This window comes from Malus sylvestris, chromosome 17, assembly GCF_916048215.2.
Source record: "Malus sylvestris chromosome 17, drMalSylv7.2, whole genome shotgun sequence".
In the NCBI taxonomy this organism is placed as follows: domain Eukaryota; kingdom Viridiplantae; phylum Streptophyta; class Magnoliopsida; order Rosales; family Rosaceae; genus Malus; species Malus sylvestris.
The window spans coordinates 23,976,386-24,048,474 of NC_062276.1; the positions used below are offsets into that span (position 1 = coordinate 23,976,386).

General features: G+C 37.8%; 3 protein-coding genes and 1 pseudogene across 8 annotated transcripts in view; 1 reads left to right on the plus strand and 3 right to left on the minus strand.

Annotated features, from left to right (window-relative positions):
- The window catches only part of LOC126611659 (probable 2-oxoglutarate-dependent dioxygenase AOP1), a 1,517-nt gene extending 361 nt beyond the window's left edge, over positions 1-1,156 (minus strand). Inside the window, exons 1-3 of the mRNA XM_050280029.1 lie at positions 707-1,156; positions 106-430; positions 1-14 (exon numbers count right to left, since the gene is read on the minus strand). The exon at positions 1-14 is cut by the window's left edge and continues 361 nt beyond it. Of these exons, the coding sequence (XP_050135986.1) occupies positions 1-14; positions 106-430; positions 707-1,080 (713 nt within the window). The 5' untranslated portion in view covers positions 1,081-1,156. The remainder of the gene's footprint in view (positions 15-105; positions 431-706) is intronic.
- A 9,286-nt stretch (positions 1,157-10,442) lies between these two features.
- LOC126610017 (uncharacterized) lies at positions 10,443-23,827 on the plus strand. 6 transcript variants are annotated; one of them, XR_007618345.1, is made up of 4 exons: positions 10,443-10,745; positions 13,980-14,053; positions 14,368-14,559; positions 14,640-15,516. XR_007618345.1 is itself a non-coding variant. In XM_050277984.1 (3 exons), exons 1-3 carry the CDS (start codon positions 10,724-10,726, stop codon positions 23,734-23,736), a joined length of 456 nt encoding a protein of 151 aa, XP_050133941.1. In that variant the 5' UTR covers positions 10,443-10,723; the 3' UTR covers positions 23,737-23,827. The 6 variants fall into 6 exon arrangements, 1 of the variants encoding a protein (XP_050133941.1); XM_050277984.1 differs by lacking the exons at positions 14,368-14,559; positions 14,640-15,516 and adding an exon at positions 23,377-23,827; XR_007618346.1 differs by lacking the exon at positions 14,368-14,559 and having other exon boundaries at positions 10,445-10,745.
- A 1,724-nt stretch (positions 23,828-25,551) lies between these two features.
- LOC126611904 (probable 2-oxoglutarate-dependent dioxygenase AOP1) lies at positions 25,552-33,044 on the minus strand (annotated as a pseudogene).
- Positions 33,045-60,789: 27,745 nt separating this feature from the next.
- On the minus strand, positions 60,790-62,500 carry LOC126611999 (probable 2-oxoglutarate-dependent dioxygenase AOP1). Its single transcript, XM_050280286.1, has 3 exons — positions 62,081-62,500; positions 61,516-61,837; positions 60,790-61,236 (listed from the first exon to the last, which is right to left on the minus strand). The coding sequence occupies exons 1-3, from the start codon at positions 62,452-62,454 to the stop codon at positions 60,994-60,996; spliced, it is 939 nt and encodes a 312-aa protein (XP_050136243.1). The 5' UTR covers positions 62,455-62,500; the 3' UTR covers positions 60,790-60,993.
- Positions 62,501-72,089: the final 9,589 nt, after the last annotated feature.

A 72,089-nucleotide genomic window follows, 5' to 3' on the forward strand; every position in this document is an offset into this window, starting at 1 on the left:
CCGTTTGTCCATGCCTACAAAATCATCAGCACAATGTTAATTTTGATTTCTTTGATTCTTTCACGACCGTTAGTACGTAAATCGAATGAGCAGGAATCAACTCACATGAAGAGAGTCGCCAATCATGGCGATGAAAGAGTGCGGTGATGAAGGCTTGACTTTGATCCATTTGCAAGCTTTTGTTTGCACTTCTAAACCATCAACTTGGTTTTGATACAAAATGGTGACAATGTTCTTGTCTGTGTGAGCGTTTATCCCCAACTTACTTTCCTTGGTTTCAGGTCCTTTATATTTCATCACTCGAAGAAGGTAGTTGGTTGATTCTACATGCTCCTCAAAGTATTTTTCTAGTCCCAAGCTCTCCAGAATCATCCTTCTGATTATTTGATCCAACTCCGAAACTTGCTCTGAGAATGATTGTATGCTTGTGCTGCCACCCAAAAACAAAAATTACGAACTCCGAATATTTGATTATGAAATAAAGGGTAACAGTCTGTTGCTGGTTGTCTGAGATATGTCATTAGGTTAATAGAATGTTAATCTGAAAAACATATTTATGTAAATCTGTCCGATCAGATTGACATTTTGGCAAAATAACATGTTAGATTGTTTGATAAGATAATAACACATAAACTATGAATTATTAATGTGCATATATGAGTACGAAAATATTAAAAAATTAGGAGAAAGGATTAATGCTATGAACCAAAATCTCGGGTTTCCTTGAGGCCACAAGGTATTTGTCAAGCTTTCAACTTGTTCATATACATTTGCATCGTCAAACCCCATGCTCTCGTATAGTGGCACCATGGGGTACTGCCCAACATACCCATGGTAGGGCTTTTTAGAAACATTCTGTAATTTGGTTTGTAAAGGAAGGTCGAAAAGTTCTTCCATTGATTCAATTGTTGACTTTCGAATGTCAGAAGGCACTTTGTTGAACAAGGCCTCGAAGCAGCCATACTCTTCGAGCGCATTATGGACTTGAGCTCTCACTAAGTCCCACTCTTTGGTTCCTTGGTTGAGGTCTGGTTTGGAGAAGTCTATGATGGGAAGTCCGAGTGGGGTTTCTGATGCCATTGTGTATATATATGCTGTTTTAATTTGGTTGATGGAGAGGAGGAAACAGGCAGCTTCGTTGAGTTTTAGATGAAGATCGAAATCTCGACTGGGCCTATTTATACAATTTAGATGATGGAGTGAAAGGAGGGAAATGTGAGAATAGTGACGCTGACAAAAGAAGATGCATAATATAATAAGGGAATATCTGAAGGAAGTTACAGACTAAATTATGAAGTTATGAAACTATTTGAAACACCATAGAACCATCATATCTTAAACCGTATAATCTCACATCCAACAAAAACTTAAAATGTTAAAAGTTCTCTCCCTAAGGAACATATCTTTAAAGAAATTGCATGCACATGCGTTTAGATATTCTGGTCCAACCATTGCCGATTAGCCAAAGCTGTTGATATTGCCTAAGTATCTCTTAAATTTCAGACAAATCCTGGAAAATTTTGGCTTCCCTCCTTTCGAAAACCTTAACCCCATTTTACAGGTATTAATTTCAACAGATCTTTCAACAATTTCAGGGAAAGAAAGACTTTGATTAAAATTTCATATAATAGGTTCATCCGTTGATTCTTTCATTCGTAGAATAAGTGTAACATTTGTGATAGTTGTTAAGTTTTTCTCTAGGACCACATCCACAGTGTTGTTATTTGAACTACGTTTACTGTTACATTGTTGACCACCTTTTAACATATGTGAGTTCTACATTTATGTACAAATAATATTCACATTATATAATCAATTAAGTTCGTATGCGATGTTGCGTGCAAATCAATAGTTCATGATTAGGTAAAGTGTGTGTGGTCCTCTCAATTATGTTCACTATAATTGATGTATCATATTTTCCGAGAAGAAAATATTTTATAATATATATATCTTTACTAATTAATAAAACATTCATTGTTAATCAAAACCTTATGAAATTACCAGTTTGACCATTTAATTAAAACAGAACATGAATAAGAAAAATGGGGCATAAATGTAATTTCACACAACCAAATTTTGCTGTTTTTTTTCAAAGTCTCACATACATACAATCCAAACATATCTCTAATTAAAATAAATAAATAAATAAATAAAAAAAAAATTTCCCACTCCCGCATTCTCTATCACTCTCTTGCTCTCTCCTTCTATTTCAAAAACAAAAATCTCTACTAATTAATAAAACACTCATTGTTAACCAAAACCCTATGAAATTACTAGTTTAACTCTCTAATTAAAACAAAACATGAATAAGAAATATGGGGCAAAAATGTAATTTCACACAACCAAATTTTACTTTTTTTTTCAAAGTCTCACCTACATGTAATCCTAACATATCTCTAATTAAAAAAAATAAAAAATAAAACTTCTTACTCCCACATTTTCTATCACTCTATTTCTCTCTCCTATTTCAAAAACAAAAATAAAAACATTTCTCACACACTTTGTGTGTGCCTAGTATTGATAAATAAAAGTACGCATTTTTCTTTCACAAATAGTACTGTAGGACAAAATAAACTATACAAATATTTAACAAAATATCCATTTATTCAGTTTGTTTGTTTGTCAATCTTTTCAGAACAATTCAATTTGTGGTCCTCACTTCCAAATTATGTTATATTTGTTTGTGTGTTTAATCAATGAGTAATGTTAGAAGATCATCTATTTAAGCTATATTTAATAATTTATATAAGGTGGTTATTGATAGTTGAATTATTATTAAGTATCTATTAATGTATTTATTTTTATTGGGTAATGCTGGGAATACCTACTGTTTAGACCAAATTATGTAAATCATATGATTTGATTATTGAAAATTGGATTATTACTTAAATGTTGACTAACATACTTATTTTCTATTGGTAACACATCACATGGTTTAAAATTTAGTCTAAAAATTTTGGTCAACCATTTTACTCGGTTTGCAAATGTGATTTAAAAAGTTGATCTACCTAACATTACTGTTAATTTTTTTGTCCAATTAAACAAAAGTTAGATTCTTTTCTAGGGTGCATAATACAAGAGTTTCAGTTTCAAGTAGTATTAATCACAAACAAGAGAATGAAGGACGCGTTGTTAAATGTTAAAGCCGTACTAATCATTTAACATTTTCTTATACAATTGGTAACAGTGGAATTAAAAACGAGAAGAAAATTCAGACACAATCTTCTCACCATGTCTAGAATATTGATGGTCCATAGACGACGCGAAATTTGTTAATTTCAACTACTATATAACTACAAAAGCAACCGACTAGTACTACAGTTAATGTTATTTCTCTTCACTTCTAAGTAAGAAGTCTCAGTTTCAACTTATATGAATAACAAGAACGTATTATATTTGTGGTGAGTTCGATACCTAATTAGTAACTGACTCATTATGTGGCCTCATCTAACCTCTCCTCTCCTTAGAGTAGAATATGATTGTATAAAAAAATCTTTAAAAAAAGGCTAAAGTAAAATAATCACAGATGATGGAGGGAATTATCAAAAGTGATTTTGCCTAGCATATATAAATTCAATAATTAAAGAGTCGGTACAATATTTGAAAAAAAAAAAAAAGGAGTTAGTACAATAAATTATTTTTTTATTATCCACTTTATATGAATGTATGAGCAAGAACAAGGAGGAGAATACAACAGTAGGTGGGTGTTTGTCTGTCCATTCGTCACAAAAACTCATTTCAAATATCCTAATTCTCACCAACTCCCACATTCAATTAATCCACAACAAACCTCGCTCCTTCATCAAATAACACAACGTAGCCAGCTGGTACTATTGAACATGAACTAGCACCGATATTTTTTTCAAGTGGTTATTTATACATTTAAGTTTCGTCTATGGACGCCCATCAATTTAATTAAAAGAAAAAACTGTTAACTCATATATAAAACTACCACAAAGGGCTTGGTGATTTCTTAATAAAAACAATTATTCTTTTTTGGACACCAATAGGTTTTTGAAACAAATAACGTAGTAACCAAGCGACTAATGAACTTCATTCCAATGGTTGCAAACTTGCAATTATTCTAAATATAATTAAATATATATAGATAATAATATATATTTTCAGGATTTTCGGGATTCCCAAACTTAGAATGAGCAATCCCGAATCTCATACCAAATGATTCGAGATTGATTCCGGATTTTCAGAATCGGTTCGGGAATTTTCGGTTTGGGATCAGGATTTTTTCGATTCGGTTCGGGATTTTCAGGAATTTTTTCCAGCCCTAGTCATACCCCCAAATATCTCATCAATCTCTATCAAGCTTCCCTCAAAGGAAAGAATGTCGAGACTAATTTCATCAACCAGGCTGATCCAATGGATCTATATGATCCAGTGTTTGATTTATCAAGTCAAATAAACACAGCCCATTTAGATGTTTCAAACTTTGTTGCAGAAAGAGGAGAAGTATATCAATTCGAGTAAATCACTTTTTATGTTTAATGTACTCTTGTTCTGAACTTGTCTTTTAAAGCTTGTATTTGAATTCAATAAAAGTAACATTGCAATTTCCTTTTATTATGAATAAATTGTCTCGCAAAAATTACTCATAAAGCATGGATAAAAATTATGGTTGTCCTTAAAACAAGAAAGATGGTGAAGATATTTGTCTCGCAAATTGCGCAACCACGCATACAATACTTCGAATCAAAAATATTTCACAAGCATAATTCATGCAAAAGAAAAAGTAACAACATTATCTAGTCAATCAGATGTAATTGAAGTCTCTGAAAAGCCCTGGTCGTGTTACCAAATTGAACAATATTGTCCATACAAAATGCATTATACGCTACTCGGTCTACAAGAAATTTGTTGAGTTTTAAAGATATACGCTTGAATGGATACTACATTGAAACGAAAATGCTGATAATGTGGAATATATACGAATTATCTCCAGTGATACCCTTAAGTGTAAATTGGAAAAGTTGCATGGTTTATTGAGTGGATTGCATTATACATACATAAGGACAATTGAAGCACATAATATCATGGACCAGAAGTTTATTGATTCAAAAATTTACATGCTTTGGCATGACCATCCGAGTCATCTAGGATCCACCATGATACGTAGGATACCATATTGCTATATCAAATGATAATCCTTGCAAGGCTTGTTCTCAAGGAAAATTGGTAATAGACCATTACAATCAAAGATTGATCCTGATCCCCATCACTTTTGCAAATAATTCAAAGAGATATTTGTGGGGCCTATTCAACCACCTTGTATTTCGATATTTTATGGTTTTGGTTGATGCATATACGCGATGGTCACATGTCTGCCTCTTGTCTATTCAAAATATAACTTTTGTGAGACTTCTTGCTCAGATAATTAAATTATGAGCACAGTTCCCAGATCATCTTATTAAGACAATTTGACTTGATAATGCTGGTGAATTTATGTCTCTAACTTTTGATGATTATTGCATGACATTAGGCATTGATGTTGAACACCTTGTTCATCATGTGCATACTTACAATGGCTTAGCAGAAGCATTATCAAACAACTTCAACTAATAACTCCCGCTCAATTTATGAAAACAAAAATTTCAAGTATCTGTAGACATTGCCATCTTACATACTGGATCATTGGTTCGACTGAGACTTGTCAACAATCAATACTCCTCAGTACAACTTGTGTTTGGGCATCAACCAAACATCTCACATTTTTACAAGTTTTTAGTTATGCTATTTATGTGCCTATTGCATCACCACAATGTACTAAAATGGGACCTTAGCGCAGACTTGGCATTTATGTGGGTTTTGATTCACCATCTAGCATTAGATATTTGGAACCCTTGACGGGTGATATTTTTACCACTCATTAGCGGATTGTCACTTTGATAAGACAGTTCTCCTGCCATTAGGGGAGCAAACACCATTCCAGAAGAATGGAGAGAATTGATTTGTGATATATCCATCTTATCTCATTTTGATCCACGAAGCACTCAATGTGAAAATGAAATGAGAAGAATCGTTCAACTTCAAAGTACTGCCAATCAAATGTTAGATGTGTTTAATGATGCAACAAAAGTGACAAAATCACATGTACCAGCTGCAAATGCGCCTGCCAGAATGGATGTCCATGTTTGACATAATAAAGTGGAAGCAAATGATTCATTTGTTGCATGCCTGAAGTGTGGTAAACCCCAGGTTCAAAAGATTCAACTCCTCGAAAGAGAAAGATAAAGGCACATCTGAATCTAAATGAAATCATTCATGAAAAGGAAATGAATGACGAGTCGACAATTCATGATTCTATACTTCTAGAAAAGAAATTGTCCTTGATGAGAACATGTCCCTAAAGAGACAAAAGTACACGAAAGCAAAGAAATATCCATAAATTAAGCATGTACTAGTGAATTGTGGGATAAAAATGAAATGATCATCGACGATATATTCTCATTCACAATAGCCATTAAGATCATATTAAGTGATGATACTGAGCCCCGCTCTGTTGATGACTGCAAACAGAGACAAATTGGCCAAAGTGGAAAGATGCAATTCAGGCAGAATTAAATTCCTTAGAAAAACAAAGTGTTTTTAAACCAGTATTCCAAATCCCGCCTCACGTGAACTCAGTAGGTTACAAATGGGTGTTCACAAGAAATTGCAATGAGAGAAATGAGATCGTAAGATATAAAGCACGACTTGTCGCGTAAGGTTTTTCACAAAGCCTGGAATTGATCATGACAAGACATACTTTCCTGTAACAGATGCAATCCCGTTCCATTACTTAATAATGTTAGTATTTTAGAAAAAACTTGATATGAGACTTATAGATGTCATCACAAATATCTGTATAGATAATTGGATACTGACATCTATATGAAAGTGCCAAAAGGACTTAAGTTGCCTGAAATGAGTAACAAACGAAGAGGTATCCTCTCAATCAAATTAAGTTGATCATTATATGAGCTAAAACAATTTGGACGAATGTAGTATAATTGTCTCTGTGAGTATTTAATCAAGGAAAGATATACCAACAATCTCATTCGTCCTTGTGTGTTTATTAAGAAATCAAACTCTAGATTTGCTATAATGGCAGTTTATGTCGATAACATGAATTTAGTTGGAACTCTTGAAGTGCTAAACAAAACTACTGTATATTTGAAAATAAAATTTGAAATGAAAGACCTTGGGAAAATAAAATATGGTCTCGATATGCAGATCGAGCATTGTGCTAATCAAATTTTGGTCCATCAATCAGCTTACATTGAAAATGTCCTAAAGTCATTTGGTATGGATAAAGCTTATCCACACAGCACGTCAATGGTCGTTCGATATCTTGACATTAAGAAAGATCCATTTCTCCCAAAAGAAAATGATGGAAAAGTTCTTGGTCCAGAAGTACCATATCTGAGTGCAATAGGTGTTTTATTGTATTTAGCACAATGTACTAGACCAGATATAGCTTTTTAAGTCAACTTGTTAGCGAGATATAGTTTTACTCCAACAATATGACATTGGAAGGGAATCAAAGATGTTTTATGATACCTCTATGAGACAACAAACATGAGCCACCTCTACACCGAGAAACCTATAAATGCCATAATCTTGTTGGATATGCAGATGCTGGTTTTCTCTCCATCCGCATAAAGCCCGCTCACATACTAGATATATGTTCACTTAAATACAAAAATCTTATGGCGCTTAACGAAGTAAACATTAGCTGTTGCATCTTCCAATCACTTGAAAATACTTGCTTTCCATGAAGCCAGTTGTGAATGCTTTTGGTTAAGATCAATGATCCATTACATCCGGAATTCATGTGGCCTACCTTCAAAGACGGACATTTCAACTATCATTCATGAAGATAATGCAACATGTATTGCTCAAATAAAGGAAGGATTCATCAGAGGCGATAAGACTAAACACATATTTCCAAAGTTTTTCAATACACATGAGCTTCATAATGCTAAAGTTATTGAAGTCATACAAAACTGTTCCAACTACAATTTGGTAGATCTATTCACCAAATCTCTATCAAAGTGTACATTTTAGAAGCTAGTGCATGGTATCAGATTACGTTGCCTTATTAATTAGTTAGATTAAAGAATGCGGAATCAATGGGAGATACACATCAGGGGAAGCATCTATGATTCATACATGTTGTACTCTTTTTCCTTTGACTAGGATTTTTTTCACTAGGTTTTTCCTATCAAGGTTATAACGAGGCAACATAAGCATACTAAACACTACATCAATAATCCAAGAAAAATTGTACTCTTTTTCCTTTGCTACGATTTTTTTCCACTAGGTTTTTCCTAGCGAGGTTTTAATGAAATTGATGTTGGTATGTGAGCATCTAAGGGGAGTGTTGTGAAATATTGTGTAAATGACACACATATGATCTGGGACCATCTAATGAGGCAATTGATGTTGATATTTGAACATCTAAGGGAAGCAAAGCAAAATTGATTTGGAGACAACCATTGAAAATTTTAGATGAAAAGGTCATAAAGAGGTGATACTTTGCAACCCTTCTACTTTGATTTCTAGTAAAGGTTATCTCTCTCTCACTTTTTCCTATTTATAACAAGATCAACTTTATGCAATTAGTCATGTATCGTGGGAGAAATTTTCTGGTAACTAAAGACATTATGCAGAATCAGTGATGTGACTAAAATTGTATTATTAGTCTCTTTTGTTTGGAGAAAACGGAGGGAGCAATGGCAGATTCAGAAAATTACAATAGTACTAGGGAGACTAAATGTGTAAAAATTTTGTAAACTAAATGACATGAAAGTGAATGATTTGATTAATGTTTCAATTATTACTTAAGTATTGATTAACGTGCTTATTTTTTATTGGTGACAGATCATTTAGTTTGCAAATTTAGTCTACCTAGCATTAGCCAGAAAATTAACGTAAACAATTAAACAAATTATCAACTAAAAATGATTTAATAAGTAATAATACAAGGCTCAACAAAATAAATCACAAATTTAACATATATAACTGTGGTTTAGGAATTATAGAAATATAGTTCATGAGTCACGACCATAACCCATTAGACCATGTGCAACAGTGTAGGTCAAAACCTAAATTTTTAGTCTAGACAGTTTAGGTCTAACCCAGAAACAACGTTTCTCCTCCAGTGAGTTTAGCTTAAAATTTTAGGCCAAGATTATTAAAGAATTATTTTAGCCTATTCTTTTTCTTTTCAGTAACTTTTTTTTTTAAATTATTGTAAAACAATTTAACTTATATATATTTAAATTCCGATAAGAATGAAAGATCATAAACATGGAAAACCCTTCATGCGCATGTGAAATACATGAAACATGAAAGTCATGGAACACGTATGAATAACCTTTCTAACAATAGGAAACACTTGAAACACATCCACCCACCACCACCATCTTCCTCTATGTAAGAAGTGCTTGAAAATCAAACCTACACACACCATATTCTTCAATCATCCACCTTTCATATTATTTTTTTGCCCCCTCAAAATCAATCATCCCTCATCGATAGGTGATAGAATAAGGCAAAACATGGCAATGCAGATGTTACCACATGCGAATGTCTAGATGCTACCACATATAATACCCGAGTACATGAGACCTCTTAATAGGGTTCAACCTCCATCAGGCCATGACACACTCTAAACGGATTTGGTTGAGCATATATTGCACCGAGGAGGAGCACGTGCATGATTTCCGATGGAGTGTGGTTTTTCCTTGTAATAATATGCTCCAATCTTACAACAATTGCTTTAGCCCTATTGGTTTAAATAATTTTTTAGATGAATTTTGATGTATAAATTTTTTTTTTTGTTTTAGGCGTTGATTTTAGTTTAGGGCGGTTAGATAATTTTTTTACTATTAGATTTTATCATATTCGATCTCGATTGATGGATTTAATATATTTATAAACTAGATTTTTTTATTTTGTTTTTAAATTCTAGACCAATCACGTGGGCTGTTCGGCTGGAAAATAATTGTTAGGCTTTGACTTGGTGGTCGACAAAGTCGTCAGCGATGGGTTCCACCACCTACAGCTTTGTCGCGTGTTGTTTCATGAGGCCATCAGCGCCCTGCACTTTGATGGCACGTTTACTAATCCGTAATCAAATTGAAAGGAATTGAATTGAGGAGGAATTGAAATGAGGTGGAATCAGAATCAGATTCCTTTTGAAGTTGTTTACTAAAACTGTTTGGAATCGGAGTATCAATGACATTGAACTGTTTACTAATTCACATGAATCGGAATGAAAACTATTGTGATTACTAAAATACCCCTAGTTTAATTTATCTATTTTATATGCTAATTATTTTTAGTAAATATTTTATTCTTTCTTTTTTTTTTAAGAAGAGAGAACCATTTTATTTTTTAGTAAAACTTTTATTATCTAGAACCCACGGCTCACAATAATTAGTTTTACCTCACTTCCGCTCCACCACATCGAACTTTCCGGGAAAACCAAGGGGCCGAGAAAATCACAACAAAACCAAACCTCATGAGGGCTCCGAAGAGGCCGATCCACACCGTATGGACATGGGCGCGACGCCAGCCGTCCAAAGTTCAGGCCTTTCTGGCCGTCGTTTCGGGCATGGCGGCGCTGGTTCTGCTCTGATTCATCGTCCACGATCACGACAACCTCTTTGTTGCAGCTGAGGCTGTGCACTCGATTGGAATCTCCGTTCTTATCTACAAGCTCATGAAGGAAAAGACTTGTGCTGGTAAAGTTTCGAGCTTTTTAAGGTGTTTTTTGTTTTGTTTGAATTGGTGCAAAATTTGTGATTTTAGGGATTGTTGATGCGAATGATTTTTTTTTTGTTGATTCGATTTTAGTACTTGCTTTTCTGTTGTGGGGAATCCTGTATTTTCCTATATTAGGATGACTGGAATTGTGCATGCAAAGTTTCCTGAAATGGGTTTGTTTGGTTTATGAGAAAATTTTCTATTATTATCAATGGTGGCAACTGGGTTCAGATTTTCTGAAGATTTGATTTTTGCTTTGGGTATGCTTGCCATTTTTGGGTTGATTTTGCTGTGCCGAATCCTATGGAGAAGAACGTGGAGGATTTTGAGGTGGAGCGAGAGAAGGCGACGGAGGAACAGAGAGTTGCCGGAGAGGATGGCGGAGGACAACGAGAAGATGGAGAGGATGGGAGAGGACAAAGAGAAGATGGAAATGAGTACTGAAGGTGCAGGGCATTTTGGGAAGGAAAATTTGATTCCGGATGGAGCCTTCTCCCCGGAATCCAAATACTACCTTCTTCTAGGTAATCCAATTCCAACAATATCAGGAGATGAATTCCTGATTTTACGTGGGGCCCGCAGAACTGTTCATTCAGCTTAAGTTGGTAAACAGAGGAATAATCCGTAATCAGAATCGGATTCCTTATTCCCATTCCGATTACTGGTTAGTAAACATGCTATGAGAGAACAGCAATGCGTCTATGTGCATGAGCAATCCACCACTTGTGAAGCACAATAAATTTGTGTTTGGAATTGTTTATTGTGTGTAGTTCAAATTCATTAGCGGCATCATAATCATACTCGTCTTCCATAATCATGTTGTGAAGAATGATGCACGTCATCATGATGGATCGAAGCGCCTATTCATCAAACAATTTTGTAGTCCCCCTAAGAATTGCCCAACGAGCTTGGAAGATACCAAAATACCGCTCCAAATCCTTCCTACACCCCAGTCTATACTTTCAATCATGTCAGGAAAACCTCGCATCTCACTTTTCTTCAGAAGCCTTTGTGAGTCAGTTGTCGTGGGTTGCCGAAGGTACTCATTGGTGTAGCTAAGTAGGATTGTGGAGCAAAACGTCATCAGGGACTCTAGGAAGGTTGATTTCCCATCCTCACTATCTCATCCACTTGGTATGCAGATCCTACAATCATCTGCAAGGCATTGATAATTTTTTGCTCAAGAAGGAGATCCCTAACATTAAAAGCATCCTTATTTTGCACATAGTATGGATCATGGTTGCAACTACCAATCATGATTTTGTTGAACAAATGTGGTTGCATTCTAGAACGGCGTCTAAAATGCACATCAATATAGACTATGTTCCAAGAGATCCTTACCTCATTGATACTTTTATTTATTTATTTATTTTATTGAGGTTCAATGAACAACTGGGTTTGGAGATTACCACCACAGCTTACACGACACGGGTATGTGCAGCTTTCTCCCTTCTTGCTTCATCATATGTCATTCTATGCTCTTGATTCTCTCGCTCTTCTATTTCGAATAACTCATTTTCTTGATCTTAGAACAATTCATTCTTTCCTTTTGATTTCTAACAATCTCCTTGAATAAGACATTGTAAGAACTCAAGATTTTTACACTATGAAGAAGGATTCAGAGAAAGACTTTGAATTTGGTGTGTGAGTTTTAGGTTGGATGAGGTTGCAGATAATACCACGTGACGCGCGGTGATTGATTGAAAATCTTATCGAAAATCTGTTCACAAGGATTCTGAACAGATAGTGACATGTGGTGCAACAAGATTGGTTAACAATCTTATCAAAAATTTGTCCACGCAATTCTTACAAAATCATTACACATGGAGCCACATGATTAGTTAAAAATCTTATCGAAAATTTATCTACAAAAATTGCAATTTCAAATAATGACATGTGCGTAACGTGATTGATTAAAAATCACATCCGAAATTAAACATAAAATTATCGTTTTATTATTTTTTAAAATAATATTTAATACCAACTGCGTGGCAATTCATTCACGAACGGAAATGCACTCAATCAATTACTATTCACTAAGGCAATAATTGCATTAGTTCTCCTTCCCTTCCTCCCTTTCTTCTCCGATAAATTCCATTTTTATATCCTAGTGTCTTACGGCTTCGACCTCAAGAAAGGTCACAAAGCAAAATAAAACCTCACTCGGTACGAATCCATTCTCAAACTACACAGACCGTCCATAATTATTATTAAAGTCAATCAAATACTGGTGATAATATATATATATATATATATATATATATATATATATATATATATATATGTATGAGCCCTCCTAGACCGCCTAGACCTGTCTAGGTCGCGAATCTCATTTAGACAAAATATCGATAACTTTCATTTTACATTTTATTTTTTTCAATAAAACGTAAGAGACTTATTGAATACTTGGATGAACACTCATTATTTATTTGTTCCTATGGTTTCAATATATTCTAATATTTTATGACCTATAATCCTTTTATTTTGCAATTTATGTATCCCAATACAATTATATATATATATATATATATATATTAAGTATAAATGGACACTTAATTACATGATATGTTATAAATTTACTTAAATCCACCTAGTCTGCCTAGGCTGGGCCCCAATTTGCCGCCAACTAGTGCCTAATGTCTTTTAGAACCTTGATATATACAATTATACAGTTTATATAGATATTGAACTGAACTATTAACTAAATCACAATATGTATGTTTAAATGAAGTTTATAAACAGAATCACAACATATATTACTAACTTGTTTATTTGAAGACAGAGAATTGTAGTAGCAATCTGCTAAGTGGTAGACAACTGGGATTTAGGTAGGCAATGCCAGTCCATTTCTTTGATTCTGTTCATTGTGGGACCTCCTATCGCCTTTGTTCTCCCTTAGAAGTTACATTCCGAGCAAGCAGGCGTAGCTCAGAAATGATAAGCAAGATAGCCCACAAGCCTTTGGCCCTCAACTTCGAGTGTACATCTCTGTTTACCATTTGGTGGGAGGTCAAGTGGTAAAAAAAGTATCATAAAGACCTTAGAGAAGCCCATGATAAGCTCTTCGGGCTGGTCTTTTTCAAATCCCTTCCTAAGGAAAAAGAGTTTGAAAGCTAGAAAGATGACATCAGAAAATCAACTTCTACTCATAGGTAACCTATGTTGCTGCCTCTTTCCTATACTTAGCTAATTCTTGTTGTTTTCCAAAACAGGCTACCAATGCAGAAGGGACTTCTTAAACCAAGCCTTATTCATCTCCAGCCCGACCTGTGCATCTTTCTCAAGGGTAAAACTCTCTCTCTCACCACTTGTTAATTTTGTATTTCTAAGCTTTAAATGCTTATTTTAATTCTGCTATTTTCCAAGTAAGATGAGGCACCTCCGCACCTCAAGTCGAGCAAGAATCAAATCTTTCTTCCTCTTCTATTCCTCTAGCAATGGTGGTGACACCCACTTCCTAGTTTAATCCAATAACTAGATAAATGCTCCACTTTGTAGAGGATGACAGTGCCTCCGTAGGTCTTCCTTCTTCTACCCTTTTCTAGCTTTTCTTCATATTCCTTCATTTTGAACTTATGCTCTGCCTGTTGTCTTTGCCAGTCTTCCCCCTTGCCTGAGACTACTACTCCACCACTTTCAGCCGCTAAGGAGCCTATAATCCCTGAGATACTAGTTGTCTCAGTTATGACTAGTCCCAAGGTTTCTCAAGTACCTTCTCGGGCAAGCCAACCAACTTCCTTCAAAACAACTGCAATAACAGATCATCCTATCAAGGTACAAGGCCTTTCTTAGGTATAAACATGCTTTCAATCTTATCCCTTCTTATTTAGGTCCAGGTTGCCTTACTAACTTGCTTTCTTTGGTTTTAACAGGTTTTTGGTGAGGGTTTGGGCATGCCTCCTTAGCCTACAAGGAGTAGGATAGCCTTTCCTTAACCTCCAAGGGCTTTTGGAGTCATAATGATCCTCATCCTTTAGCCTAGAAAGGCTGCTACTACTACTGAGTCATCCCCTTCTATCTTTGTTAAAGCTGCTACTACTGCTGCTGCATCTGGTGGTGCTAGGGTGATGCCTCCCCCTTTAGCCTCTCTTCCTGCCACGTCCTCCTTGCCCGAACTAGTCAAAGAGTTCAGGCAAATTAGGATAAAATTGAGATCTCCAAGATGCCCATTCGAGCCTCAACATCTTCAAGATCAGTGCCAGATCTTTAGAGAATGGATGCAGAGGGACTTCACTACCTCCTTCAACCTCTAAGCTTTGCAAGATACTAAGAGGGCTTTCACCGACATATACTAGGCCCAATGGATAACGAAGTTGCAATATCAACATCTCAGGGCATAAAGGCAAACAAACAAGTTAAAGTGCTACAAGGAGAAGCACATTAGGACCTTCATTTCTCTACAGCAGCTAGTGGAAAAGGGCTCGGCCACGAAGGACCGAATAATGGTGATGGCTGTTAAGATCTAAAAGCTAAAGGAATAATTTTCTACTTTGAAGGCTGATCAGATGACTCTTTCAAGCAAGCTATACCAGAAAATTAAAGAAGTGAAGAAAGTTAACCATGAAGTGGAGGAGTCTGAGGCTCAGCTAGCCAATAGTAACACAACCTTAGAAAAGCCAGGTTGTATTTTTACCATTGTGCAAACTTATCATTCTAGGATAGCTACCTTGGCCAAAGATGTAAACCTGGTAGGCTAGGGTCTTTGTACTTCTCTAATTATTTGAATTGAAAAGACCGCTTTTTGCTTTACTACTTTACTTGCTTATTTACAATTTTCTAATAGCAATAACTGCCTTAAACACACAACAAGGGCCTTTACTTAGACTTCACTAATATAACAGTCTTGAATATCCCACAGAGTTGGGTGGTACTTCTTTAGGAACTTAGCATTGATTGGATGTTTCTGTAAGTCTCTCTCTAAATCTGCCAAGTAATACCCTCCTCTGTCTAATACTATAGTAATTGGAAAAACGCGTTCTCAAATGGCACTCCATTTCTCAAAACCTCTAACTTGAGCTCCCAAGGGCAAAACTGTTTTCCATACCAATTTTTCTTCTTTCCCTTTTTGGATTTTGTTTAGAGCTTCAATTCGGGTAACATCTATATCCTCAATGCCTTGACATATGGCATGACTGAACTCATCACTATGTAGGCCAAATTGGTTCTGAAGCCACACAGAACTCACATTGATTTTCATAGGGAGCACTGCATCTTGCCCGAATGTCAATGCATAAGGAATGGTCCTAGTCCTTGCTCTTTTTAAGGCTCTATTAGCCTAAAAAGTATCTCCCAACATCTTATGCCATATTTTTGGGCTATCTGCCACAATTTTTTTTTTTTATGATATTCACTAATATCTTGTTATTAGCTTCTACTTGACCATTAGATTGGGATAATAAGGGCTAGACTAGATCATCTTTATCTTGAATTTAGCTGCAAACTCCTCCACTTCTTTTGAGATAAATGATGGCCCTCTGTCTGTAACAATTGTTTCAGGCACCCCATATCTATGTAGGATTTTGGTTTCAATAAACTTCTTCACAGTAGTTGAATTATTAGTCCTCACAGCTGAAGCCTCAACCTACTTAGTAAAGTAATTAGTTGCAACAATTATGAAAATGTGTGATTTGCCGGAAGCTGGGTTTATTTGCCTGATAAAGTCCATTGCACACCTTTTGAAAGGCCATGACTTTACTATTGGATTTAAGGGCACTGATGGTGTGTGCTGGAAAGGTACATGTCTTTGGCATTCTTCACATCCTCTAGCATAAGCTTTACAATCTTTCTCTATGTCGGGCCAAAAGTAGCCACATCTTTTTAGCAACCATCTCATATTTGTCCCTACTTGGTGTGCTCCACAAATGCCTTAATGTACCTTAGCCATCACCCTTATTGGCTCTTCCAAACCCAATCATTTTAACAAAAGTCCAACTGGAGTCTTCCTTAGCAAAGTTTTATCCTATATAACAAACTTAGTTATCTGTCGTCTAATCTTCTTGTTGGTAGGAAAAGAAAGGCCTCTTAAGTACTGAATGATAGATGATCTTCAGTCCTTTACCTTGGGTTGTTTAGTCATTATATCCATACCAAATCCTCTCTCAAATATAGAAGGAAGATTTCTCAAGCCTTCTTTCTTGAACCTGTGCTCCAGAAGCCTTCTGTGACATTTCATTGGTAATCAAATTTGCTTCTCTGGGGATATGGTTGATTGTTACTTCATTACCCTAATACTCTAATAACTGAGTAGCTGCCAAGTAATACCCTGCCATGGTGATATTTCTGCACTTGTACTATCCATTTAATTGATTAACCACCAGCTCTGAATCACCATATACTTCTACATCAGTTGCCCTCAACTCTATTAAAATCTCTAAACCTATAATCAATGCTTCATACTCTGCTTATTGTTAGTAGTATCTAAGGGTGCAACACTAGTATCTTTGTAATCCTGGAGAAATGAATAACAATGCTGGATTCCCTTTGGATCAATGATGACAATTCCAACTCCTGCATAATGCTATGTGTAAGATCCACTGATGTCACATCCCAGTCTCAATTCCGCCATAGCACGATATTGTCCGCTTTGGGCTTAGCATTCCCTCACGGTTTTGTTTCTAGGAACTCAGATGAGAACTTCTCAATGGGTCACCCATCCTCGGTTGCTCTCGCCCGAACTCGCTTAATTTCGGAGTTCTGATGGAATCCAAAGCTAGTAAGTTCCCAAAAGGCCCGTGCTATAAGGACGGGAGCATGTACATATAAAGCACATCACCCCCTCTCCATTGGTCTATGTGGGATCTTACAATCCACCCCCATAGGGGCTCGATGTCATCGTCGGCACACTCGCACCAAACGGCAGAGTGGCTCTGATACCATTATATCGCATCCCAGTCTCGACTCCACTATAACACAATATTATCCGCTTTGGGCTTACCATTCCCTCATGGTTTTGTTTCTAAGAACTTAGATGAGAACTTCCCAATAGGTTACCCATCCTAGGATTGTTTTCGCCCGAACTCACTTAACTTCAGAGTTTCAATGGAATCCAAAGCTAGTGAGTTCCCAAAAGGCCTCGTGCTATAAGAAGGGGAGCATGTGCATATAAGGCACATCATCCCTCTCTGTTGGTCTATGTGGGATCTTATAATCAAAATATAACCACTAAAGGGTGATCTATATGCTAGTTACCCTTTTTACTTCTTGTTGGATTCATTCCTCCTTGCCCGAATGAGCATTGCTAGGTGGGATCCTAAGGCTAACTACTTCTAGAGTTCTAGGGATGTTGATAAGTTCATCCTTGGATTCTTAGTGCTCGGCCAGGAAGTCTGCAATTACTTATCCTTTTATTGCCTTCTAAGGCACATACTGAAAACTGAACTTTGATAGTGCTAGGATCCATTTCCCAATTCTTCTAGTCAGCATTGGCTTGGACAACATGTACTTGATCACATCGGTTTTGGAAATTATATAAATATGGCAAGGCAACATGTAATGCCTTAGCCTACAGGTAGTGAAGTACAAAGCTAAGCATCGCTTCTCAACTGGGGTATATCTTGTTTCTACCCCAATGAGAGTTCTACTGAGGTAATATATTGCTTGCTCCTTTCCCCCTTCATTATTCTAAGCCAATAAACTCCCTATTGATTTCTCGGATGCAGAAATGTAGAGTTTAAAATGTTTTCCCCTCTAGGAAGGCATAAGCATTGATGGATAGGCTAAACATGTCTTTACTTTGTCAAAGGCTTCTTGAGGTTGAGGGCCCTACTCAAACTTATCTTGATTCTTTAACCTCAACAAAGGAGTCAATGGTTGGATCTTGCCCTCCAAATTAGTAATAAATCTTCTCAAAACGCTGATCTTCCTTAGCAACCTCTACAAGTGGACTTTGTTGGTGGGGGAAAGTGACTCTAGTATTGCCCTAGCCTTATTCTAGAATTCATCTTCAACTTGTAGGCTCTCATTCTCAGCAAAGCTTGCCTAAGATCTTCCAAGTGTTGATCTTCAGATCTAGAGTTCACCATGATGTCATCAATGTATACCTCCATGCTATGTCCGATCAAATCATGACAAATAGCATTCATTTCCCTTTGATAAGTGGCACCAAAAATTTTCAGCCCAAAGGGCATGACAACATATTCATAAGCTCATATGTGTCATGGGCATCTAAATGTTGTCTTATTTATGTCTTCTTTAGCCATTTTTATCTGATTATATCTAACATTCCCATCCATAAAAGATAAAACTTTATGTTTTGCAACTACATCAATAGATAGGTCAACCATAAGGATAAGGTATTCATCATTCAGAGTTGCTCCGTGAATGTTTCTATAGTCAACACAATATCAAATGACATTAGTTACAACTTTTAATACAGGTATAATGTTGGCCAACCACTCTACATACTTTATAGGTCTAATAAAGCATGTCTTTACCAGCCACTATATTTCTTCTTTGACTTTTTCTTCTATTTCTTTTGACATCCTCCTCGGCGCTTGCTTTACAGGTTTGTACCCCTCTTTAATAGGCATCCTATGCTCTACTAAGTTAGAGTGTAATCCAGGCATTTCTATGTAGTGCCATGCAAAACAGTCCTTGAACTCATGCAAAAGATCAACTATCTTTGCCCAATCTTCAACTTCCAACAGGCCACTAAGTTATATTAGCCTTGGATCCTTCTCAATTCCAAAATTAATGGTTTCTAAGGGGTCTTGTACCTTGGGTGCTGACTTATTAGGCTCTGTACATAAAAGTTCTATTGGCTTTAGAGTCTCGAACTTACCTTCTAGGCAATCCAAGTCATATATACATTTTGCCATGTGGATGGTTGTTTTTACTTCTTCTTCCAAAATCTCCTTTCCTTGGTCATCTTTGGTGCCTGAAGTTCCTTCTCCCCACTCTACTATTTCTTTGGATGAGCTCTTTTTAATCTCTTTTCGTTCTTTCCCATAATCTAGCAGTCTCTTAATTAAGGACCTGACTACTATTATTTGGTCATTTCTCTTCTGGTCTGTCACCATTCATGTTGGCTGGCAGGGACACTGTGAGGCCTGTCTCATTCCTCCTAAGTAAGAGAAAGTTCTTATTCTAAAAGATTTTAGGTCATCACTTTGGTAGGGCATCCATTTTGATCAACACCTAGTTATTGCAAGATCCTAACATTAGGATTGTAAAAATTGGCTTCTGCAACATTAGCTGTGGGGAGAAATGGCCATGACTCGGCCTCAACTATTTTCCAAAATCCTTGTTCATCCATGGTGGTCTTATGATAGACAGCAACTTGTTGATGTAAGGTAAATGGCACAGACAAACTTTGATAGATCCAATCCCTTCCCAATAACGCCCCATAAGTAGAGTTGTTGTCCACTATAAAGAATGCCAACATAATCTTCCTGAATCCTAAGTCTACTTCTAAAGACAATATCCCATGAGTTTTGGTGATGGCTCATGAAAAGCTAGATACTGTGAGATCAGTAGGAATAAGGTTTTCTTCACTTCTGCAAAGTTTCTTTATCTATTTGAGTGGGAGCACATTAGCTGCTGCCCCTCATCTATCAGCACCTTTTTGAAAAGAACTTCTTCAAAATGAGCTGTCATATACATAGGCTTCAGATGGTTTGCTAAGGCTAGACTTGGCCTTTTGAACACCATCTTGTTAGAATAAACTCTCTCAGACTCCTTTCATATAGGATCAAGCAAGTCTACCAGGCTTGACTCCACCTTACTCGCTTCTTCAATGTTTACCAATGCCATCATTGGCTATTGTGCTAAGTAATCATCTTCCATTATTGCTGGTTGGTTTAGTTCTGCCTAAAACATAGATGATAAGACATAGGTCATGTTGACATGAAAGTTGCTAGGTCCAGATGTTCTTTCCTTCTTCTTTCCAATCTGGCACAAAAATTAGTCCATCCATGATTAGGTATCTTTGGTTAACATCAATTCGGGCATTTCTTCTTCTTCTATTGTTTTGAAATCAGACAGCTGCCTTGGAGTTCCAAAGAGAATATTCACCTTTGGTGGAGGAGGTATCCCCATTTTAGAATAAATGGTTCCAAAGTAAATAGGCTCTAGATTCCATCTAGGTGTGGGCACAATCACCATGTTTTCTTGGGCTCGTCTTAATATTCTATGCTTCTCTGGATGAGGGTTTTGAGGAACATGGTCCCTTACGCCTTCAACCTTGCTATTAGCCCTCTCTAGTTCTTTTTTACTTGTCCAACTGAGTTGTGTTTCTCTCCCTTAGGTAAACCTCTCAAACTTAACATTTTCACAAAACCTTTGAAATAATAGGTAGTTATAGTGAGTTCATATAAGCTTTGTGTTTCCTCTGAACCCTTCTTATCATGAATGCCCCCATCTCTTTGACAAGTCTTCCATCTTTGACCACTACATACCACTTTCAGCCTAGTTGGGCTGAATTCACCTTTGTTACTGGTGGTATCGGGTTCATGGTTCTTTCTCGCCTTTCTTGTCTCATGCTGCTATAATTGGTTAGTTTGAGAGCCATAACATCCACCTAGCGTGGCAACCTCGCCTCTTTATCTTCTATTTCTTTAGAAGCTTCAAATTTTCTAAACACTTCAGACAGACCTTTAAGCTTTAAATCTTATCCCAATCTCTGTAACACATTTTTAGTGGTCTCTTTGTTTATCTCAACAGCCGACAAACACTCTTACGAGTGTCTTGTTCATCCATCTCTTTCATTCTGACCAACTCTTAGTCAATGATGGCACCTGATGCTGGTACCTCAAGTTCACACTTACACCGACATTTGCTACACATAACTACTCATTTGACAACAGCTACTTGGGGCCTGTTAGGCAACCTTCTGACCCCTTCTGTAAGCCTGCCTTCTTGCATTCTTTCTTTTCTTTCTTCCAAGGTAACTTTTCTTTTCCCCCTTTTAACCCAATTAAGATTTATCATGTTGATTAGGGCTTCAGGGAATGGATCTGTGTCAACCATCATGTTGGTTTGGGGTTTCTCCAGCAACAATTTCCTTTTGACTATCAAGTATTCGATCCAATCTCTGAATTGCACATAATTAGCAGTAGAGTGGTTGAAGGTGTAGTGGAGCTTGCAATACTTCTTCCCTCTAAGTTCGTCAGATTTAGGCATATTCTTAGTACTATCAGGCAAGATAACTCGAGCCCTCACCAGTTCTTCATAGATGTCTGCAGCCTTAGTTAAATCAAAGGAATATGACTAATACTTTGGAGGCTTCATGGGCACAAAGCCTCCATCATTCATTACGATCTTTTGGTCTTTGATAGGTTGAACAAATCCCTTCACCATTAAAGGTTTGAAATGAGCGGTCATCTCTGCAGCACATAATTCTATCTCTTCTCCCAGGTTGTCATCATTCTCCCCCACCTCTAGGCCTTTAAACTCTAGCTAATGTATTGGCGCCTTGCTTCTATAAAAATGGGGTACTTTAGATGTATGCTTCACTTGCTGTTCTTCTGCCAACAACTTTTCATAATTGGTGGCCGCAATCACCAGTCATGAAGCTCTTTAAATTGAACATCATAGAACTTCTTCCTCAGGGGTAGCCTCAGAGCCTTCTGAGCAATAGTTTTGAGTTGAGCATGGTTGACTAGGAACTGTCATCTCATCCTAGTTTTCCTAAACATCATCATAAAATCCCCTATAAATTCATGTTCATATTGCTTCATTTCTACCAAATCATTAATCGTCATTTCTGGTTCCACCCTATAGAACTACTCATGAAAGGTCATCTTTATTTGTCCCCAGTTGGCAATGGAATTAGGAGGTAACATAGAGTACCATCGGCCAAGCCTCTTAAAGAGTTTACAAATTGTCTCAAATTGTAGTTGGGGTTGTCCTCAAATGCCACACAATGATTTGAAGACTTGAAAATGTGATCCCTGGAAGACACATTACAGTCTTCCTCATTGGAATTTAGAAACACAGGCATCTTGAAATGTTTCTGATATGTTATCCTAAACATTGGGCAGGTTTGTGGCTGAGTATTTTGTACTACCATCATTCTCAATTCTGTCAATTCATTCCTGAGTTGTTGGTTAACCATATTATTATGTGGGGAATAAGCATTCCCTTACTTCGGGCTATGATCGATGCTCGAATGAGTTTTCTTCTACAAATCTGGCTGTCACCATCTAGCTTTTTCTCCTTTATTAGCTAATGGTGGTGGCCTATATGGAAAAAGCTTGCCCTCAGCTGTAGGTAAGCCTTTTCTGCTTGCTTCTCCCATCGAGTTAGATGCACCAACCTTCATCCCTTCTTACCTGACCTGCCTTCTAACTCTTCATCTTGAAACTCTTCATCTTCTTGCCGACTGGATTTAGCCTTTTCTTTCTTTTTCCCTTTGTCCTTCTTTTCCTTAAGTAAGGGGAATAAAGGAATTATTGGTTCCTTTTCTGTGCTTGCTTGGATGATAGTTTTTCTTGGTATAGCCATCTTTCATTGTGGAGTACTCTAACTCCAATTTTCTTTGTAAAGTTCCTATTCAGGAAAGTCTGCTAACTTCTCCTTTGGTCTCCAGAGAGATTTTCTCCATACTTCTTAATACTTGCACCATGGTGGCTTGTAAATCTTCATTAATTACTTTTCTACCCAACTTCTCAGAACAGGTCGGGCTCTCTAAGATTGCGGGGCTGCGTAGTGAAGGAAAGTCCTATGGGTGATCTGTTGTGCTTGCTTATGTTGGACAGAGAGGTTGCCCAAATTCCACCTTCCACTAGAACATTCAATCCTTCTTTTGCCTTGGCATGCAATATCACAAAAAGGGTCTTACCGGGTGTGCCAAAACTATGGTCGAGCTGGATCCGTCCCTTGTCCCTCGCACAGCTATCCGGGGTTCTTACATGTCTTGCAAGGTCGCTTCTTGGGGTGCTACAATATGAGTTTATTGTTAGTTTGAATGGTACCTTTGTGGGACCTTTGTTAGGCCTTGAGTCTCACAATCAAAGCTCACGTGGAATCTGAGTGTGCCACTGTTATCTTTGTATAACAGACTGTTGTTTTCTAGTTATGAACTGGGTTGATTACTTGCTCCACGAGTTACTTAAACTTATTGATTATCAATGGATTGTTACAGATGGGTTAAGTATGTATAAAGTTTTTTTCTTGCCTTGTAAAGAAGGACTTTTACTCATGATATTGTATGTCCAAATAAAAGGAGTTCAGGGCTCTTTTAACCATTTCTTTGATTATATAGTTAACACTAAAAAGGCAAGGTTAATTAATTTAGCCAAGTTAATCATAACTTTGAATGAAAGGTAGTTGAAAATGGTTTGAAACACAATAGAAAATGCATTAAACAACAGATCTATTTATGTAAGCATGAACAAAAAAGACTTGGGGAAGATTATAACTTTGTCGGGCAAGGTTTGCAGCCACTTCTCTTTGTGTTTTACAAAGGCTGTAATCTTTGGAGAATGAAAAGTAAAATAGGTTTACTAAAAGGATTCGATACTACAATACTGGGAAAAGTAGCAGAGCTTCTAAAACTTGACAAATGATGGCTTTTCTATGGTGAATCTACGACTAAAAGAATAGAGTCTGGACAAACTAAAGCCTTCTGGTTTCTTGCTTGTCTAAGAGCAAAGTGGGATGTCTTTTGATTGATTGGCTGAGTGTCCTTGTCTTTGGCGTGCCTTGCTGCTTTTATAGACCTTCTAGCCCAACTGTCCAAGCTTTGCCTTGTGGGGATGTCTTCCTGAACGTGGTGAGTCACCACTTATTTACCCATCCATGCCATTGAAAAGTACTTTTTGCTGAGGATGAGCTGCCCTCTATCGCCCATAACTTATACTTTAGGCTTACTGCCTATTCCTTAGCAGAAATGGTTTTTAATTCTTCTTGGGATGTTGGCATTGTCTGAGCCCAATCTCTTCCTTGCTTTTTGTGTTCTTGGGCCTTCATCCTCACTAAGCCCAATATTAAATACCCACCCAAACACTACCAACACATGGTATGATTTTTTGTTGATGTAGAATTCCAGCCGCCCTCGAGAACCTTTATGAGGCAAATGTTTTTTAACCAGTCCATTTTGAAGATAACGATTTCAATGGACTTCGCTAGCATTATCATGCTCTTCATGGCTTGAATCTATGGTTGCTTACTACTTTCTTTACATTTCCAGACATGATCGGCCATTGGCCTTGATTTTACCTTAATGAACGTTGTAATCTTGATTCATTATGAATGATTACATTCCTTTCCTCTATGTAGTTTCTATTTATCACTTATTTACTGTTGGGCATGATACTCAATGTCACAAAGATGATTCGAACTGTCTATCTTTTAGGTCTTCCCTCAAATGTTATGTATATAAAAAAAAAAATCATCCAGAAACCATATGACCAGTTGATTAAGAGTTTTATGGTTTCTTTGTAAGACCGTATTTGTCTATTATCTTTACTACAAATGAATTTCTTAATGGTTTTAGATTTGTCTTATTTTTTACAAGGATGATCTATGAATGATGCTCTAAAAGGTAGACGGTTCGAATCATTAAAATACCTTATAGAGTTGGCCCTACAAAAACGTGTGTCAAAAGTTGTGTAAAAAGGTGGTGGCATGGATCCGACCCCATATATATGAGTTAGAGTTAGGGGACACACTTTTTTGACACATGTTTATGTGGAATCCTTAATGCCACACTACTTACACAAAGGAATAGATTAATTTAGCTACACTGGTAGTTCATGTAGATACAGAATATAGTAGACACATATCATTACTTATGCCACACTTCTTACACAAAGGAATAGATTTATTTAACGAAATCGTAACTTGCTATGTAGACAAAGCCAACTGGCCAGCCTCCGTGTAGTAGAACCCTAGAAATTCAACGTGATCAAGGGGCTTAAAAAGCAAAGGGTGCTCTTCATCCACAACCTCCTCCGGGGCTTTCGTAATGTAACCTTCCTTTGGGATAGAGAACAATCCAGTTGAGTACCTAGCCTCATTTCCACTCATCATCACTCTATAATATGGAGAACGTAGTCGACCGTTTGTCCATGCCTGCAAAATCATCAGCTCATTATTAATTAATATCAATTTCTTTGATTCTTTCACGACCGTTAGTATGTAAATCGAAAGTGTAGGAAGTAACTCACGTAAAGAGAATCGCCAATCATGGCGATGAAAGAGTGCGGTGATGAAGGCTTGTCATTGATCCATTTGCCAGCTTTTGTTTCCACTTGTAGCCCGTCAACTTGGTTTTGATACAAAATTAATGGGACAATGTTCTTGTCTGTGTGAGCGTTTATCCCCAACTTAGTTTCCTTGGTTTGAGGTCCTTTATATTTCATCACTCGAAGAAGGTAGTTGGCTGATTCTACTTGCTCCTCCAAGTAGTTTTCAAGTCCCAAGCTCGCCAGAATCATCCTTCTGATTATTTGATCCTGTTTGGCTTTGGATGTGCTTCGCACAACTGCCCCTGTGTGTATGGTGAAAGTGATGATTAGCTTTGAGAGATGCCTCTGCGGGGCCTAAAGGCTCCCATGTTATCTATCAACAATAGATGAATCATGAGCATGCCACTGTTAGCCAAGACCAACATACTAGTCATTCAGGCATGACTAGATTGATTGATTGCACCACAAGTAAAATGACTTCTTCAATCAAGGGAGGGGTTAAGTCCATAAAAGGTCCTTTTTACTACCTTGAGATCAAGGACTTGTGTTGATGTTATTTACCAAGTTTTAATTAGGTCAAGATTTCCAGGTTTAGTCCATGGTTGCATCAAAACTGGCAGGAAACAACCAAATGTAGAGCGACAGTGAAGTTTTTAAGTAATAAATGAGCAGAACTGTCCATGTTAGAATGTAACAAATGAACTCGAGAGTAAATACGAAGTAATAAAGACAGTATGTAATTCATTAAAAGGTAAACAAGTGAGTTCGGGCACGTTATAAACCTCGTTGGGCTCGGGTCCCCTCTCTTAGGCACTTCTTCTGCATTACAAAATATGGGCCAACTTTTGGAAACAAAAAGGATCGCAATAATGGCTACAAATTAAATTGATAATGTGAGAAGGTTGCATTAGAGCTATAACTAAAAAAGAAATGACTCGGGGTGCACAGAGAATGTATAGGAAGCGACATTTTAAGTGTTTTTCTAAGAGTTGAGTTGAGTGTCCTTTTCTTTGTGTTCTCTTGTAGCTTTTATAGGACCTTCATCCTTCTAAGTTAAACCTCCTTGGCTTGATGTGACAGGCTAGTGGTGATTTCACACTTAACCTCTCCAAATTATGCGGTTTTACCCCTAAAAATGTGCTTTTGCCCTCTGCCAAGCTCTTCGTTAATGACCCCTATGTTTGCCCCGTTGCATAGATTTGCCGCCCATCTTACCACGTCAGCCAATATCTTGAAATCTGGACCGAGCTTCCATCTTTAGCCTTCTTTGCTTTGATGGTCTGGAGCTTTCCAAGGGCTTCACGTGCGATTGGGTTGTGCTTCAAGCCCAATGTCCAATTTGGGTCCAAACAGATCCAACTCCTAAACTTCCTTTGAGAAGGACAGTATGGTTGTGCTACCTCAAAAAACAAAAATTGTGAACTCCGCATATTTGATTCTGAAATAAAGGACAACAACGTCTCTTGCCAGATATCTGATTTGTCATTATGTTACTAGATTGTTAATGTAAAATACAAATTTATGTAAATCTGTTTGATCAGATTGACATTTTGGCAACATAATATGTTGGATTGTCTAATAAGATAATAACATATAAACTATGAAATTATGTGCATATTTGAGTGCGAAAATATTCAAAATTAGAAGAAAAGATTAATGTTATGAACCAAAATCTAGGGTTTCCTTGAGGCCACAAGGTGTTTGTCAAGCTTTCAACTTGTTCATACACATTTGCATCGTCAAACCCCATGCTCTCAGATAGTGGCACCGTGGGGTACGCCCAACATACCCATGGTAGGGCTTTTTAGAAACATTCTGCAATTTGGTTTGTGAAGGTCGAAAAGATCTTCGATTGCTTCAACTATCGACTTTCAAATATCTGAAGGCACTTTGTCGAACAAAGCCTCAAAGCAACCATACTCTTCGAGCCCATTACGGACTTGAGCTCTCACTAAGTCCCACTCTTTGGTTCCTTGGTTGAGGTCTGGTTTGAAGAGGTCTATGATGGGAAGTCCGAGTGGGGTTTCTGATGCTACTATGTATGTATATGCTGTTTTATTTGGTTGTTGGAGAGGAGGAAACAGGCAGCTTCGTTGAGTTTTAGATGAAGATTGAAATCTCGACTGGGCCTATTTATACAATTTAGATGATGGAGTGAAAGGGGGGAAATGTGAGAATAGTGACGCTGACAAAAGAAGATGTATAATATAATAAGGGAATATCTGATGGGAGTTAGAGACTAAATTATGAAGTTATGAAACTATTTGAAACACCATAGCACCATCATATTTTAAACCATATAATCTTACATCCAACAAAAACTTCAAATGTGAAAAGCTCTCTCCCTAAGTCAACATATCATTAAAGAAATTACATGTGCATGCGTTTAGTTATTCTGGTCCAACCATTGCCGATTGACCAGAACTGTCGATATTGCCTAAGTATCTCTTAAATTTCAGACAAAATATTGCTTCCCTCCTTTCGAAAACCTTAACCCCATTTTACAGGTACTACAGATCTTTCAACAATTTCAGGGAAAGAAAAACTTTGATTAAAATTTCATAATAGGTGCATAAGTTCATTCTCTATATTTCACAGAGAATAAGTGTAACATTTGTGATAGTTGTTAAGTTTTTCTCTAGGACCACATCCACATAAAATTAGTGTGTTGTTATTTGAATTACATTTACTGTTACATTGTTGACCACCTCTTTAACGTATTTAAGTTTTACATTTATCAATTAATGTAGTACAAATAACATTTACATTATATAATCAATTAAGTTCATATGCTATGTTGCGGGAAAATCAATAGTTCATGATTAGGTAAAGTGTGTGTGGTCCTCTCAATTATTTTCACTATAATTGACATATCATATTTTTCCGAGAAGAAAATATTTTATAATATACCTATATATACCTATATATATATATATATATATATATTGTTATGGCCTATATTTAACTAACAGGGGAAGGGGGCCGGCGGAAAAAAGAGAGAATAGAGAGAAATGTGTTTGTAGAATTGTGTAGAGGAATGTGTGTGTTATTTCCCCCTACATAGTATCTTTATTTATAGTAATAAGAGAGAGAAGAAATCCTTCTCCTCCAAGGAATACAAGTCCATATAGGAAAGAATAACTAGAATCAAATCTAATCTAGGATTTACACAATCACACTTAAACTAGAAAGTTTACAACACTCCCCTTGAATGTGTAAATACTCAAGTAGATTCGGCATCATGTAGAGGTTGAGGAAGTCGACTTGTCGGCACTGATTATGGGAACAAGCTATTCTCAATAAGGTAGGAACTTGCATAAGGAAGTAAGTCTCATAAAAAAAAACCCTATGGTTATGGCAAAAACTCGAGTAGGGACAAAATTCATTGTCTAAGGAAAAATGCATGAGTAATGCAAAGTCAAATGAAACATGTACGGGACGTCATTAGGGATATGATCAACCCCAAGGTGGGTGCCTCATTAAAACCTAGCTAGGTAGCAAAAACCCAATTGGAAAAATGCTCCTAATCGTAGGAAAAAAGAGTACATCGAGATCAAGCAAGTATACTTCAGGATACTCTCCCTGAGTTTGACACAATTCCAATGAGAACTAGCAATGTTACAACTCAGAAAGTTTACGCATACCAATTCCTTGAACAAGCTTCTGAAACGTCACATTCGGTAGTGATTTGGTGAAAAGGTTAGCCAGATTGTCTTGTGAACGAATTTATGTGTCTTCTGATGCTCCTTTGATGTAACCCTTCTTGAGCTATTTGATGCATGCTGCGTTGTCTTCATAGATCATTGTCAGGACATCAACGACAAGGTAAATATCGTAGGAGCTTCGAAATATGGCCCACAACTACTCTCAACCAAATGTATTCTCAAGTTGCTTCATGTAAGACGAGAATTTTAACATGGTTAGAGGAAGTGGCAACTAAGGTCTGTTTAGTTGACCTCCAAGAGATTGTGGTGCCTTCAACGGTAAAGACATAACTCGTTTGAGAGCGCGCCTTGTGCGGATTAGATAAGTATCATGTGTCGGCATAACCAGCAAGGCAAGAATCAACTTGAGATAAGGGGGTGCAACATCACTCGAAGATCCATATGGATAAAATAAGCCTAAATCTGTAGTCAAACACGTTTGTTGTTCATACATCCCTGACTAGTCAAATACTCACTCAGACGGTTATACCACATTCTTACGGATTGCTTCAAACCGTAGAGTGAACGCCTCAGCTGAATTGTGTGCGTGTTCCGAGGTTAGGAAATATTTGATCCAGTTAATGTAAGTCCTTTGGGAACTTTCTTATAAATTTTCGTATCAAGATCCCCATAGAAATATGTAGTTACTACGTCCATCAGTTGCATACTCAGTTTTTCAGAAACCACCAAATTGATAAGGTAGCGAAAAGTCATCACATTCATAACGGGTGAATAAGTTTCATCATAGTCAATCATGTGGTGTTATGAGAAGCCTTGCGCAATAAGACGAGCTTTGTAGTGCATAATTTCGTTCTTCTCATTATGCTTCCGAACGAAAACTCACTTGTAGCCAATGGGCTTCACATGTGGATGAGTAGGAGGTACAGGTCGAAGCACCTTACGTTTCATAAGCAAATCAAGTTTGACTTGGATTGCTTGTTTCCAGTTTAACCAATTGGTTCTACGTTGACAATCATCAACCGCACGAGGTTCAATGTTATCGTTCAACATGATCTTAGTAGCTACTACATATGCTAATGCATCGTCAATGATCATCTCATTTCTATACCAAATATCATCTAAGCTAGCATACTAGATTGAAATCTCACGATTCTCGGGAGGTGGATTCATCTTTTCAAGGACGCTTTTGTAATCTAGAATTTCCTTATGCGTTGGATAGAATGAGTAAGTGACAGTCGGATTCATGGTAGGCTCTTCAGGTGTCTATGCCATGGGTTTCCTCTTCTGGGTTGTGAATCATTTGAACCAAGAGGTCTTCCATGCTTATGTGAAGGGGTAAATGATTGGCTAGTTGCTAATGTATGTGGATCACCAAGGTTGGCGTCTTAAGCCTCCAAGAGGGAAGTCCATCGTACATTTGGTACATCCATCTTTGCTGGCACATTCGTAGCTGGAATATGTGATCTTGTCACTCACGCTAGAACGATGAAAGCATCTGGCATGCTCTGATTTATACTTTGAAGATCTAATATGCATTGCACTTCAATTTCATATTGGGCAGTGTCGGGATCTCTGAAGATCTAATATGCATTGCACTTCAATTTCAGACTGGGCAGTATGGGAATCTAAATGAGACAAAGTGGGAGTCATCCACGATAATTCACGTCGTTCTTCAAGAACATTGACGTTCTTATCTCTCCCTAACAACGAGAAGATTATATCATAGAAGTGACAATCTGCAAAATGAGTGGTAAATAGATCACCTGTCAAAGGTTCTAAGTAACGAATAATCAAAGGAGAATCATATCTGACATAGATTCTCATCCTTCGCTGAGGCCCCATTTTTGTACGTAAAGGTGGTGAAATCGGCACATAGACCGCAAAACAAAAAAAGTGCAGATGCAATATGTCGCATTCATATTCGGTAAGCAAATGAAGTCTGCTATATAGTAGGGTCGTAACAAGCCTTAGGTGAACCAACATGGTTGCGTGCAATATTGCATGGCCCCAAGCAGCGATTGGGAGCTTGGTACGTATGACCAACGGTCGAGCAATCATTTGTAAGCTCTTAATGAATGCCTATGTCAGGCCGTTCTGGGTGTGAACATGGGGTACAAGATGTTCAACTTTAACCTTAATTGACATGTAATAATTATCAAAAGTTTTAGATGTGAATTCTCCAGCATTATCCAATCGAATAGATTTGATCAGATAATCAGGGTGGTGAGCCCTGAGCTTGATAACCTGAGCCAACAACTTGGAGAATGCAACGTTCCTTGTGGATAACAAGCACACATGTGACGAACGTGCGGAAGCGTCAACCAAAACCATAAAATATCTAAATTGTCCGCATGGAAAGTGAATCGGTCCACAAATGTCCCCCTGAGTCCTTTGTATAAAAATATGAGGATTCGAACAAATCTTGTCATAAGAAGGCTTAATAATAAGTTTTCCCATGGAGAAGGTTTGACATGTCATTCCTTGAATCAAACCTAAACTTCGGGTTAGTGGATGCCTATGAGTTGATTTAAGGATACGGCTCATCACTGTTCATCCAGGGTGTCCTAAACAATCATGCCAAAATGTAATTTTATGCGCGGTCCCAGAGGTAGGGCTGACCATATAGTAGTTTTCTATGGGGTGTATGGTCGTAGTATATAGGCCACTCGGGATACGCTCCATTTTCTCTAGAATACGCTTCTGGCCATATTCGTAGGAAGTTATGCATAGAAATTCAACTCCGTTTTCTACATAAGTTTCAACGTGGTAATTATTATCTCTAATATCCTTAAAACTCAACAATGTTCTTTCAGAACGCGGAGAATAAAGTGCCTCATCAATGGTCAAAATTGTACCATTGAACAACATTATACGTGCTTTATCGTATCCTTTAATCAGGTTGGATAGGCCTAAGAGGGTTGTCAAAGGTGTATTCTTAGGTATGAAGTTAGTGAAATAGATGCGTTCAAGCAAAACAGTGTGCACGGTTGCACTATCTGTCAAACAACTAACTTCCCCACTAGTCATACCTAGAATGAAAATTAATTTGAATTGATCACATGCATAAAAGTTCTAAAAACAAATATCCATTCAAAATAACTTTAAGTATTCAAGGACGGTAATTAAAAAAAAACTTAATATCCAAAAACAAATCACCAACAAATAATCCAAACATAAAGGAAAATTGTTCAAAATTAAACCAAAAACACAAAGAGGGGTTTGGCCATTAGGTGGAATTCGGTCCCTTGTCTAAATTTTAACTAGAAAAATAGTTTATGTCTATGATTCTAATCTTCCATAGGGGTAACGGCTCTTAAAAGTAAAAAACCTCCATCTTTGTACTCTCCAGTTCATCCACTTGCACAAAGTTTGATTCAAACTTCTTACGAGGAGAATGATATTCACCTACAACCTTCTGGGGAGCTCGGCAAACACGAGACCAATGGTTCTTTGAACCACAATGATAACATATATCTGCATCCATGGTTTCAAGTGGTTTGCCCTTATTATTGAAATTTGGGGCCTTGGGAGCGAGGTTATGACGCTTCTAGTCTTTGTTTCCTCCCTTAGATGGGCCTTGACTCTGTTGACCTTAACGGGGTGGCTTCTGGCCACCCCTACCATGCCTATTATAGCATTTTAGGCTCTTGTTTGTGCTATAGTGTGCTTCAGGCACATCAGTCGCCCCAATAGGTCAAGCTTAATGATTCTTCATCAATAGCTGATTCTGCTTTTCAGCAAGAAGTAAAATAGAGATCAAATCCAAAAACTTAGTGAACTTTTGAGCTTTATATTTTTTTTGTATGACAATATTAGTAGCAGAGAAGGTTGAATAGGTCTTCTCCAGGAAATCCTCTTCAGTCAAAGTCTCGTTATAAAACTTGAGAAGTGATCAAATTCGACAAACTTCAGAATTATATTCATTCATAGGCTTAAAGTGTTGGAAGCGCAAATGGTGCCAGTCATGTCTTGCTTCAGGCAAGAAGATGTTCTTTTAGTGATCAAAGCAATCAGCCAAAACGACCCATAGTGCTCGTGGATCCTCCTTAGCAAGGTACTTGATTTGCAATGTGTCATGAATATGTCTTCTGATGAAGATCGTGGCAGTGGCTTTCTCAGCTTCGCCAACCTAGTTATCTATCTCATCTTTAATGGCGGGACGCAAATTCTTTACAGTGAGGTGAAGCTTCACATCTTGGACCCACTTGAGGTAGTTCTATCCAAAGACCTCCAATGCAGTAAATTCGAGTTTGTTCAAATTCGACATGTTCCTATCATAAAATAGATGGACAAGATGTGGTTAGTGTAAGGGAGAAGAATTATCAATCCATTCACATATGAGTAGAACATTCAGGTTCTAAGAGACATGTATTGGTTTAAATTCGCATGAAAAAGCTTCGGGTTTTCATGGATGATGTTTTTAAGGAAAACTTCAGGTTTTCAAACAATTTCAAACAAGGCATGTTTTTAGAAACTTGAGGTTTCAAAATATTTATGAACTTTAGGTTCACAAGTTCCTACAGACAAACGCAAATATATATACAGAAATATGTAACAAGAAAATATGCAAATAGAACTTCAGGTCTATAATTATAATTGAATTAATTATTTGGACTTCGGGCCAAATTTAAAGTGTGGGTAAAAAAATTATAAAACCCATAAGGCCTAAAAAAATAGGCATTTAAACTCAGGGCCCAAAATAATGGGCCAAAGCCCACGGTGGGTTGTGCAAATTTAAGCCTTGCAGCCCAGGCCAAAAATTGGGCTGGAATAGGCTCAGGCCTAACAAACAGACTGGCCCAGCATCACAAAATTAATGAACTGCAGGCGCAAGCCCAAAAACGTAGGCCCATGAAGGGCTCTGATCCGGTGTGATGTGTACACGGATACACCAGTGCATAGGCTAGGATCTGGTGTTACGCGAGCTAGGACTTCAATAGAAGCCCAATTGGCTTATTGGAAATGGGATGTGGCAGCAAAAGCAAACAACAAGCCCAAAATGGTACTTGCAATGCAGGCCTGAAGGTCCGATGCCTACTAGAGCTCGGGTCAAGAAACCTAGGATAACCCAAAGGTGCTGAGTGTCGGATTCGAATTGGAAAAAACTTTGGCATCGCTTTAGGCGACTTTCCTCGGGTGGTCACGGCACGGCGATGCATGGGGGTTCAATTGGGAACCCTAGGTTTGGATGGAAAATCAAGTTTCAACGTTGGGGGTCTAAGAAACCTCTGAGGATTCGAAGAATCCTTTGAAAAATTCACTAATTTTCATCGATTTTTTTGGAGAAAAACTCATCGTTGTCGCAAATGGTTTGGTCCCAAGCACGATTGTAGGTTGTGATTTCCCAGGGAAAACGGCAGTGAGGCCATGGTCGACTATGGGCGGCACTGGATCATGGGTTTGATGCCAAAAACTACTTCGTCTCAAATGGAGCATGGATTCAGCTCCAGTGCATCGCGACCTAGAGTGGCTCGCTTGAGCTTAGGTGTGCATCACAAGTCATGGGTTCGAAGTACCCTAAGAGTTTTCGATTTTTTCTTTATTTTTTCATATTATAATTCAATGCATATTGACAAATAATTTTAATGAATGAACATATATTTGATGCAATTCATGGCAAATATCAAATTCACATAATTCAACAATTATGGATATAATGCCAAAAATTTGATGCGAAATATATTAAGCACACAAATTAAACCCTCTTTTTGTCAAATTGTAGCAAAGATGTAAGTAGGGATCGTTCTAGACCGGGGATTAGGAGGGATTGCTAAACGCTTGGAAACTGACTTAAACACTAAAAAAACAAAGTTAAAAACACTAAACTAGACTCAAAGAATGCAAAACTAAAAGTTAAAACACTTAAACAAACCTAAAAACCAAAACAACAACTAGAAGACTCAAAACTGCCTAAAAACCACTTTCTGGGCAGTTTTGAGCACTTACACTAATCTGGACGAAATTGGTTGAAAACTTGAATCAAAACACTTAGAAACACAAATCAAAACACTTTCTAACTAATCTAAGACTTCAAATTAAAGGGGGATTTGTTTTGGACAGAAATTGAAAACAAAACAGAAACTTTGATTAACACAGATTGTAAAAACGTTTTTGGTGAAAAAGATGGTTAAAAGGCTAGTTAGGAGGTTCTTCTCCACACATGTCACACTTGCAAACAAAACGATTTTCAGTTGTTCTTCCGATAAACTATGAATACTCAACGCCCCAAGTTAACCGTGAATTGCACTAATTAACCCTCAGTTTTTCCACAAGTTATTAAGTTGGATGATTGCATACGACAACCCAAAACATTCCCTACAAGTTCCCTACATGAATTGCATAATAGAGATACAAGCAAGAATCATTACGTTCTATGAAAAACATAAGCATTGACGAAGCATTTGTTACTATGAATTGCATGAAACTTATGCTAAGAATTCATTCAACGCGATCGTTTTCAAGCGATCTTCACTACTTGTGATTATAAGATTGTAACTATTAGGTGAAACTCCCTCATAATCTAGCATCATATTCATGCATGAAAACTAAGCGTGCACTCTCAATCAACATACACAAATAAGTTATCAATCAAATAGATGAACGAATTGAATCCATAACTCATGAAATAACAACTGAATGTAATCGAATCAAATTGCAAGCATGTACATGGTTTCGAATCACCCCCCAACTAAGGGGGTTTAGTTCCTCATACTCACAACACAAAGTTTATTGAATTGAAACATCGAAGACATAAGAAAGATTACACCTAAAATGCCAAAGAAGTCCACTTTGAAATCTGCACAGAAAGCTCCTCTTTCTTCTTCTCCTTGCTGCGGCAGAGATGGTTTTGGGGGTTTTTGGATGTGATTTTTGATGTAGGAAGGGAATTAGGATGGTATGGGGGTGCGGCAAGGTGTGTGGGTGGTGTATGGAGGTGTAGGATGGTGTATAGAGGTGGAGAATGGTGGCTGGAATGGATGAAGGCTGCGGCAAAGTGGGGAATAGGGTTTTGACGAATTTCTGAATATGGAGAGGGAGAGAGTGTGCGGCTAGGGTGTAAGGGTGGTATATATAGGCACTTAGAAACCCTAATGAAATCAGATTTTTAATAATGGGCTAGGGTTAGGTGCGGCATTTAAGTGGACTAGGGTTTAGGGTTTGTAAAATAGGGCTTCTAGGTGGAAAGGTGCGGCTTGGGTTTAGGAGGAATGGACTAGGGTTTAACATGGCAGATTTTAGATGATTAGGCCCTAGGGTTCGGCATGGGTTGAAGGTCCACAAGGAAATTTGGGTTTAGGTCATCTAAAAGCCCAACGCCAAGAATAGAAACTCTCGAAAATGGAAACCTCCAAGAATAGAAACTTCCAACTTTTAGAAACTTTGGTTGCCAATTCCGATTTAGGAAAGATCGACCCAAAATGGAAACTTTTAGGCTTAGCTTTCCTACTTCAAGTAGGAAACCTCAAATCTTCAACTCTTCAATTCCATCCCAACCTTGCGTTCCAAGCATGTCCTTTTCAATTCAAGCTCACTTTTTGCTCCAAAAGCTCCAAATTGCATCATTTCATGTAATACGTCCGCTAAACCTGAAAACACAAGAAAGTAGCTTAAAAGACTACTTTAACGAAGAAAACATAACAAAGATGCATAAGAACTAGCTAACTAAGGCGCATAAATATGCTCCTATCAAATTCCCCCACACTTAGCTTTTGCTAGTCCTCGAGCAAAACAAACAAAAGAAAGGAAACAGAACGAAACCAACTAACCAAAACAAAACCTAAACCTTCCAACGTTTGCCTCAGGGATTTCCAATGCACATGACATGTTAAAGATTGTTATCCCCACAGATTTGAGTCATCTTTACACAAGCACATACTTAATTAAAGCCACCACTTACTAATTCACAAGTAATCAATCAAAACAACGCTTTGAATGTAGTAACATGCCTTAGAGAATCCCCTCAATTCCTTACAAGATATACACTCTATTTTCACTCAGATTTTCTAACTCCACACCCTACACTAGTCATATGTGAGAAGATTGATGTAGAAATGAAAACGAACGCTCACATATATGTATCACAAAGAACGCAATTTCTAGAGTTAAGAAGCATGTTTAGATATGATCTCATGAATGGAATGCTACTACTTAGATGCGAGAACCAGTGACACCATATGCTCATACCAAATTCAAACTCCACAAATTGAAACACATAACACTCAAGATAGAAGTTAAGGGTTGTAATGGGGCTTGGGGTGTTGGTTAACAAGGAAAGGATAAGGAAAACAAACGTTCTTCAAGCAATAGTAAGCAAAGCAATGAAATTGAGACTTAAAATTCACTTAGAGTGCAGAAATTAACTTTAAAACACAAGGGGAAGACTTAAACAACTCCTTAGGGCCGAATTCATTGTTTTGGACCCTTACTTCAACAAACAATACTCTGGAACTCTTTTTCTCTTCTTTTTTTTTTTTCAAACTGTTCATATTTTTTTCTTCAATTTTTCTTTTTCCACAATTTTTTTCTTTTCTTTTCTTTGCCGTGCCTATGGCACACAATTCCTCATGAAAAACACTTCCCCCACACTTATTTTCTGCCAACATAAATCAAAAGGGAATTCAATTTGAATCATGCTTTACTATGCTTTAAGAACAAGGGTTTGGATGGTCCTAAACTAGGCTAGGTGAGGAAAACATGGGTTAACAAATAACGAAGGCTAACAAGGCTCAATGGGGTTAAAACCTACAAATCACAATGACATAGGGCACACGGCTTTTTGGCTAAGGTGGTGGTCACTACACAACTTCATCTTGAATATGTGTTATGCACATCAATAACATGCTTTGAATGAAATGGGCATGAGTTCTAGCATTTGGAACTAAATGATGAAACGCCTTCTAAGTAGCACCCAAGCAAAGAATAATGAGATCATGCAACGACTTAGAAAACAAAGAATGCACAGATTTTAACTCTCCAAATAAACGTTTAGGCTCAAGTCTTACAAGGTTGTAGCGTTAGTTTGAGTTTCTTCCTTCAAGCATGTTACAAAAACTAATTTTTTTCTTTTATGATTGCATGTGAATTCATAAGTTATAACCACAACTAAGCATAACAAAGAGTAAATCAAACTTTCATCCATGTTAATCACTCTCTTTAACAGCCATGTAATTACAAACCGAATCTTCATCATTGTGTTGGAAGGTACCCTAAGACACAAACAAACACACAAAAACAACTCTTTTTGGGTTTTTAAAACAAATTTTTAAAATTTTTATGTAATTTTCGGATTTTTACTTCAAAACACACTAAAACACATCAAAACTGCTCAAAAACACTTAAAAACAGCAAGGAACAAGTCTTCAAGTTTAGGGTGATAAAATCCCACGAATTTGCATCTAAAACACTTAGTTACCCCCCCCACACTTAAATCAAACATTGTCCTCAATGTTTCAAGCATAAAATCAAACTAACCAAAAAGAAACATAAAACAGCAAGTAAAACAACTAAATAGGCAGATTCAAAATAAACAACAAAGAGAAGGGTTTAGGAACGCAAATCTGGAATTGGAGTTATTCCTTGGGCTTCCTTTGTTGAATTGCATGGGTTGCCTCCCAAGTAGCGCTTTCTTTAACGTCGTACAGCCGGACGAAAAGCCCTTTTATTCTCCATTTGTGCTCACGGCACCCAAAGAAATATCCTCCACGGTTTGTTCAACAAAGTTCTCATAATATGGCTTCAAACGGTGTCCGTTCACTCGGAATTCATGACCTGTTTTGAGACTTTGAATCTGGATGGCACCATAAGAAGATATGTTAGTAATAACAAACGGTCCAATCCACTTAGAACGTAACTTACCGGGAAACAACCGTAACCGGGAATTGAACAATAGCACTTTCTGCCCAATTGAGAATGATTTCCCACGGATCATGTTGTCATGGAAAGCTTTGGTCTTTTGCTTGTAAATGCTTGCATTATCGTACGCCTCAAGCCGTATCTCATCAAGCTCATTCAATTGCAATCTCCTTTGACTTCCTGCTTCCTCGAGGTTCATGTTAAATCTCTTAATGGCCCAAAGTGCTTTGTGCTCCAATTCAACAGGAAGATGGCACGCCTTGCCATAGACAAGTCGGAAGGGGGACATCCCAATGGGGGTTTTGTACGCCGTACGATATGCCCAAAGTGCGTCATCAAGTCGTAGACTCCAATCCTTCCTCGTTGGCCCAACGGTCTTCTCTAGGATTTGCTTGATCTCACGGTTGGAAACCTCGGCTTGCCCATTAGTTTGAGGATGGTAAGGTGTAGAAACCTTATGGGTGACACTGTATTTCCTCAATAACGCTTCAATGGTCCGATTGCAAAAGTGTGACCCTCCGTCACTAATGATCACTCGTGGCATTCCGAACCTTGCAAAAATGTTAGTTCTAATAAAATCTGCAACCACTTTAGAATCATTAGTTCGGGTGGCCTTTGCTTCCACCCACTTCGACACATAATCAACCGCAAGCAAAATATATGTCAAACCATACGAAGAAGGAAAAGGACCCATAAAATCAATACCCCAAACATCAAAAATTTCAACATTTAGGATAGAAACCTGCGCCATTTGGTCCCTAGCACTAATACCACCCATTCGTTGGCATTTATCACATGTTAAGCAAAAAGTTTTAGCATCTTTAAAAATACTAGGCCAATAAAATCCACAATGTAACACCTTAAGGGCTGTGCGTTGTGTACCAAAGTGCCCTCCACATGCATATGTGTGACAAAAACTCAAAATTGAATGACATTCAGAATCGTGCACACAACGACGTATAATCTGATCGGGGCAAAATTTCCATAAGTACGGATCATCCCACACATAAAACTGTGCATCATGCCTAAGTTTATCACGTTGGTGCCTAGTGAACTCACTTGGAATACGTTTTGACACCAAAAAATTAACAATATCGGCATACCAAGGTGCACTAACCTTAATGGACAGCAATTGTTCATCGGGGAATGTCTCCAAAATTGGCACCAACTCCTCATTATGCACCATTCGGCTTAGGTGGTCCGCCACCACGTTCTCACTTCCCTTCTTGTCCCGAATCTCTATGTCGAACTCTTGAAGTAACAATATCCATCGAATTAGCCGTGGTTTGGCCTCCTTTTTGGTGAGCAAGTACTTCAGAGCTGCATGATCAGTGAAAACAATTACTTTAGTTCCAATTAAATATGATCGAAATTTATCTAAAGCAAAGACAACGGCAAGTTCTTTTTCCGTAGTGGAGTAGTTCAATTGTGCATCGTTCAACGTCCGTGAGGCGTAGTAAATGACATGCGGCCTCTTGTCCTTTCTTTGTCCTAAAACAGCTCCTAAAGCATAGTCGGACGCATCACACATGAGCTCGAAAGGTAGACTCCAATCCGGTGGAACAATGATGGGTGCCGTGGTCAACAACTCCTTTAGTTGGTTGAATGATGTCGTGCACTCCTTGGTAAATTCAAACGCCACTTCTTTTTGTAGGAGTCGGCAAAGAGGTTGTGCTATCTTCGAGAAATCTTTGATAAACCTACGATAAAATCCTGCATGGCCAAGAAACGAACGAACCTCTCTAACCGAAGTCGGAGAGGGTAAGTGACGTACAAGATCTATTTTCGCCTTATCAACCTCAATACCCTTTTCAGAGATTATATGACCTAAAACGATACCTTGTTTAACCATAAAATGACACTTTTCCCAATTAAGTACAAGGTTAGTTTCAACACAACGTTTTAGGATCACACTTAGATTATGCAAGCAACTATCAAACGAATCACCAAATACGCTAAAATCATCCATAAACACTTCAATTATCTTTTCTACATGATCAGAAAATATGCTCATCATACATCTTTGAAATGTAGCAGGTGCATTACATAAACCAAAAGGCATGCGACGATATGCAAATGTTCCAAACGGGCATGTAAAAGTGGTTTTTTCTTGGTCCTCGGGTGAAATAACAATTTGATTATAACCAGAATAACCATCAAGAAAACAATAAAAAGCATAACCCGCTAACCTCTCAAGCATTTGGTCAATGAACGGCAATGGGAAGTGGTCATTCCTCGTGGTGGTGTTTAGCTTCCTATAGTCAATGCACACCCTCCAACCGGTTTGAATACGTTGAGGGACAAGCTCATTCTCAGCATTAGCTACCACCGTCACTCCTGATTTCTTCGGTACGCATTGAACCGGCGAAACCCACCTACTATCCGATATTGGATAGATAACCCCACAATCTAGAAGCTTTATGATCTCCTTTTTCACTACTTCCATCATCGGAGGGTTGAGACGGCGTTGAGCCTCTCTAGTTGGTTTGGCCCCCTCCTCAAGAAATATGTGATGCATACAAGTCGTAGGGCTTATACCTTTGATGTCGGCCAATGTCCAACCTAGAGCAGATTTGAACTCCTTCAAAACGCGAAGCAACTTCTCCTCCTCTTGTGCCGTGAGGGAAGAGGAAATGATGGCAGGTAATGTTTCCTTTTCTCCCAAGAAAATGTACTTCAGATGGCTTGGCAAAGGCTTGAGTTCAAGGATAGGTGCCTGAATTATAGATGGAAGCAATTTGTTAGTCGAAATGGGAATGGACTCACGGTTAGTATACTTACCATCAAGCTTAGGTAAGGACTCAAGGGCAGCCACAACTTCAAGTAATTCCTCACTAGGGGGCACGGCCTGGGATGACTCATGTATGCCGTGGGCATGCAAGCAATCTGCCCCCTTTGTTTTGAGCTCCATGCCTCGTGTAATGACTTTTTCAAGCGCATCGTCATTTAAATCGTCGAGATATCCCTGCGCCAAAGAGTCAATTATATCAATAGAAAAGCATGAATGGTCCTCACTAGGGTATTTAATAGAATCAGAAAGATTAAAATTAACAACTTCCCCATCGAATTCCATGGACAAAGTTCCACTATACACGTCAATCTTTGTCCGGGCCGTCTTCATGAATGGCCTTCCAAGTAGAATGGGCAACGAAGGAGCATGGTCCGACTCATCCATTTCGAGGACATAGAAATCCGCCGGGAAGACCAAATGATTAACCTGCACAAGAACATCTTCCAAAACTCCCTTTGGATATGCGTTAGATCTATCGGCCAATTGTATTATTACCCCATCATTTTTCAATGCTCCCAAGTTCATAGATGCATAAATGGAATATGGCATAACATTTATAGAAGCACCTAAATCAAGCATGGCAGATTCAAATCTAGTATTCCCAATAACACAAGGAATGGTAAAGCTACCTGGATCTTTACATTTGGGAGGTAATTTGCGTTGCAAGATGGCGGACACATTCTCACCTACCTTGACCACTTCCTTGGTCGCCATCCTCTTCCTCGTGGTACACAACTCCTTCAAGAACTTCGCATACCTCGGAACTTGCTTGATTGCATCTAACAAAGGTATGTTAACTTGAACTTTCCTAAAGGTTTCGAGGATGTCCTTTTCTGTCTCTTCTTTCTTCGTTTGCATGAACCTACTAGGAAAAGGCACATTTGAAGGGAAAACATTAGTATGAACTGAATTGGACACATTCTTACCTTTGTGGGACGAATTGGGCAGATTTGGGACATTAGGGACTTGCGGCAAAGGTGGAACCACCTTTGCCGTGGGCTGCTTTGATGCCTCCTCTTCCAATTCCAAAAGTTCATCCTCATTATGACCTGTTTTTGGTGTAGAACCTGCCCCAACTTCCTTACCACTTCTTAGGGTGATAGCTTTGGCACTTTCGAAACCTCCCTTCGGATTTGGAATGGTGGAACTAGGGAGTTGTCCGGGATCTCGAAACTTACCCACAAACTCGGCAATCTGCCCAATTTGTTTCTCAAGTTGATCCACCCTCTTATCTTGGTTTTGCATAGCCTTCGCTTGATCTTCCTGCCCATTAGACAACTTAGTTAGTATCTTAAGAAGTGCATCATTGTCAAGAGACGTACCTGAGGCACTTGGGCCGGATTGGGCTTGATTTTGGGGTGGGCCGTAGGTTTTGGGAAAGAACCCCGGGGGTTGTTGCCTAAAGCCTCCTTGGTTTTGAGGTTGTTGGGGATCCCTCCACTTGAAATTTGGGTGATCTCGCCACCCCGGATTATACGTGTTGGAGTATGGATCGTGCCTTGACTGATTTTGGCCTTGAAACCCAATGGCATTCGCACTCTCCCATCCGCCATTCTCAATGAGTTGAGGACATTTTTCGAAGACATGTCCTTGTATAGAACATACGCCACATACCACAGGTCCTTGCATCTTCATTCCCTCGGCCATCTGTGAAACAATAGAAGTAAGATTAGCCAATTGTGAATGAAGATCGGAAGTCGCACTTACCTCATGTACTTGATGCCGTGAGGGTCCTCTTTGGCCTACACCCTCGTACTGTTGAGCGTTCAACGCTCTATTAGCAATCAAGACCTTGGCAGCCATGGGTGTTTTATCCACTAATGCTCCGCCCGCCGAAGCATCAAGCATTTGACGTTCTAGAGGTAGGAGACCCTCGTAGAAGTATTGCAAAAGCAACTCCTCCTTCATCTGATGCTGTGGACAAGAAGCAACAAGTGATTTAAATCGTTCATAATATGTAGGAAAAGACTCACCTTCTTCTTGCTGAATTCCGCTTATCTTTTTGCGGAGGAGGATGATGCGAGAAGTTGGAAAGAACTTCTCCAAGAACGCTCTCTTCATACTCTCCCATGATGTGACAGTGCCGGGAGCTAACTCATATAACCAATCCTTGGCTTTATCCATCAAAGAGAATGGAAAAGTCTTCATCTTCAAGATATTTCCGTCAACATTGACGGGAGTCATACTAGAGCAAACTACTTCAAATTCTTTCAAATGTTTGTTAGGATCTTCCATGGACAAGCCATGGTATTTAGGAATATGATGAAGCAAACTTGACTTTAATTCAAACTCATCCGTCTTACCTTGGGCAGCCATGGGGTATTGAATGCACAAGGGTGCGGCATTATCCAAACCCGAGGCGGAAAGCTCCTTGAGTGTACGATTGTCCATGGCCATGCCTTGGACTTCTTCAAATATCCCTGCCGTGGCTTCCTCCTCCTCTTCTTGTACGTTTTCTTCAAGGTCAGATTCGGAATTGGGTGGATGGTGTTCTTGCTGGTTTCTAGCTCTTCTTAACTTCCTCTCAAAATCGTCGTCAAAATCCAAGATGTTTGCACGAATCGGTTGAGAGCTTCTAGTCATACATTAGTACCTAAGAAACAAGAAACAAAATTAGGTCAGAAACTTAAACAAAGTCAGAAACAAAGTGAAATAAAAGAAACAAAAACAATCCAAGGGATTAGCAAATTTGCTAATCCCCGGCAACGGCGCCAAAAATTTGATGCGAAATATATTAAGCACACAAATTAAACCCTCTTTTTGTCAAATTGTAGCAAAGATGTAAGTAGGGATCGTTCTAGACCGGGGATTAGGAGGGATTGCTAAACGCTTGGAAACTGACTTAAACACTAAAAAAACAAAGTTAAAAACACTAAACTAGACTCAAAGAATGCAAAACTAAAAGTTAAAACACTTAAACAAACCTAAAAACCAAAACAGCAACTAGAAGACTCAAAACTGCCTAAAAACCACTTTCTGGGCAGTTTTGAGCACTTACACTAATCTGGACGAAATTGGTTGAAAACTTGAATCAAAACACTTAGAAACACAAATCAAAACACTTTCTAACTAATCTAAGACTTCAAATTAAAGGGGGATTTGTTTTGGACAGAAATTGAAAACAAAACAGAAACTTTGATTAACACAGATTGTAAAAACGATTTTGGTGAAAAAGATGGTTAAAAGGCTAGTTAGGAGGTTCTTCTCCACACATGTCACACTTGCAAACAAAACGATTTTCAGTTGTTCTTCCGATAAACTATGAATACTCAACGCCCCAAGTTAACCGTGAATTGCACTAATTAACCCTCAGTTTTTCCACAAGTTATTAAGTTGGATGATTGCATACGACAACCCAAAACATTCCCTACAAGTTCCCTACATGAATTGCATAATAGAGATACAAGCAAGAATCATTACGTTCTATGAAAAACATAAGCATTGACGAAGCATTTGTTACTATGAATTGCATGAAACTTATGCTAAGAATTCATTCAACGCGATCGTTTTCAAGCGATCTTCACTACTTGTGATTATAAGATTGTAACTATTAGGTGAAACTCCCTCATAATCTAGCATCATATTCATGCATGAAAACTAAGCGTGCACTCTCAATCAACATACACAAATAAGTTATCAATCAAATAGATGAACGAATTGAATCCATAACTCATGAAATAACAACTGAATGTAATCGAATCAAATTGCAAGCATGTACATGGTTTCGAATCACCCCCCAACTAAGGGGGTTTAGTTCCTCATACTCACAACACAAAGTTTATTGAATTGAAACATCGAAGACATAAGAAAGATTACACCTAAAATGCCAAAGAAGTCCACTTTGAAATCTGCACAGAAAGCTCCTCTTTCTTCTTCTCCTTGCTGCGGCAGAGATGGTTTTGGGGGTTTTTGGATGTGATTTTTGATGTAGGAAGGGAATTAGGATGGTATGGGGGTGCGGCAAGGTGTGTGGGTGGTGTATGGAGGTGTAGGATGGTGTATAGAGGTGGAGAATGGTGGCTGGAATGGATGAAGGCTGCGGCAAAGTGGGGAATAGGGTTTTGACGAATTTCTGAATATGGAGAGGGAGAGAGTGTGCGGCTAGGGTGTAAGGGTGGTATATATAGGCACTTAGAAACCCTAATGAAATCAGATTTTTAATAATGGGCTAGGGTTAGGTGCGGCACTTAAGTGGACTAGGGTTTAGGGTTTGTAAAATAGGGCTTCTAGGTGGAAAGGTGCGGCTTGGGTTTAGGAGGAATGGACTAGGGTTTAACATGGCAGATTTTAGATGATTAGGCCCTAGGGTTCGGCATGGGTTGAAGGTCCACAAGGAAATTTGGGTTTAGGTCATCTAAAAGCCCAACGCCAAGAATAGAAACTCTCGAAAATGGAAACCTCCAAGAATAGAAACTTCCAACTTTTAGAAACTTTGGTTGCCAATTCCGATTTAGGAAAGATCGACCCAAAATGGAAACTTTTAGGCTTAGCTTTCCTACTTCAAGTAGGAAACCTCAAATCTTCAACTCTTCAATTCCATCCCAACCTTGCGTTCCAAGCATGTCCTTTTCAATTCAAGCTCACTTTTTGCTCCAAAAGCTCCAAATTGCATCATTTCATGTAATACGTCCGCTAAACCTGAAAACACAAGAAAGTAGCTTAAAAGACTACTTTAACGAAGAAAACATAACAAAGATGCATAAGAACTAGCTAACTAAGGCGCATAAATATGCTCCTATCAATATAATGCATACACAATTTGTAACATCCCACATCGACCAACGGAGATGGGGTGATGTGCCTTATATGTACATGCCCACCTCCATATAGCACGAGGGCCTTTGGGAACTCACTGGCTTCGAATTCCATCGGAACTCTGAAGTTAAGTGAGTTTGGATGAGAGCGATCCTATAATGGGTGACCCACTGGGAAGTTCTCGTGTGAGTTCCCAAAAACAAAATCGTGAGGGCATGGCCAGGGCCCAAAGTAGACAATATTGTGCTACGACGGAGCCGGTCTGGGATGTGACACAATTTATGTAGAATCTAAAGTTCGAAAAAAACATAAAGTTGGGTCATGTATTATGATGAATGTTCATGCTATCAAGGCGGCAAAAATATCGAGATAAAAACCATTGTTTTGGAAGAATCTGATTGCGTGATATGGATGAACTGGTTTGATGCAGAAAACTTCCACGTCAGATTCCTAGGTGCAGTGGGATGAGCATGCTGATAACATGTTGTGGCCTATATTTAATTGACAGGGGAAGGGGGCTGGCTGCAAAGAGAGAGAATAGAGAGATGTGTTTGTAGAATTGTGTAGAAGAACGTGTGTGTTATTTCCCACTACGTAGTGCCTTTTTTTATAGTAATAAGAGAGAGAAGAAATCCTCTCCTCCAAAGAATACAAGTCCATATAAGAAAGAATAACTAGAATCAAATCTAATTTAGGATTTACACAATCACACTTAAACTAGAAAGTTTACAACACACACACACACATATATAGGACAAAATAATATTGTAGAACAAAATAAACTACACAATCACACTTAAACTAGAAAATACGCATTTTTTTTTTCACAAATAGTACTGTAGGACAAAATAAACTACACAAATATATAACAAAATATCCATTTATTCAGTTTGTTTGTTTGTGAGAACAATTCAATTTGTGCTCCTCGCTGTCAATTATTTTCTATTTGTTATGTGTATTTAAATAATGGATAATGTTAGGAGATCATCTATTTAAACTATATTTGATAACCTATATGAGGTGGTTGTTGATTATTAAGTTATTATTTAAGTGTTAATTAACGTATTTATTTTTTATTGGGTAATGCTAGAGATACTAACTGTTTAGACTGAATTTTGTAAATCATATGATTTCTTTGTGAAGATTTGATTATTAATTAAGTTTTGACTAACGTGCTTATTTTTTATTAGTGAGACATCACATGGTTTACAAATTTAATCCAAAAGATTGGTCAACCGCATTACTTGGTTTGCAAATATGATTTAAAAAATTGATTTACCTAACATTACTGTTAATCTTTTTGCCCAATTAAACAGAAGTTAGGTTCTTTTCTAGGGTGCAGAATACAAGAGTTTCAGTTTCAGTAGTATTAATCACAAAAAGAGAATGAAGGACGCATTGTTAAATGTTAAAGCCGTACTAATCATATAACATTTTCTTATACAATTGGCAACAGTGGAATTAAAAACGAGAAGATAATTCAGATACAATCTTCTCAGACGAAGACCATGTCTAGAATATTGATGATCCATACATGACGCATGAGGTTGGACAGCAATTTGTTAATTTCAACTAGTATATAACTACAAAAGCAACCGACTAGTACTACAAGCAATACTATTTCTTTTCACTTATAATTAAAAAGTCTTAGAGATAACGAGAATTAAATTTGCGGTGAATTTGATACCTAATTAGTAACTAACTCATTGTGTGACCTAATTTAATCTACCCTCTCGTTAGAGTAGAGTATATGTCATTGCATAAAAAAATCTTTAAAAAAGTCTAAAATAAAATTACGTAGCTAATGAAGGGAATTATCAGAAGTGGTGATTAGGCCTGGCAATTTCTAACATGACCTGATAACCTGATACGATACGACATGAAATTAACAGGTGCTTGGGTCAACACGATAACAAATCGGGTCATTATCGGGTAACTCGATAAGCACCAATTAAGATAACGAGTTGGCTCGAGTATACACATGGGTAACACAATACACAATAAGCAAAATAATAATTTTATAATTTTATAACCGTAAAAAATACTATAATAATTATACATATTAATTTAACAATTTTATACCTCTAAAACTATAATAATTATATATATATATTTAAATAAAATATAAAAAATTGGTGACCATTGGATCGGCTTAAATATACATACCATTCAATTTCTTAAGTGTTATACGTACAAAATAAATAAATTTAAATCTACTTGATGGGATACGAATTCTACGAAACTAATTTCAACGATCCAACAATCAAATTTGTTGGTATATGCTTCAAGATCGCATCAGCAAAAAATCGCAAAATACAAACATTCAAAGATCAAGTAATGGGATAAAAAATTTCGACAGTTATCAACGAAAAATTACGATTTAACTGTTATTTTAACTCCGATTTTGATTATATTTTACAGCTACACTCCTTGACCCCTGTATGAATACAATGAATGAACATGATCTTAAATTTAAAATATTTACACTAGTAGATACCACAAAATCTTATGTTATACTTAATGAAAGTATGAATAAACTCTTAAGTGTTAGTGAATCTATTGTTTTGATAGGATACGCATCTTACGAAAATAGTTTCAACGATCCAACCGCCACACTTGTTTGTATATACTTCGAGATCGCATATGCCAAAAATTGCAAAAAACAAACATTCAAAGATCAAGTAATGGAACAAAACTTTTCGATGGTTATCAACGAAAAATCACGATTTAACGGTTATTTTAACTCCGATTTTGATGATTTTTTACAGCTATACTCCTTGACCCTATACAAATACAATGAATGATCGATCTACAATTTAAAATATTTACACTATTATAAATAAACTCTTAAGTGTTAGTGAATCTCTCATTTTGATAGGATACGCATTCTACGAAACTAGTTTCAACGATCTAACCGCCAAACTTGTTTGTATATACTTCGAGATCACATATGCTAAAAATTGCAAAAAACAAACATTCAAAGATCAAGTAACAGGACAAAACTTTTTGACGGTTATCAACGAAAAATCACGATTTAACGGTTATTTTAACTCCAATTTTGATTATTTTTTTACAGTTACACTCCTTGACCCTATCTGAATATAATGAATGAATTTGATCTTCAATTTAAAATATTTACACTAGTGGTTACCACAAAATCTTATGTTATACTTAATGAAAGTATAAATAAACTCTAAGTGCAAGTGAATCTATCGTTATGATGGGATACGCATTCTACAAAACTAATTTCAAAGATCCAACTGTCAAACTTGTTTGTATATGTTTCAAGATCGCATACGCTAAAAATCGCAAAAAATAAACATTCAGAGATCAAGTAACTGGACAAAACTTTCGACGGATATCAACAAAAAATCACGATTTAACGGTTATTTTAACTCTAATTTTGATGATTTTTTACAGTTACACTCCTTGACCCTATATGAATACAATGAATGAATTTGATCTTCAATTTAAAATATTTACATTAGTGGATACCACAAAGTCTTATGTCATGATAATCGATGAGAATTGAGGATTTTGTAAAAGGAATAACATGCAAACTTTGAGTTCCATTGGCAAGGGTTAAACTTTTGAGAAAGACTTCACAATCTTGAAAACATATACTCTTTCATTTTGCATATCCTTGCACATTTAATATTTTGTAATAGACTAGTAGTGTATGGATGTTTGTTTATTAGGCTCTTATTTTCAAGTGTATATGTAGTACTTAAACAACAAATGTGTTTTAATGTTTTGAAGTAATATTTATGTGGCAATGTGTGGTATGTGCAACTTTAAGAAAAAAAAACTTCTTAACGGGTCATAACGGGTGTGACACGACATGACCCGTTAAGATAACAGGTTTTACACGAAAACGACAAACATGACCTGTTTGCCAGACCTAGTGGTGATGCCTGGCATGTATAAATTCAATATTTAAGAGTTAGTACAATATTTGAACAAAAATGAAGAGTTAGTACAATAAATTACTTTTTTATTATCCACTTTATATGAATGTAAGAGCAAGAACAAGGAGAATACAAGAGTACGTAGGGTAAGGGCTTGGTGATTTCTTAAGAAAAATAATAATTTTCTTTGGACACCAATAGGATTTTGAAACAAAAAATGTTGTAACCAAACGACTGATGAACTTCACGACTGTTGGATTTCACTTTACCATGCTTATCTAAACTTCACAACTCTTCCAAATATTGCATCTGGTTACAGTCCTAATTGTTCTCCATGAAATAAAAGAACCATGCAATAAGAACAAAGAATTATGTTGTAAATGTGATTTAATTTGGCTTATTTTCTAGACAAATCGTAATTTATATTTAATCAAGTATGTAATTGATCTTGTAATTATCATACAAGATCTTATGTCAAGTAGTTTTATTAGTCCAATCCTTTTGGATTAGATTGGCCGGTCAAAGATAATGGCAATCACATCAACTGATTGCTGGAGAAAATAAAGGGATTGCTAGTCCGAGAAAAGGGGGTAAGGTCACCTATTTAATAGGTCTTTCACACTCAAAGGAAGACACGCTTTCGCAATGCAAATTATTCATATTACATTTGAGTGAGCAAAGGAAGCTGTTCTGCACTGTGTTCAAATCCAGCTGTGTGCAATCATGCTGTGTGCATCAGACGTTCAAGATTGAGAGGACAAGGCTCAATAGGTTGTGTACCTGGGTCTCGTATGAATCTTGTAAAGTCTTCATCAACATCTTAGTCGATTATTTGTTAGCAATCTTGCCCAAGAGTTTTTCCTCTCTGAGGATTTTCCCCTTGTAAAGCTAATTCTTGTGTGTTTGGTACTTTCTTGTGATTTTGCTTTGTCTTTAAAAGTTCTTTGCATAGACTGGGTTTAAAATTGATATTCAATCTTTTAGTTTGAATTCTTGGTTTTACTTTACACTTTCAATTGGTACCAGAGCAGATCTCTAGATACACTTATAGTGGATCTCAGGGAACGTGGGATGGACCGGGCTATTGGTTCTGTCTCTCACCTTCCATACTTCAATGGGGAGAATTATGGAGATTGGAAAGCAAAGATGAAGTCTTTTTTATAGGCTTTAGATGATAGGGTTTGGAGTACAGTGGTCCATGGGTATACTTTGCCGACAAAAATTGTTCAAATTAATAACAAAAAGAAGTCTTCTAATAGCAAAGATGTAGTAGATGATGTTAGTGAAGTTGTTGTTCCTACACCTAGGGAAGAGTGGACTACTACTGAGGTCACACATTCCACTAATAATCAAAGAGGGTTGAATGCTTTATTTACTGTTGTTTCTCCTAATCAATTTATTTTCATACGTAACTGTGAAACTTCCAAGGAAGCATGGGACATTTTGCAGGATACATATGAAGGAACAGAAACAGAGAAAGAGGCAAAGCTTGAAGTGTTCACTTCACAATTTGAGAGAATTAAGATGGAAGAAGATGAGACCTTTCCTGATTTCTATGCAAAGCTGTGTGAAATTGTCAACAATTGTTATAGTCTTGGTGACACAATTCCTGAGTCTCAAATAGTCAAAAAGGTATTAAGATCCTTACCTCATAGATTTCAACGAAAGAAAACTGCCACCACAGAGGTAAGAAATCTAAAAACCTTAAAGCTTTCTGAATTGGTTGGTGCTTTAAAGACTTGTGAAATGGAATTGCCACCTTAACCTAAGAAAAGAAAAAGCATTGCTTTACAAGCGGTGAAGGAAGATTATGATCAGGGTGAGGGGGTTAGTGAGGAAGAATTTGCCTTATTGACTAAGCAATTTCAAAAGTTTTTAAAGACAAAAAATTTTAGAGGAAAATCTGGTTCGACATCGAAAAATGTTAAGCCTAACTTTTCATTTGGAAAAAATTCTAAGGTTGATAAAATTGAAAATACTACTGACAAGAGAAAATGTTATGAATGTTCAGGATATGGTCATGAAGCTACGAAGTGTGCAAACACTCTAAAGAGGATGAAGACTGAAAAAAACAAAGCAATGCTAGCTTCTTGGAGTGAGTCGGAAAGTGAATCTGATGAAGAATCTAATATTATTGCTTTTGTTGCTCATGTTGATGCAGGACTAGATGAAACCAAGGACTAGGATGACGAAACAGTTATTGAAAAGTACCAAGAGTTGTATCAAGCCTCTCTGAAGATCAAGAAGCAAAATGATGTGCTAAAAGAGAAGGCAAAAATTCTAGAATTTGAGAAGACAAAGACTGAAAGCGACTTTCAGTCTCATGTAACTGAATTGGAAAAACAACTTGATGGTATGGTTCAAAAACTGCAACAACTAAGGGATAGAATAAGCGATCAGAACAAGTTAATCACTTCACTATCTACCGAACGTGACACACTTAAATATCAGCTTCATGAGTCACAAAGCAAAATTCACATATTAACCATTGGTGCAATGAAAATAGACAAAATGCTTAATATGTGTAAACCAAGTGGTGATAAATCTAGTTTAGGATATGTATCTAATCCTGATTCTTCTTCTTCAGTAACAAAGTTTGTGAAGGGTACTAACACAAATATCGCAGGTTCCAAAGCTTATCTAACTTTTCATGCATGTGGTGAGAAAGGTCACATATGACCTTTGTGTGACAAAAGGAATATGAGTTATGGTAAGTCGACATCACGTAACCTGCATTCTCAATTTGCAAATCTCTTAAAAGAAGTTGGCAGACTCTCTAAGTTAGTTAGAATTCCTAATACTTACATGCCTAAAATGAAACGTATTTGGAGAGCTAAATCAACTTCAACTAACCAAATTTGGAGAAGAAAAGAAAATCATTGTTGTTTGCTTACTCGAGTCATTGAGTCTGACGAATCAAACATCAAGTGTTTGGTTGCCTTTATTGCTTTATCTTCATGTGATTCTGACACTTGGTATTTTGATAGTGGATGTTCAAGGCATATGATAGGTAATCGTAAATGGTTTGATACTCTTACAGAAGAAAAGGTAAGTGGTTCTGTAACCTTTGGTGATGGTAAGAAAGAACCGATAATTGGTAAGGGTACTGTCAAAACCATTGGACTACCTGAATTGCATAATGTGTTGTTGGTTGATAAGCTTACTGCTAACTTGATGAGCATTAGTCAACTATGTGATGACATTGGGAATGTAAATTTTGATTCAGCTAAATGTGTTGGTAGCAAAGAAACCGGTGAAAAAGTGTTGTGTGGACCTAGATCTGAAAACAATTGCTATTGTGCTAATGCTAATCAAATTAATGTGTGTTTCAGGGCAAGCAACAATATCTTGGATTTGTGGCATCAATGGCTAGGACATGAATTACAAGGATTTGTTGAAAATATCCAAAAAGAAATATGTACGAGGTCTACCATCTCTAAAAGGTAAACAAGAAGGTGTGTGTGGTGCATGTCAGATTGGTAAGCAAACCAAAAGTGCACATAGCCCAAAGAATTTCATTTCGACCTCACAGCCACTTCAATTGATGCACATGGATTTGGTAGGTCCTGTGCAAACAGAGAGTTTGGGAGGTAAAAAGTACATACTTGTTTTAGTCGATGATTTCTCTCATTACACTTGGGTTGCATTTTTTCATGATAAGTCTGAAGCATTCAAATCATTCCATATTTTGTGCATTAAGATTCAAACTGAAAGAAATGATGTTGTCATTAGAATTAGAACAGACCACAGAACTGAGGTTGACAATGCATCATTCTCTAATTTTTGTGAAAAACATGGAATTCAGCATGAATACTCTGCCCTTATCACCCCCCAACAAAATGGGGTGGTTGAAAGGAAGAATAGTGTTATTAGACATAGCACGAGTTATGATTAACGCATCAAAGATGGCTAAGTATTTCTGGGCTAAGGCAATCAGCACAGCATGCTATACAGCCAACAGAGTTTTTCTTCGACCTGGAACTAAATGTACACCATATGATCTTTGGAAAGGTAAGAAACCAAATGTGAGTCACTTACGTGTGTTTGGTAGCACTTGTTACATCTATAAGGATAAGGAGAATTTGGCAAAATTTGATGCACGAAGTGATATTGGAATTTTCCTTGGTTATTCTCTAACAAGTAAGGCATATAGAGTTTACAATTCATGTACAAAGGGTGTTATGGAATTCATAAATGTTGTGATTAATGACTCTTGTGTGCAGGACACAAGGGTGAATGATGGTTTGCAGGTTGATGAAGATGATAGGCCTAATTATGATTCAACTCATACAAGAGAATCAGTTGATGCAACTCTTAATGATGTTCATCACACTTCATCTCAATCACTCCAAACTGGTGCAAAACAAGTTCAAAGAGATCATAAGTCCATTGACATCATTGGTTCTTTGGATGACAAGCTAAAGACTAGGCGACAAGTGGCTGAAGAGATCAGTTTTGTGTGCTATGTGTCTTTACTTGAACCCAAAAATGTCAAGGAAGTAGTTGTGGATAATGATTGGATAAATGCCATGTAAGAGGAACTTAATCAATTCACTCGTAACGATGTTTGGTACCTTGTTCCTTGTCCAAAAAACACCAATATAATTGGTACCAAATGGAACTTTAGAAATAAGATATATGAGAAAACGAATGTAGTCAGAAACAAAGCAAGGCTCATTGCACAAGGCTACACTCAAGTTGAAGGGCTTGATTTTGATGAAACATTTGCTCTGGTGACGCGTTTAGAATCAGTGAGATTACTGCTAGCTGTGGCATGTTACCTTAAGTTCAAGTTGTATCAAATGGATGTCAAGAGTGCATTTCTTAATGGCTTCCTTAGAGAGGAAGTATATGTTGAACAACCCACAGGCTTCAAAGATCCTTTCCACCCTGACCACGTGTATAGACTAAAAAAGGCTTTGTACGGACTGAAACAGGCTCCTCAGACTTAGTATGAGTGTTTGTCAAGTCATCTTCTGCAGAAAGGATACATCGGGGGTGCAATGATTGTGGCACTAAAACCAACTCAATCAATGCAAATGATATTATGATGATGATAAAGAAAAAGGTTAATAAACAGATTTGAAACTTGAAGAACTTGACCACGAATTTAATGCAAAACCATGAAGGTGATGTATCCCTATTATGCAATGATTGGGTGTTTAAATGCATGAAGATGATTTTTACAACTAGGGTTTCTTAAATGAAGAGGAAGGAGGAAGTTGAAGCTTTTATGCTTTCTCTCTCTCTAGAAAAATGAATTTGAAAACAGCCAAAAAAAAGAAAAAAAAGAACCAACTAGGGACCTTAACCCCAAAAGCTTTCATTTGTTTTTCAACCAATATGGGACACATGTCGGACTTCAAAACGATTTGAAAAGATCAAGGGTGAGAAAAAAAAACATTCGGCAAAAAGGTGTTAGTTAGTGTGCCTAGCTAGCTGGAAAGAAGCAAACAATTTTGACGAGACAACAATACTAGTCAGAATGAAACAGGAATATTTAGACGTGAAATGCATATGTATGACCAAACCTTAATTGAGATGATGTGCCACAACCTAGAACACTTGTCTCTAGCAACTTAAGTGAATTCTAAAAACTAGTTAGAGCAAATGTGGTACAATTACAATATTGCCAATGAAAGCCAAACATATACGTCTAGACTTCGCATTAAGGCTTTTCACATCAGAACTCTCTTCCGCATAAGCTAAGTGTAGAAAAACCAAACATTATAAACCATTTAAATTATGAGAAGCTTACCAAAAATAATTATGAAAATAAATAAAACAATAGTACTATACCATATAAAAATATGTTACCTCAGTTTTCAAAGAGCCAATCTTGTGTGCACAACAAAGCTTAAACTGTTTCTGGCAACAATGAACTACAATATTGATCTAGTACTCTACTCCCAATACTAAATGCAGATTTTGACGCAACAGTTGAGATGAGAATTGTTAACACAACTCGGGCTAACTGAGAAAGTATCGGATAATGAAAACGCTCCATTTGTCACCAAGAAAGAACATCTATGTCCACATTTCTATCTATTCTTTTATCTTCCAAATACTTCTACAATTCACTTTTTTCAAACAAATTTGGACCATTGTAATTATTGTCAAAATCCTACATCATAAAAAATAATAACAAAAATATAATAAGAATCATGCATCATGCCAATTTCAAATATAATATCAACACTTTTTATAGTACTATATATAGTTAAATATAAAAGTGAGATTAATCTCACAAAAAGTGAGATTTAATCATACTGCTGTTAATTATAGTATTTTTTTTAGTGGTATAATAATTAATATTTTTCTTTTCGTGTAATGGTTTACGCATGTGTATACCTAGACCAACTCGTTATCTTAATCAGGTGCTTATCAGATTACCTAATAACGATCCAATTCATTATCATGTCGACCCAAAAACCTATTAATTTCATGTCATTTCGTGTCAAGTTAAAGGGTTGTGCTAGTAATTGACAGGCTTATGTATTATATATAGCTTTATGCAAAAGGATCCCCATTTTTCAAAAAATAGGGATTTGGTGTGAAGTTCACTCCACATCAAACTTCAATGATCTGATATGTCTATTTTGTAAGTCTTGATTCATAGATTATCCTTGCAAAAATTTAATTCAATCCAAAACCATGTGCCTATTTAATTATCAAGATAAAATTTCGTTATTTCTTATATAACAAAGTATTCGTTAATTTCTTTGAACCCAACTAGATATCTTCAACATTTTCAAGTTGGCAAATATTTTGCAAGGATGATCTATGAGGAGCAACTTGAAAAATAGATGGTTCGGATCATTAAAGTTCAATGTAGTATGGACCCCACAACTAATTCCCATTTTTATAATAAAAAATGGGAATCCATTCCCTTAAAGTTCGATGCAGTTCCATATCTATATATACACATTGTACAGTTTACATAGATATGGAACTGATTATAACTAAATCAAACTGTATATTTAAATGAAGTTATAAATAGAATCATAACATGTATTACTAACTTGTTTCTTCGAAGATAGAGACTTGTAGCAGCAATTTCCTAAGATAGAAGTACGCCTCTGCACTAGTGCAGTAGTCCGTGGACGTCTACCTTGCATGATACAACTACCTAATCCAAATTCTTACACTCGAACTTGGATTCTTAGTGAAATGAAGTGTGTTTTTCAGTGAAAGAACAGGAAAGGAAAGTTTTCAATTGATGATTATGTTTATATTATATATAATGGCTTAACCCAACAGTTGCAACTGTTAGATGCAATTGTGACTTTTAAACAGTCACACCTATTTGAATCGGTCTTATCCCTTCGAAAACAATCTTAATTCTTATGGAAAAAAACTGACTCGAACAACAAAAACGTAAAACCAACTGTTAAATTTCCGAACCCGAAGGTCAATCTTTAACAGGTTAATATGAACACAAGTGCTTTGGTCCATGGGTTGAGCCCAATTCTTGTATAACAATAAGTGAGAAAAACTCACTTATAATGGTTCTTTCACTTAAGTTGCTGGCCAACGTGGGGCTAAAGATCCCATAAGTTCCAAACTTCCAACAGGTATCAATTACCCACGTTATTCTCAGTCAAGAAAGGCCACAGAGAATTGAACCCTAAAAACAAAAAATAGATATTTCAATCATTTGCCAAGTAAACCCACCTACTTGTTAAATCCCCTTCTTTTTCAAATTATTATAATCCAGAGAATTAAATCAATCGATGGATTTTCTTCTTGATCAATATATGGCTTTAATTACACCTTGATATGGTTGGTGGGGCAGTTAGAAGGGGAGATCTGGGCAGATATGGGGAGCGGGCCGGTGGTGGTGCGAATCAACTAGAAGGAAAGAAAAAAAAAGACATGAAAGTTGATGATTGGTTTATTACATAAGCGTTAATAAACGTTCTCATTTCTATCGGTAACACATTATTTAGTTTGCAAATTTTGTTTTCAAGTTTAGTCTTCCTAGCATTACCCTTTTTTTGGGTAATGCTGGGAAGATTTGTAGACAAAATTTTGGAAACTAAATGAAGTGTAGAATTATCAGAGAGACAGGCCGAAGGCCCACTTCCAACAATATTGATATTGTCTCCAACTTGGTAATTACCACATGCACAATCTGTCAGATGTGGGTTTTATCACAAAATGCCTTTGTATTAGTTGGAGTGGGATTATGATATTTAAACTCTCTTTCTCTCAGAGATATGGTCGATGTGAGATATTTCAACATGCCCCCTCACGTAAGACCCAATTAATGGGTAACACATGGGAGATCCACATATCAACAACCACGTGGAGCCAAGGAGACTTACCTTACATGCAGGCCCAAAGGACCTACCATCATCGCGCGGAGCCAAGGGGACCCACCCATCACGTGGAAGTACGGGGGTCGCTCCCTAGCTCTGATACCATGTAAAATTATCAAAGAGACGGGCCGAAGGCCAACTTCCAACAACATCGATATTGTCCCTAACTTAGTAGTTACCACCTGCACAATCCGTCAGGTGTGAAATTTTATCACAAAAGGCCGCGGTATTAGTTGGAGTGGGATTATGATATTTAAACTCTTTTTTTCTCAGAGATACAGTCGATGTGGGATACTTCAATAGGAAGTTTTGATGATTGGTTTATTACTTAAAACGCTGATAAACGTGCTCATTCCTATTGGTAACACATCATTTAGTTTGCAAATTTTATCTCTAAATTTTTTAGTAGGATTCTCTCATCTCATGTTACTATTCCATTCCCTCCCTTCCTCTCACTCTTTCTTTTTTGTCTTTTTCTCTATATAAAAAATTCAAAACAAGATATTGACTTAACTAATCTTAACCGTTTAAATAGGAAGGGCGGGAAGGAGAGAGGGATTAGGAGGAAAAAAAATCGTACTTATTTTTTTTTTATTCACGTGGAATATTTTAGCAATAAGTGGGTTCCATTTCATGCCACATCAGTACTTTAATGAAATGACGTTATGGGAGTCAATTTTAATGAAACTGATGGAGTTATGGGAGCCAAGTGAGACAAGATTTGATTTTCAAATTGTTAAAGTGTAAGTTTCATGGAGCAAATTGGGAATATTGAAATTGAGTTTTAAAGGGTGGTGCCGTAAATAAGTGTTTTCACTCTCACAAGTAAATTTATGTTAGAATCCATGAATAATTCATTAGTGTAGTTGTGAAGTGATTGCTGTTATTGGACGGGTCGGAGCGTATTGAATTTTCTTTTTCGTAAATAAAATGATTTTGAAAATATCTTATTTTTAGGGGTTATTGTGCTGGATTTTTTGTAGAAATCAATTGGCCGTGCATAACTGGAATTAAGGTTAAAGAGAGACCAAACTAGCATGGGGCGGCGAGATTCTCAAGATTCTGTTGGGTTTTAGGGGAAACTTGAGGTGGTTCTTGAAGATCTCATGGCGCTTAACATAACAAACATTAGTTGTTACATACTCTGATTACTCATAAACTACTTGCTCTCCATGATGCCATTTGTGAATATGTGTTGTAAGAAGATCTGTCTGATTCATATCACAAGCAGTCTATCTTTAATAACAACAAACACTGCAAGGTGTTACAAAGTAAATTGAGTTTTTCTTTAAAGCATTGAGTTTGACGTACTTTTTCCGAAGTATGATATTATCATGGGCTTACATATGAAAAACCATAGTAATTTCGTTCTAAAGTATTTTTAGTTATATGTTCATCCAAAAAACCGAGCCAGATAAGAGGGACTGAACGTCTAGGTACAATTTTTTGGTATTATATGGTTAAAAAATTTCGTCTTCATATGAATCAAAAACACATGACCCAATAATTTGGTCTAATGGCAATGTTCGTCCACTTTATACTTGAGTAGCGTCATGAGTTTAAATCTAACGGACAATATTTTAATCAAAGAAAAGAAAAAGATTATTAAAAATCACACCATAATAACTTTTTTATTTAGTAGAATCCAAGAAGGAATTAAGAATAACAACCCTCACAAGTTATATTACGTTCACAAGAAAAGCAGCAACAAACCCACACTTAGATACACAATAGATTATAAAAGCCAACGTTTCAGAGAGTTATTATGCAAAGTAAGATGGCAATCCCTCTAGATCAAAAGAGATCTCACACACCACAGTAGGCTTTGATAGAACGCAACAAATTCCTTGCCTCTGGTGTTCGACCGAAGTCAAGGAAACTGAAATGATCAAATGGCTTATACAATAAGGGATGTTTCTCATCAATTAGCTCTTCAGGTACTTGTATAATCCCACTTTTGAATGAGAACAGACCTAGGGAGTATCTGGTTTTGTTCTCTCTCATGGTGACTTGATGTTCACAAGAGGGTACTCTATCATTGCTCCATGCCTGCCAAGTGAAAACCAGAGAATGGAAAAGTGCATTGAGGCATATATTTGGGATTGAAAAGATATATATTTGTACTACGTTCTAATGTTATTTCTTCCCACTTGTCTCATGTTTTACTTTCTTGGATGACGAGTTCAATACCTAATTATGTATGACTCGTTGTAAAATTTATATATGTACTAATATATCATTTTCCAATTCATAAATCAAGCCAACAAACAAAAAGTAAAACCTTTATCAATCACACTTTAACTGCTTGAAATTAAGAAAGTGACCTACCATGAATGCATCACCTGCCAAGATTAGAAAAGATGAAGGTGAAGGCTTCACATCAATCCACTGACTATCCTTTGTTCCAATCTGCAAACCATTCACCTGATCTTGATTCAGTATGGATATGAAGGACTTGTCTGTGTGAGGAAGCATTCCCACATTGGTTTCATTCGCTTGTTGTGTTCTGTACTTATACCATCTAAGCTGGTATGTAGTTAATTCCATGTGAGAGTCATAAAGCCTCTGCACACCGTACATATCAAAAACCATTCTTGTCACCATTTGACTCAATTCTGCTACCAGCTTTGAGAAGGAATGAGCAGTTTCACTAATCAAAAGAATACAGAATTAAACCATATTAGGCATAATATATATTATAGAAAAATATATGTATGCAGGATTATTCTCCTCCCAATCCGAGTCAACGTAAATGCTTATGCTGGCAAATTTGATTAGGTTAGTTTTTGCTTTAGTCAGACAACATAAACATTTGTTCGGAATATGAATAATATATGTATATACTGAACTGAAAAAGGGAATTTAGAGTGAGTATTGATTCATCAAGATATACCAAAAATGGTCATTTCCTTGAGGCCACATGGTGCTTGTGAAACCTTGAGCTCCTTCAACAGTTGTTGGATTAGCCATCGCCAAGGATTCATAGAGAGGAATGAATGAATATTGTCCAAGATAGCTGTGTAAATGCCTATCGCTGGTCTTTTGCTTTTTAGTTTCTAATGGAAGACCAAATAGATCTTCCATCGCAGTAAACATGGAGTTGTGAAGTTCCAGAGGAACTTTATGGTAAATAGCTTCGAAGCAGCCATACTCTTCTAGTGCATCCTTGATTTCTTTGCATGCCAATAGCCATGCATCTGTACCGGGCTTCAAGTTCTCATCAGATAAATCTATAACAGGAAGCTTAGGCTGAGTTTCTGACGCCATTATGTCTAGTGAAATCTCTCTTAATCAACTCGGTATTGCGAGCTTGTTTGGGGAATTACTTATGCAGTGATATTTTGGCCACTTATTTATAGAGGTGCCATTGATGCAGTTATGTCGTAATCAGACAATTAGAATATATTTGGACAAATACTTAACCACAAAAATGATGATTAAAATAACACTACTACAAAATTAGCATATTGTGTCAGAAAATGATGGCGGTTTAATATCATATGTTGTTGTTGGATAAGATATTTTTCCGACAAGTGGTTTAGGTAGTGTTGGACAACAAAGCAATACTGTTGTTTATAGTAGACCTAAATAGTTTATTTTTTAAATATTGTTCAACCAATTTTGACGGATATAAAGTGAATAATGACGTTTATTCATTATAATGGCATTTATTATTATTTTCAAATTTAGTTTTATTTTCTTTTTGCTTCACAACTTTTTAAAGACATTATTTTCTTTCTGTTGAGCATTCTTTGTGATATATATGTTTATATCATACTTGATCAATCCCAAAACTACTGAGCACCGGTCAACGTTATACCGTCAATGACCCAGAAGAGTTTCTCTCAAACTAGGAGACCAATCACAGTGCGACATGTGTCGACATCAAAAGTCAATCACAGTGCGACACATGTCAACATCATAAGCCAATCACAACACGACACGTGTCAATATCAGAACAAAGCTAGAAACTCTTCTATAAAAGGAGATCATTCTCTCACAATATTTTCTAATGTCATTTGTACTAAATCATTCACTAGTACTCACTAAAGGAAAGCTTGAACCTATGTACTTGTGTAAACCCTTTACAATTAATGAGAACTCCTCTACTCTGTGGACGTAGCCAATCTGGGTGAATCACGTACATCTTGTGTTTGCTTCCTTGTCCCTATCCATTTATATACTTATCCACACTAGTGACCAGAGCAATATAGCGAAGGTCACAAACTTAACACTTTCTGTTGTACCAAAGTCCTCACTGATTTTGTGCATCAACATTTGCCGCCGTCTGTGGGAACGACATTTATTCCCACTCTCTTCAGCTTTGTTAAGCTGTTTTCCACCATTCGTACACTTTTTTTTGACCAAGCATCCCTTTCTAACATGGGGGGCGAAGGAAGCCACAGCACACAGAACAATACCCCCCTCGCACCTGGTGCGAAGCAGCGAAAGAAGGAACAAAAGAAGTTTGTTCTTCAGCTAAAGTCGACGAGCTGGAGGCTCAGAACAACAAGATAGCAATGAAGAATGAAATCCTCCAAGAGTAGTATGAGAAGGTCTTCGAGATACTCCACGAGGCTAGATATACTAAAGCACACGAGCTCATCACCCTTGTGGAAGTCAACCATCAACTGGGTGCCCCCCAATACAGAGGGTCATTTGCCCTCGACATGGGTATTCCTGTTGAGGAGCGAGCTACTCATCGAAATGGCGACCAACATGAGACTTCTCTCAACCCAGCTGCTTCGACCTGAAGCAGGAGGAGTGGAGGAAGGCACCTCTTTACAGAATGAGTGGAAAGATCGAAAGTCGTCTTTCGCGATTGTTGAGACTTCCGCGATTCGATCCCCTCCCATGTCCCAAGTCGGCTACCAATTTAGGGGAAGGGGCAACAATTCCCAGAGAAACACGAAGGTATAAGGGACTCATAGCTGTTCCGACAGAAATACCTTGGAAGTCAGTACGGCGAGTCCAGGGAAAAATCACATGCTCTTGATCAAACCTTCCTACTTCCAAGAGGAGATGGAGATTTACGAAAGAAAGCTCCAGTGGTACATGACTCCACTCAGGACCCTCTTGTCCTACAGCTCTTTAAGAAAGTAAACAAGTTAAAGGCCAAACGACAAGCCGAGATACTTGATTGGAACCAACCTAGGCTTGGCCCTCTTACAAGGAGGATCCTCGCCCCCCTCCAAGCAAAGACAAAGCAAAAGCTTGGCTTGCAACTCTATACCGGAAATGAGGACCCGATTGAACACCTTAAGCTCTTTGAGTCCACCATGGCATATTGGATGCACATCGACGAAGAGCAATGTCTTCTCTTCCCCTCCACCCTCTCTGGCAGAGCTCTAAACTGGTATTGCCGTCTTCCACCTGAGACGGTAAACTCATTTGAGGAATTGAGCAAACTGTTTATTTCTCAACACATTTTCCAGACCGATCGCTTGCACTCTGCAGATGACTTGTACATTATTCACTAGAAGCCAGATGAGTCATTACGTATGTATGTTGGCCGCTTTAGCCATGAGTATTCCCGTTGTGCCGAGGCAGACAACAAGACTGCCCTCAAAGCCTTCACGGCAGGCCTACATGACTATTTCTTTAAGTACAAGATCAATGCCAACATTAGAAAGACTTACTCTGAGGTGATGGTGCAAGCTTATAACCATGCCTCTGCCGAGGCAAAGACATACCAAGAGAAACCCCCAACAACCATCCTCTATCAGCAAGTGTGAAGTGGAAGCCAGACCCACCCAAATGAGAAGACCTCAACCTTCCAAACGGCAGCGGTGCCTCCCCCTGCCTTACTTAATATTTGCCAAGTCAACATACATATCAATCTCAGGGCAAAAGGAAAGATTTCCATCATCACCAGTCTCATTTTAGTAAAAGGAGTAAGGGATACTACTGCGAAAACCAAGGGTATCGCCACGATAATCCCCAACCCCAGGCAGTCAACACAGTGGGTCAAGCACGTGTCAGGACAGGCCCTACCCCGAGGTATGAGGAATACATACCTTTGAACGCCACATGCGTGGCCATTTACCCCAGCATAGCGCACCTGATACCCAAGCTAAAGCCGAGGCACCCGAATTACAAGCCCACGAAGAACACGGGCACGTTTTGCATCTACCACGAGAATAACGGCCATGACGGCGAGAAATGTATCACCCTTCGTGATCATATTGAAGCTTTAACACGTGAAGGAAAAATTGATCAATTCCTCATTCACCCTTCAAGAGGTAACCGTAACCAACGCCAAGTGAATGTGATATATTCCATAAGTGGTGGCACACCCATATCTAAATCTTCCAACAGAGTTATGAAAAACAGCGAACGAGTTTTAAGGCCTGGCCACGAAGTGTTTCATGTGGAAGACATCAGGGGAGGCAAGCATCAAAAGCCTAGCTGGGATCCAATATGTTTCTACCCTGATGAAGAAAGATGTATCATCTACCCTCATAACGACCCACTGATCGTGGAAGCTCACATAGCAAACTTTGAAGTACGATGAATCCTGGTAGACATGGGGGCTTCGGTCAATATCATGTTTGCTGAAGCTTTCAGGGTATTTAATGTAGCTGAACACTTGCTCGATCGCTCGATTTCTCCTCTGATAAGCTTCTCCGGTGATATCGTGCAACCTTTGGGGAGCATACACTTACCTTTCACCATTGGTACAGGCCCTTACACAGCTACCATTACCACTAACTTCCTGGTGGTTGTTTGCCTAACGGCATACAATGTCATCTTCAGACGCACATGCATCAATGATCTCAAGGCCATGGTATCCACACATATGTTGTTGATGAAATTTCCAACCCCCTATGGCAATGGTTACATCAAAGGAGATCAACTTAGTGCACGATCATATTACAACACTTCGGTCAAGCAACAGCACCTGTCTGTGCCCAAGGAAACCCTTTCTATATATGACTAAGTCATAAAGACCAGCCTAGACGAAGCCAACTTGGATATTCACGGTGGAAACAGTCAACCCGATGATCCTCGAGATGACTTTTTCACCCAGCAAGCACAACCCGCTGAAGAGTTGGAGAAAGTCTTTATCTCAAAAGATTATTCGGATCGCATGGTGAAGATTGGCACCACCTTGTCACCACCTATTCGGTTGGCAGTGATCTCTTTTTTACAAGAGAACACTGAGGTCTTCGTCTGGTCATACAAGGACATGCCAAACATCTCTCCCGATATCATCTGTCATCGCTTAAGTATTGACCCAAAGACCAAGCCAGTGAGATAGAAGCGAAGATCTTATGACGATGAACGGTACGAGGCAATGAAGGCAGAAGTTGAAAAACTCAAAGGTATAGGCTTCGTTCGTGAAGTTAATTATCCAACGTGGGTAGCAAATGTTGTCCTTGTTAAGAAGAATCCAACCAAGGAAAGTCTTCTGCTCCAAAAGGTCTTGTGGAGAATGTGTGTCAATTACACTGACCTAAACAAAGGATGCCCGAAGGATAGCATTCCTCTTCCTCTCATAGATAGATTTATAGACTCTACGGCAGGGTGTGAACTCCTGAACTTTATGGATGCTTACTCAGGATACAACTAAATCATCATGAACCCTCCGGACCAAGAACACATAGCCTTCATTATTGACAGGGGACTATATTGCTATAAAGTCATGCCCTTCGGCCTAAAGAATGCAAGAGCGACTTATTAGAGACTGGTCAATTCAATGTTCACTGAATAGATTAAGAAGAGCATGGAAGTTTACATTGATGATATGCTAGTTAAGAGCAAACATGCTAACCAACACATCACTAACCTATCTAAAACTTTCTCCATTTTGAAAAGGTATCGAATGAGGTTGAACCCCAACAAATGTTCCTTCAGTGTAGGCTCTGACAAATTCTTAGGCTTCATGATAAGCCAACGAGGCATTGAGGCTAGTCCCGAGAAGATCAAAGTAATCCTCGACATGAAGGAACCGTTAACTTTAAAAGACATCCAGAGCCTTACTGGCAAGGTGGCAGCCTTAACTAGGTTCATCTCTAAGGCCACAGACAGATGTGCTCATTTCTTCAAAGCACTTAAGGGAAGTAAGAAGTACATTACATGGACTAATGAATGTGCTGAGGCATTCAAGAACCTTAAATACAACATAAGTAAAGCCTATTTGCTCTCCAAACCTGAGGTTGGTGACACTCTCATTATCTATCTGTCAGTATCGGCTTCAGCAGTAAATTCTGTTCTAAATCGAAATGATGGTAATGTCGAACGGCCTATCTACTACGCTAGCAAGGCCTTACAAGATGCAGAGACATGATACTCCAACATTGAGAAATTGGCTCTAGCATTGGTCATGTCTGCTCGAAAACTTCGCCTTTACTTCCAAGCACACTCCATCATCGTGCTTACCAATCATCCTCTTCAACAGATACTCCAAAGTCCTGACACTTCCGGGCAAATGATCAAATGGGCGATAGCATTGGGTGAGTTTGACATCTCCTACCAACCAAAGCCAGCTTATAAGGGCCAAACAGTGGCAGACTTCATCACCGACTTCACATATCCCATTGACATTGTTTCTACACCTAAAGAAGTGGTTTCATTACCCTCGAAAGATCAAAAAATAGAACCAACAACCCCAGCATGGAGTCTATATGTTGATGGCTCGTCCAACCAACAGGGTTGTGGAGCAGGACTAGTCCTTACGACCCTTGACAAAGTGGTGATGGAGTATGCTCTTCGTTTCAAATTCAAGGCGTTGAACAATGAGGCTGAATATGAAGCCTTCCTAGCATGCTTACGTTTGGCCAAACACCTTGGGGTTAAACAAATTGATATCTTCAGTGACTCCCAATTGGTGGTTAACCAAGTCACCAGTAACTTTGATGCTTATGATAGCTCCATGGCAGCATATCTGGCACAAACACAATTGTTACTCAAGCACTTCCACTACCAGATCACCCAAATTCCTCGAGCGGCAAATAGTCATACAGATGCTTTGGCTCACCACGCCTTAACGGTGGAAGACAAGATTGGGAAAAAAATTTAGGTCGAATTGTTGGCAGCACCAAGCACCATGGCTGCGGAAATGTGCAATTTACAATAGGGGGATAGTTGGATTACCCCGATTTATAAATTCTTTGCCCATGGCACCCTTCCAAATGACAAAGTCCAAGCTAAGAAGATTCGATACAAGGCTACCCGTTACTTGATCATTAATGACCAACTCTACAAGCAGGGTTTTAACCTACCATACCTAAGATGCCTTACGCCCGCAGAGGCGGAAACTGTCATTTGGGAAATACATGAAGGAGTCTGCGGAGATCATGTTGGATCTTGATCCCTAGCACACAAGGCATTTCGCCAAGGATAGTACTGGCCAACACTCCACCAAGATGCTATCAGAATATCTCGTTCATGTGATAAATGTCAACACTACACAACTATTCCTCACTCCATCCTGAGCCACTCACTCCTATGATCAGCCATTAGCCTTCGCCAAATGGGGACTTGATTTAATCGACCCAATACCTGCAGGGAAGGGTAAGGTCCTCTATGCAATCGTTGCAGTTAACATTTCTCACAAAGTGGGCTGAAGTAGAACCCTTGGCAACCATTACTGAGGCAAAAATAGAAGACCTCGTATGGAAGAACATCCTTTGCAGATTCGGCATTCCCAATGCGATAGTCATTGACAACGGGCGACAGTTTGACAACAATAAGTTAAGGATGTTCTGCTCTAAGTTCAACATCAACTTATGTTTTACCTCTCCAGTTCATCCCTAGTCTAATGGACAAGTCGAAGCCATCAACAAAATAATCAAGCAAACTTTGAAAACCAGCTTGGACAAGGCTAAAGGTTGTTGGCCAGAACCTGTACCCCAAGTTCTTTGGTCATACCGCACTTCGTATCAGACATCAACAGGAGAAACCCTATTCTCACTTGCCTTTGGTACAGAGGCAGTTGTCCCAGTTGAGCATGAGCAAGGAACGTTCCGAGTCCAGAACTACATGCAAAGTAAAAATGACAAACAATTTACCCTCAACTTAGATCTAGTCGAGGAACACATAAACCAGGCTCACTTGAGGAATGTTGCCTACAAGCAGCGCATCTCCAACTACTATGACTCAAGGGTCAAGCCTCGTTCTTTCAAAGTAGGGGATAAGGTATTGAAGAAAAGATTACTCTGTGACAGAGTCCCAAGTGAATGAACACTTAGTCCAAACTGTGATGGACCGTATGAAGTTGTTGGCATCAGTCGTCCTGACTCCTACAAGCTTAGAAACTCCGATGACAAGACACTTGGCCATCCATGGAACACTGATCACTTGAAGTACTATTACAAGTAAACTCACATTGTACAAGTGTTAAGCTTCAGCCGTTCAGCATCCTATGTAACGAAGACTATTTGGCATGTATTCAATAAAGAGGTGATTTAGACAACTCGGTCCTAATCCTCTTACATTCCTAGCAATGAAACATTCGGGTTCAAACCTTCAACATGAATGCTTCCAACATGAAACAAAGTTTAAGTATATGTCAACAAGACTATACAAATAAACGAACAGCTTCATAGTATATTCATTCAATCATACATTCCAACACATTCATACATAAGCCAACTGTGCTTCGAAAGGGTTTAACATACTTTGTGTCATTCAACACTTATTACAATGTACCTCGACACCTTGCCCTTATTCTTACCAACCAGGTGATGAAATGTGAAGAAGGAACTCATCTTCATGCCACTAACCAAGTGATGAAATGTACAACCCATACTCTTCTTTATGCCACTAACCAGGTGATGAAATGTACAACATGTACTCTAATATCATTTGGCAACTTGCCACTCATGCCACCAACCAGGTGAAGAAGGAACTCATCTTCATGCCATCAACCAGGTGATGAAATATACAACCCGTACTTTCTTTCATGCCACCAACCAGGTGATGAAATGTACAACCCGTACTCTAATATCATTTGGTAACTTACCATTCATGCTACTAACCAGGTGAAGAAGGAACTCATCTTCGTGCCACCAACTAGGTGATGAAATGTGATGAAAGGTGGCGAAGGAACTCACCTTCGTACCACCAACCAAGTGATGAAAGCAACTCACCATTCATTCCACCTACCAGAAGACGAGTGGTACAACTTGTACATGTGAACTCCTAGCATTCACAAATAATAAAAAACCCTCAAGCTTGACAACTTAACTAGGGGAGCACTTATGCCTAACAAGAGTTATAGTCACAAACAAAGTCTTGTTGCAAGCCAACAACAACTTCAGTGCATGGCATACGAAGATCAAGCTATTCAGCCCTCTTACATCTGCTTCAGACATTTCTCCTATGTAACAATGCAAACACTATAACTCGTAGATAGCTTCACACACTCTTGATCAAGACAGTGTGAAGCAAAACCAATTTATGGTGCCAACAAGAGCCTCATCAAAGGAGTTCAACCACAACTCGTACAAAAGCTTCACACTCTTGAACAAGACAGTGTGAAGCAAAACCAATTTATGGTGCCAACAAGAGTTTCATTAATTGAGGGCAACCACAATTCTTAAAAGCTTCACACACTCTTGATCAAGACAGTGTGAAGCAAAACCAATTTATGGTGCCAACAAGACTTTCATCCAAGGAGTTCAACCACAAGTCTCAAAAGCTTCACACACTCTTGATCAAGACAGTGTGAAGCAAAACCAATTTATGGTGCCAACAAGAGTTTCATCAAAGAAGTTCAACCACAAGTCTCAAAAGCTTCACACACTCTTGATCAAGACAGTGTGAAGCAAAACCAATTTATGGTACCAACAAGAGCTTCATCAAAGGAGTTCAACCATAATTCTCAAAACTTTCACACACTCTTGATCAAGACAGTGTGAAGCAAAACCAATTTATGGTGCCAACAAGAGCTTCATCAATGGAGGGCAACCACAATTCTCAAAAACTTCACACACTTTTGATCAAGACAGTGTGAAGTAAAACCAATTTATGGTGCCAACAAGAGCTTCGTCAAAGGAGTTCAAACATAATTCTCAAAAGCTTTAAACACCCTTAATCAAGACAGTGTGAAGCAAAACCAATTTATGATGCCAACAAGAGCTTTATCAATAGAGGACAATCATAATTCTCAAAAGCTTGACACACTCTTAATCAAGACAATGTGAACCAAAACCAATTTAGGGTGCCAACAAGAGCTTCATCAAAGGAGTTCAACCACAATTCTCAAAAGTTTCACACACTCTTGATCAAGATAGTGTGAATCAAAACCAATTTAGGGTGCTAACAAGAGCTTCATCAATGGAGGGCAACCACAATTCTCAAAAGCTTCACACACTCTTGATCAAGACAGTGTGAAACACAACTAATTTATGGTGCTAACAAAAACTTTATCAATGAAGGGTAACTACAACTCATAGAAAGCTTCACACACTCTTGATCAAGACTGTTCGAAGCAAATTCAATTTATATGGTTCATCCAAACCTTCAACTACTACAAAGTATAGCTTGCATCACAATCTCTTGCTCAACAGTGTGGGAGCAAAATTTGCATATGTTGTCTCTCCCACATTTTCAAATTTCTAGTTTCAAAAAAAAAAAAAACAGAAATTGGGAAATTCAACGAAGCTTTATTAATGGAGGACAACTACAAATTCTCAAAAGTTTCACATTATCTTGATCAAGATAGTGTGAAGCAAAATCAATTCATGGTACCCAACAAAAGTTTCACCTACAAAGTTTCAACACAAAAGCTTCACCTACAAAAGCTTCACCCACAAAAGCTTGATCCATAACCCACAAAAGCTTAACCCACAAAAGCTTCACCCATACAAGCTTCACCCACACAAGCTTCACCCACAAAAGCTTGACCTACAAAAGCTTAACCCACAAAAGCTTGACCCACAAAGCTTTAACACAAA

Coding starts and splice junctions, on each gene's coding strand:
- LOC126610017 (XM_050277984.1), top strand. CDS start 10,724: ATGAAGGAAAAGACTTGTGCTG. Junction 10,746..13,979: donor GAAGGAAAAGACTTGTGCTG/GTAAAGTTTCGA, acceptor TTTCCAAAACAG/GCTACCAATGCAGAAGGGAC. Junction 14,054..23,376: donor CCTGTGCATCTTTCTCAAGG/GTAAAACTCTCT, acceptor CCAACTTCTCAG/AACAGGTCGGGCTCTCTAAG.
- LOC126611999 (XM_050280286.1), bottom strand. CDS start 62,454: ATGGCGTCAGAAACTCAGCCTAAGCTTCCTGTTATAGATTTATCTGAT. Junction 61,838..62,080: donor CAAGGAAATGACCATTTTTG/GTATATCTTGAT, acceptor TCTTTTGATTAG/TGAAACTGCTCATTCCTTCT. Junction 61,237..61,515: donor TGGCAGGTGATGCATTCATG/GTAGGTCACTTT, acceptor TTCACTTGGCAG/GCATGGAGCAATGATAGAGT.